This window comes from Malania oleifera, chromosome 1 (genome assembly GCF_029873635.1).
Source record: "Malania oleifera isolate guangnan ecotype guangnan chromosome 1, ASM2987363v1, whole genome shotgun sequence".
In the NCBI taxonomy this organism is placed as follows: Eukaryota; Viridiplantae; Streptophyta; class Magnoliopsida; order Santalales; family Ximeniaceae; genus Malania; species Malania oleifera.
The window spans coordinates 140,439,312-140,500,259 of record NC_080417.1 but is presented as its reverse complement, the minus strand read 5'-3'; the positions used below and the strand labels follow the sequence as shown (position 1 = coordinate 140,500,259).

General features: G+C 35.6%; 1 protein-coding gene and 1 long non-coding RNA gene across 4 annotated transcripts; one reads left to right on the top strand and one right to left on the bottom strand.

Moving 5' to 3' along the window:
- Window positions 1-5,705: 5,705 nt before the first annotated feature.
- LOC131152110 (G-type lectin S-receptor-like serine/threonine-protein kinase SD1-1) lies at window positions 5,706-10,164 on the top strand. 3 transcript variants are annotated; one of them, XM_058103761.1, is made up of 7 exons: window positions 5,706-6,498; window positions 6,833-6,997; window positions 7,700-7,833; window positions 8,193-8,403; window positions 9,150-9,387; window positions 9,477-9,627; window positions 9,705-10,164. In XM_058103761.1, the coding sequence occupies exons 1-7, from the start codon at window positions 6,483-6,485 to the stop codon at window positions 10,008-10,010; spliced, it is 1,221 nt and encodes a 406-aa protein (XP_057959744.1). In that variant the 5' UTR covers window positions 5,706-6,482; the 3' UTR covers window positions 10,011-10,164. The 3 variants fall into 3 exon arrangements, with proteins under 3 accessions (XP_057959744.1, XP_057959753.1, XP_057959760.1); XM_058103770.1 differs by lacking the exons at window positions 5,706-6,498; window positions 7,700-7,833 and having other exon boundaries at window positions 6,837-6,997; XM_058103777.1 differs by lacking the exons at window positions 5,706-6,498; window positions 6,833-6,997; window positions 7,700-7,833 and having other exon boundaries at window positions 8,275-8,403; window positions 9,098-9,387.
- Window positions 10,165-22,099: 11,935 nt separating this feature from the next.
- On the bottom strand, window positions 22,100-24,567 carry LOC131152127 (uncharacterized). The gene is made up of 2 exons (XR_009135847.1): window positions 22,414-24,567; window positions 22,100-22,329 (listed from the first exon to the last, which is right to left on the bottom strand). It is a non-coding gene; the product is annotated as an uncharacterized LOC131152127 (long non-coding RNA).
- Between the last annotated feature and the right edge of the window lie 36,381 nt (window positions 24,568-60,948).

The following is a 60,948-nucleotide window of genomic DNA, read 5'->3' as shown; positions in this document are numbered from 1 at the left end:
ACAGACAGACCACCTTACTCTCTAGAGTTCTTAGAAAAATTAGCCATAACTTGTGAGCCATAATGCGCAATATTGTGCCTGAATCACCACCAACAGCACCCAAGGGCCCAGCACCCTCATTACCACTAGCATGGGAGCTACTACCTCCAGGGTCCATCCTGAAAAGACAATAAACTTAGCTTAGGACCCTATTACCATAATATATCATCTAACTAGTATATTATATCCTTAACTAATTCATCACCCCTGATCTTAATTCAAGGTTCAATCCTGAAACCTAGATACCCAACCCGACAATAGTTTACCATGGCTTTCTTGAAATCGTCACCTCGGGAAAGACACACAAACCATCACGGAAGTCCTGCATTTAGACTACAAAAAAAATCTCATATTTCCTTATCCTATATTCATATTATTACTGCTGCATTATAGAGTCTATAGAACCTAGTATTATAGGCTATGATACCAAAACTGTAACAACGTGCTTTATTTACTACATAATTAATTACATTAAATACCCTGTTACCATTAACGTAAAGCATAACAAAGTCAATCTGAACCCGTGGGTAACAGGGACACACCTGCCATACACAGCGGAAACCTAGGCAGCAGTGATTATAAATTTCATTCATCCAACTATAAAATACAATATATCTGAGTTATCTACATTCCACCATGTTACTGTATATATACAATCCTCAAAACATCAAAAGATAAAACTAAGATCTTACATCAAAAACCTATTGATCCTAGTTCAAAAATTCACCCTCCTAGCGGGGTAGTAATATTGCCTCAATGGAAGGCTCGGTCCGCTTGTCTTTATGGGTTTCCTAAAATGGTTTAAGTTAGGGTGAGACACCTCTCAGTAAGGAAAATAAACTAAAAACAATTGTGTGGCGACATGAATATTTGTGTGCTATAATAAATATGCAGTACATGTCACATGCTTGAAAACACTAATAATATCATAACTGAATAAACATACAATTCTATAGTTTTACTAAATCATATTGTATTTCACGGTTCATAAATCATCTGATATAACTAGTAATTCTAAAATTTACCCAAGATGAATAGCTAGTTGATGTCATGTATTATTCCCCATGACGGGTTGTGTAGCCGAAAGGCGGGACCCGACAATGGTTGGCCAACCATTGCTGAGTCAAAAATGTCTGTAAGTATGATGGGCCCGCCACACCCTGGTATAAACTGCTAGGTGGACGTCTACAACTTTACACTGAAAACCACATCATCTATCCATCTCTCACCCCCTTTACTAGCAGGGGCAGTTAACACAAGTCTGAACTGTATAGCTACAGTACCGTACTCTTGATAACTAATCTGAACTATCATCCGAGTTTATTATAACATATAGTACATGATAATATACCGTTTTAACATAAAAATACTGATAGCATTTTCTGAATTTTTTCATAACATAAATAATCACGGTCTTGCGTTGGATACATACGTACTGCGGCCTTGCGCCGAAAACATGCATAACTGCGGCCTTGTGCCGGCTATCAATCACGGACTTGCGCCGAACATATCATATATATTGATTTGAATAAATGTACAGTTTATCATATATTCTGAAATCATAGTTTACTATATTATCATGTTATTCCTGAAAATAACTACAAGCATGCTTTTTCTGTAAATCTGACTTAACATAATATAATATACCTGAAATAATATTCATGCCACACATACAAAATAAAACATGAATTTTGTTCTGAAATCACATTTCCTGACATTTTATACTATATATATATATATATATATATATATATATATATTCCTATGTAATAACAGTATTTTCCCAAATGTACATTTTCCAAATATATTCATACATAATACATGCTTTCTGAAAATTAATCTGCTATTAAATAATAATATTTTTCATGAAAAATTACTGCTTTAGTTTACTCACTGACCTGACTACTAGAAAACCCCTAAAATGACTAGTCCTGCACCCGCAGGATTCCCAGAACAACACCCTGAAAACAATATTTCCCTGAACAAAATTTCAGTATTTTTTCAAATACTACTTTTTCTACAATTGTAAGAAAGTCAAATACTTAACATAAAGTCTTACCCTGAATTTGGGATGGAGTCCAAGTTAGCCCCACCAACAATTTACTCTGGCAGACTTGAAGAGAACTTCCCCAGGAGTAGTGTGGCGGTTTCAGATTGTCGATCCGGCTAAGAACGAACCCAAAATCTTAGAGAGGAAGGATAAGAACCGAAGAGGAGAGAAAAACAATGTTTTGTATGAAAAATCTACGCTGAAATCCAAGTTTAGGGCTAGTTATACTCTTGCCTTTGTCGACGAGCCACGTCACTTCGTCGACGAATGCTTATCCCTCGTCGACGAAATTCATAACTAAAAATGGCCCCTTGGTAACTTCTCGTCGATGAGACGCGTGTCCTCGCCGACGATCCCATCAAGCGTGTTCACATTCGTCGACGAGACCCTTGTTGAATTCCAAATTCAATTTCCTTCTCTCTCTTTTCCCTTATTATTTAATTAATATAATGCACCGAGTCTCTACATGTGTGCAATATCTTATTTAAATCAAATGTGTGTATGCAAATAATTTTGACATTAAATAAACATTCGTACACATGCTTAAATTAAAGTATAGGAATTTAAATAAGATAAAAAAGAGCGACACCAAATTTATTATCGAGGTTCAGCCAAACTAGCATACTTTCTTGCTTTGGGCATACCCCTCAAGAATTCCACTATACCTGCTCACTTAACCGGGTGGAGTAAAAGTCTTTTACATCTTCTCTTTACAGGGCGAGGAAAACCCCAGTTCAATTTTCGGGCTGAAACCGGTCTCACTTACGGGGCTGAAACTTCCCAGTTCAATTCCAAACTGAACCAAACCAGTCTCATTTACGGGGTTGAGACTCCTCAGTTAAATTAATGAGATGAACCCAACCATTCAATGAAACATTTTTGTACATATAATAATGCTTCTGAAATACAAGTAAAAATGTACACAATAAAGCTCTAAAATATATGCACTCTCTTATGATATGATTTGAGCTTAGTAGAGTAAATGATGCGTTTCTAAATAATCAATGCATAAATATATGTATAAAAATATGAGTATTATGTTCTGCTATAAATATTTTTGCAAATAAAGAACATTTGAGAATCTAGGAATTTAAACTAAATAAAATATTTGTACTATAAATAATTTCTCCCAAAATATTTATCAAATAAATAAGTGAGAAAAATCCAAGCAATACTCTCAAAAATTGATTTTCAAAAGATAATAACAAGTGAGAGTATATGCATGTAAATACAAATAAAATGCCCAAAATAAAACTCTCTTTAAAATGATTTTGAGATAAAACAAGTGAAAGAGAGTTGGAGAGATTTGTTTCAAATATTTTGCCCCAAAAGAATGATTTAAACAATAAAAAATATTTTGGAGGAATTTTGATTAATAATGGATTAGAGAGAAGATTTGGGTTAATCAAAGTTGCTAATCTGGAGTTATGGGGGAGTATTTATAGAGTTTGTAAAAATTATGACCGTTAGAGACACGAAGGTCATTTTAGAAAAATATTAATGATGTTTAATTAAAAATAACCTTGTTTATCGGAGATAATAAAATTTAACAACCCGAGAGGCTCAGTCAACCGTACATGAGGTTCAGTTGACCAAGTGGTTGCATTCGGTGGATAGGGAGAAATTTGAACTGAAAGGATGATCGACAGGACATGAGGGCTCAAGGGTGATTTTCCAAATCCGCGCAGTTTGGTCGACCAGATCAATTTGAACCATGAAGTTTGGTCGACCGGGCGGGGTTCGGTCAACCAGGGCGTTGCCCATATAGTCTTGGTCGGTCGATTGGGAGGTCAACTTGTTGACCGGAGGAGGTTCGGTCAATAAGGTCTTGCTTGTATATATCTAGTCGTTCAACCAACACGTCAACCTGTTGACCCGGTGGGGGTTCGGTCGACCGAGGATCTCAGTATAACTGAGTTCGGTCGACTGAACATGTCATTCTTGGGCATTTTGATCCTATTTCACTTATAATGTTGTCCCTATACATATAATGATTAATTTTAAGGTAATAAGAAACATTTTCATGCAATATTCAAGGTCCGAAGGTCAGTTTAAGGCCTTTGATAAATAATCCTAAAAATTTGGCATCAGTCGACCGAAGAGTGCCCTAAGGTCATTCAGTCCTTATGTTCATTTGAGCATTTAAAACATAACAAGATGTATGCATTATTACAGATCAAATATAAAAATAAATGCATATACAAGTAACAACGAAGGTCTTCTTTTTCTTCTTTGCTCTTAAATCTTCATGGAAAATGTCAGGAGAGTGTGAGCTTTATATTCTTGCTGGCATCCATTTTCGGTATCTTATGTTTGTGCTGAAATGAAAATTTGTTCACACACTAAATGTACGCATAAGATATTGGTGCTTTGTCAGCATTATAATAGGGATGAGACTCAGAAAGTCAAATGTTTATCTTTATTTTTCGAGTTTTTTTCGATTTTATTATTAAAAATATATAAAATATCAAATAATACTCTGATTGGGAAAAAATTTCCCAAAGTAATGCTGACGTAATCTCGCAGCTTGATGCTGCGAGATTTAAACCGATAGCCGCTGCAAAGACGGCACGTGCGCAGGAGGGAACCAAATCTCGCAGCTCCAAGTTGCGAGATTTAAAGAGAGCAGCCCGTTAGAAATCAACGCGTGTCGCGTAAAGGGAGAAAATCTCGCAGCTCTAAGCTGCGAGATTTAAAAGGCAAGCCAGCGACACCTTCCCGAGTTATGCAGGGAAATTACTTGGATGCTGCCGGAGGTGGGTAGTCAGATTAGGTTGCTGCGAGGGGGAGAAGGCTGGAATTCGACGGTGACGAAAGAGGATACGAGCAGCGTGGGCAACGGCGCCGGCAAGGATGGTGAGCGACGACGGCGGCAAGGGGTGTTGGCGACGACGGCAGCAAGGGGTGTTGGCGACGGTGGCGGCGAGGACTGGTTCTGCTTCAAGAGGTGTTGCAGGGTAAGGACGGGGAGGTTGCCTGAGGTGGAGATGCGCGGTGGTTGTGTTGGTTTTCTGGTGTGATCCGGATTTGATAACGACGACAATGACGGTGACGATGGTTGCCAAAGTTGTTTGCAGTCATGGTCGGATCTACTGGTTCGTCGGGTGAGGTGGTGAAGTTGTCGCAAGGGAGGCTGGGCGAGTGGAGCAGGGGGTTGTGGAGCAGAGAGCGGCAGCGGCGGCTATTGTTTCTACGAGTTGCCGAGAGGTGTGGGTTGTCGTCGGAGTTGCAGAGGCTTGAACTGATGGCGTTGGTGACAGCAAGGCTCGGCTTCTTTAAATCTCGCAACTTGGAGTTGCGAGATTTGCTCTCTTCCGCCACGTGTCACCTTCTCACTAGCTGTTCGATTTAAATCTCGCAGCACCAAGCTGCGAGATTTTCTTCCTTCTGTGCCACGCGTCACCTTCCCAATGATCCATCTGTGAGATTACGTAAGCATTAATTTGGGAAATTTTTTCCTAATCAGAGTATTCTTTGATATTTTATATATTTTTAATAATAAAACGGGAAAAAACTCTTATTTTTTCATGCCACGTGTTTGATGTTTGGCGTCTGACAATCTGTAGGTTCAAAGCGGGGTGGGGGCGCAATAGTTCCATCCACATGACCGATCAATTCTTGGCTTTCTAAGAGAGAAAACAATTGGCTCTTCCATATGAGATAGCTGGAAGAGGAGAGTTTGATATTAACCATGTGGATGAGGGTGTTGAAAGGAAGGGGGGTGGATTCGGCAGCCATGGGTGGTGACGACGCTAGTTCGCTGGTTCAGGGAAATGGTAGATTCGGCAGCCATGGGTGGTTACGATGCTAGCTCGCTGGTTCAGGGGAATGGTATGCAGCGATGGAGATTCAGCAATGGCAGTGGGCATTGACGGTAACGGCAGCGGGCGTTGACGGTGAGCGCATCGTGGACGCAGCGCTGACGGAGATTCAGCGACATCAGTGGGCGTTGATGGCGCTGGTTATCGGAGTGCGGCGCTGGTTCGCTGGTTCAGGGAGTGCAGTTCTGGTGGCAGAGTTGTGGGCAAAGGAGAGGTCGGAGGCGGGTTGCTAGTGTTGTGACGGTTTTGAATTTGCGGAGGCCATAGACAGTGTCGCTGACATTGCAATGACTCTGAATCTGCAGAGGCTGGCTGTGACGACGGTTCTACAGTCTTGATTCGGAGTGATTGTGCAGGGTGGTGGCTGGTTGCGGCGACGGCTCCGAGGAGGGAAAGGGAGTCCGTGCGGCACTGGGAAAGATGGGAGAAAAGAAATTAGCTAGGGTTGCGGCAACGGTTCCGAGGAGGGAAAGGGAGTCCATGCGGCACTGGGAAAGAAGAGAGAAGAAATTAGCTAGGGTTGCGGTAGTGGCAGCGGCGCTAAACGAAAATTAGGGAGGATCGTTTAGGCTATGATACCACGAGAAGGTTTGAAAATCACCACTCTTGAAAGTGTTGAGTATTGTTTATTTATATTGAATTAAGGATTGTATGTAATAATTGCATATCAATTACATATTAATTAGAGGACAAATAAATAGAAAGTATATACATAATATTCTCCTATAATTAAGGCAGAGGATCCTCAGGATGATCCTCAACATTGCCAATACTCAGGCCTCGTTGAAATTGGACTTGGTTGGAGTGGGCATTATAAATCCTTGTTTGGGGTTGAGATGACATTCAAATGTTACTTTTTATTTTTGTTCTTGTTTCTTTTTAATCCTTCAACTATTTTAACTCATGGTCTTCTTGCTTTTAGTTTCCTTTGGTCCAGATCAAGATGACAATGTGACATTTAACAATGAGTCCAGCTCAAAGAAATGGATGAAAATCGTTGTCCCTGTGGCAGCAGCAGGGGTGTTGCTCTTGGGCCTTGTCCTATTATTATATGTCTGTGGAAAGAAGAAGCACCAACAGAGAGATGGTAATAGTAACAATTTCACTTAAGCTCCCTTTATTTGGGCAATAAAAATACGAGTACCACCATTATCTTTTTGTTGCATGCACCTGCTCTGACCATGTAGCCACCCTTTTATATCATGTAATTTCTGTTATCTAAAAATGTAAAGCAAATATAGCAGAAAATGGGTGAATTTAGGAATTCCCTGGAAAGAACCATTAGCAATTGTCCAATAAAAAGAATTAGGCTTCAAGTTGTAGCGTATTTTTGTCAACTAATAATTCAAACAACTTATAACTGTTACGAAAAAAATTAAAATGATTTCAATGCTTTGAAGAGCTTCAATAGTGTGATTTTTTTTTTTTTTGAATAAAAAATGGTGATATTTTTGTTTTCATGTTGAAACACAGAAGCCCATCAAGTTATGCCCTCATCTTTAGAGAAACTGTCTACCAATCACCATATGTATGCTGATAGTACAGAAAACACTACAAAGACTGCAAAGCTAAAGGCAAAAAAAATCTGTTACCTGGAATAGTTGCATTAATTTGAGTTTTTTTCTTTTTTTTGCAATCGATTTTTCCAATTTGAAACATATCATATCCCCATCATTTTATTGGAACAGTGAGTGAATACACAAATCTTGTTGATCGTGCCAAAAAAAGTGTGTGATGAATATGTGTTGCTTTATTTTCATGTTCATCTAGTTGGATTGCTTTTTTGCAGGAAAGGTGGGATGCAATATTGAGAGGGAATTTTTGGAGCTACCATTGTTTGACTTTGCTACTATAGTGAATGCTACTAATAACTTTTCCGTTAAAAACAAACTTGGAGAAGGTGGTTTTGGACCTGTCTACAAGGTAGAAATCTAGATGATGAATCTGTGCAACTTGTCTATGTCACCTGAACCATACTCTAGGCACCAACATCAGTATTTGTAGCTGTAGTTTTTTTTCCTCACCATGCACATTGTATATAGAAATGATCATTCTAATGAAATTTTAACCTTTGTTTTGATTAGAAAATTAAAATTTTAATTCATAGATTTTATTAAACAAAGAACATGAGAATTTTTAAAAATATGTTGAATATATGAAAAATTGTGTGCCCTTCTATATAAAAGCATAGATTAAGTGGTGTTTAACATTATCAAAATATTTTGGCCACAGAAATTTTTTTCCAAGCTGCACAATTATATAAAACTTTGAACAATTTTCAGGGTGTGCTTAAAAATGGGCAAGAAATAGCTGTGAAGAGGCTTTCGAAGAGTTCTGGTCAAGGATTAGATGAATTCAAGAATGAAGTTTTGTACATCGTCAAACTTCAGCATAGAAATCTTGTCAAGCTTTTGGGATGCTGCTTTCAAGCAGATGAAAAGATGCTGGTCTATGAATACATGCCTAACAACAGCCTGGATTCTTTTATTTTTGGTTTGACTCTCTTTGAACCCTAATGATTTCACCTCAATTAGTTTTCTTGTTAGTGTTTTCATTACAAAACTCAAAAATATTTCCACCGTGCCTTGGATTATATATTGCTCTTTGGCTGACTGACTGCAGCAAATGATCAATTAAAAGATAGAAAGCAGAATTGGCCTGGCTAGTAGGAGTTTTGAACTTTTTTTTTTTTCCTGCTACATGACTTTAGTGTTCTAATTTCATGGTTACTCTGATATATGGACACAGATATCTTTGTCCATCAGATGTTGATTGTGCCTTGTCAAATGCATCTAATTTTTAAATCTAGGGACATGGGTCGACAATCAAATTATTGAATAATCAGATTGTATTCTTTTGCAGCATAAAGCAATATGAGGCCTCCACAATTCATACTATTGTTGATGTGGTATTCCTCTTGTTTTAATGGGCCCATGTGAGTAGGGAGCATAAATCAAGGAAGACTTAAATGGAACCTCCTATGAAACTGCAAATACATTCTTCCCTATTTATTGACCATGCAAATCGAAAACATGTCCAGGACTAAACATGGAAAAATCACAAGAGGATAGAGTTGTTAACTTAATGTCTTGCTCTTTTGGCTTGCATGTTTTCCACATAATCGGTCTAACATAAAGTACTTTTGCTGCCACACAGTTTCACTCTCTGAAATACTTTATCCATACAGTGTTCAATATATAGTTGCAGCAACATGGATTGACTCAAAAAATATTGGCCAGATGAAAGAAAAGGCAAAGCATTGGATTGGCCAAAGCGCTTCCAGATTATCAATGGCATTGCTCGGGGGCTTCTTTATCTTCATCAGGACTCTAGACTAAGAATAATCCACAGAGACCTTAAAGCTAGCAATGTTTTACTAGACAATGATATGAACCCAAAAATTTCGGACTTTGGGGTGGCTAAAAGTTTTGGGGGAAACGAGACTGAAGCAAAGACAAAAAGAGTCATAGGAACATAGTAAGTATGCCTGTACATGCTACACATGTTTGACAAAATCTGCTTCTCTTGCTTTTATATTCTTTTCATTGGTTGTTGGTTTTCTGCAGTGGTTATATGTCTCCAGAATATGCAATCAGTGGGGTTTACTCAGTGAAATCTGACGTGTTTAGCTTTGGCGTTATGGTTTTGGAGATAGTAAGTGGAAGGAGAAACAGTGGCTTCAATCATCCAGATGACCTCCTTAACCTTATTGGGCATGTAAGTCTTAAGAACTAGTTTTTGGTTTTTTTTTTTTTGTGGAACTACTATTGATAATAATGTTAGGAATTTTTTAGGCATGGAAATTGTATATGGAAGGTAGACCTCTAGAACTAATTGATGCATCACTATGGAACTCGTGCAATTTGTTTGAAGTGTTGCGGACAATCCATCTGGGTTTATTATGCGTGCAAAAGCATCCAAAAGATAGGCCAAGCATGTCATCTGTGGTAGTGATTTTGGGGGGTGAGGGTGAATTGCCTCCACCTAAAGAACCTGGTTTTTTCGATGGAAGTGATCTGCATGGAGCAAGTTGTCTGTTAACGAAGCATGAACCTTGTTCCGCTAGCAAGGTGACCATTACCCTATTGAAGGGTCGATAGAGGACGTTTCATGTTTATATAACATATTTTCAAACAAGGACGATTGTTGTTTAATTTTGTTGATATTAAGCATATTGAGGTTACTATTAGAAAAAGTGTAATGTGTGACTGATTGCTTTTCTTTGGATTACATAATTGATCCATATTTAACTTACATTTGCATAAAATAACTATAAAGTATCTTATATTAGCAAGGTTGATGTTTTTGTAGAGTATTTCAAAAGCCTTTATATAGCTCATCCCACATTGATTGTTCTAGGAGAGTTTGAGCTTTTTTTTTTTTTTTTTTCACTTGGGAACTCTCTTTTGGGTTTGTAAACAAGTATTCAAACTTCCCTATGTGCACACAAGACAAGGACTCATCCATTGATTTCTAGGGAATCCAATTCGAAAACATTTAGTATAGAAACCCCCCCAAGTGGCCGTTCATAAACTTTTGCTTTGACAATTTTGATTTAGATCATTTCTGTTTGTACATATTTTTGTTCACTATGTTATGATCATTGTTTTCTTTTGCAATCTGCATTTGCTACAGTCTGTGTTCATAATATTTTCCGTTCATTGTTTTTGCTGTGGTTTGCCTATTTGGGTTATTGGTCGGAGTTACTCTTGTCTTCTAATCAGCGTGTACACTAATAGAAAAGGTTGTTGTAACTTGGAGGTGGACATCAACATGCCTTTTGCACCATATTGAAGGGGCAACATCTATCCCAAGGGCACCCTAATGTCTATCTATGCACGCCCTAACTGATAAGTTCTCCCTAATAATTTTCCTGCATTTGATTATTAGTCTCTTTTACAACAATATTAGTACAGAATTAGAGTTGGCTAAAAATAAGGAAATTAAAAGACTTTGATATGTTGGAGGAGGGGAATATGATTTTTGACATCTTAATGAATTTTTTTGAAAAGGAAGAAATAATAGATGAGGCAAGAATTCCCTACTCACTTGAATCTATTGGAGTCGTAGAAAGGAAAAATCAATTTTTTTTTAAAAAAAAAGATCAAATCTATGATAATAAGTTCAGGAGCACCAAATAACTTGTGGGGGGAAGCAATACTGTCTTTGTGTCACATTCAAAATTAAATATGTAATGCCCCGACCCTTAATATGGCTTCAGAGTGCTACTATACATATATATCCTATACAAATCCTCAGAAACCAACCATAACTACCCGCCTTAGATAGGGATATACAGGTATTTCATAATGATATGTATTCACATATATTGCGGAAAACATAAACATTCATATGGATTCTAATAAATATACCAGAGTATCTAATTGTTCCTTATCTAGATTCATCCATACGCAAAACATAAATTGTATTACATTCCAAAAAATAAAAATAAAAAATAAAACCCCATGCTGGCTAAACAATCTAGAACTCATAAAAAACTTACGTCAGCTAACTAGACACTACTCTCCAAAGTCTTTCTAGAAGATTAGGACCGATTTCCTGTAATCCCTGAAACAAAGGTTGTAAGATTGGGGTGAGACACTTTTTAGTAAGGAAGAAGATATTACATCAGTGTGTGACTGTATAGTTATATTCTGTTTTGAAAATGGTTATATATATATATTCCTAATAATATACAACCCAACATCATTACAAGTGAGAGTTCCCGATATTAGGGTGCAGTATAAGCCCATACACTGTACAGTCCCTCCGCCCGGTACTCAGACCTGTAACTTTACCCAGTAAAGCGTTTAAATCATGTATATGCATATTTAGAATACCGTCCATCTTAAAACTATCATAACTATGCCAGTAACTCCACGTGGTAAGGGTTGTGCGATAAAAAGCACTAATCGAGCCCTGTTCGTGCAAGTATTGTCAGACATCATAACATATTGCAGTCTGACTTGGCCATCACTACCCTGATCCCTTTTGACCAGTGACCCTTCTTACCAAGCCTACTACTAGGTACCCACACTGAAAATAAACTGCGTGTGGTTGCACTGTACCTCTATTTTGGCAACGGTACTGAGCCTACATAGTATAAGCTTTTTAAGGTTTCATATACTATTGAGACAAGCTGCGGCCCCAATATCATATATATAATTTACATTAAAACATAATCACCTGTGCAATTCCAGTATTTTCATAATCTCATTCATGCATACTTTCATTCATACTGTAGTACAAATCGGCTCGTAACATCTCGATTTTACCCTTTTCTCATACTTGGCACGGTATCTAACCAGCACCTGTTTTCTACTATTTCTGATAACTACGAGGAACCTTAGCCCCCATAGTTCATATACATGCATCTCAAATCAGTATAAAATCAATTCATGTCATACGTCACACTTATTTAGTCAAATATACATCTCATATAGACTGGTTCGTAAAATATCATTTCTGCTGCTATTAAGAGTTTCAAGCATCTCCTACTTTAGTATTAGTGCAAATAAAGTAATTTAAGAAATTTGAAGATCATATGTCAAAAACCCCATTTTTTTGCCAAAACTGTAAAATCATCAAAAATCGTAAGAATCGGAATTTATACCTTGTAAAACTTTGCAAATAACCAGTCCATAAGTACATATAAACATAAGCTACATATCTTATGGTTTCTTTTTCTAAAAATACTTATGTAAACAAATCCCTTTAATATTATTCAATCTACTACACATCTACCTAAACGAAAACGAATTTAGATCCTTACCTCGATTTTAGGAAAAATCCCGAAAATCTTCAAAACGACGATCTGATCCAGTATAACTGTAGAGTTTCCTCCCCTGATCCATGCAAAAACTTTCGATCGTAGAAACAGATGACGAACGACGAAGGATGGTAGAGAGAGAGAGAGAATTCGCTGGTTCTAGAGAGAGAGAGAGAGAGAAAAAGCTTTTGGGTTTTCTTACCTCTTAAGCAACCAAAGATGATATTTATAGAGCCTTTAACTGAGTCAAATTTGTCAGCGAAGCGGCGCCTTCCTCGATGAACCACCTGGATTGTTCGTGGATGAAGCTCTTCCTTCGTCGACTAACCCCATCTGGATTTTTTCTTTGGTTCACTCGGTATTTCTTCGTCGACGACGCTTTAAATTTCTGTGACAAAGAACTTAAGGGACTTCGTCGACAAATATATTGGCTTCATCGACAAACCATGCTGAAATCCCTTTTTTACCATTTTCTTATTTATTTTCCTTATTTACGGGTTCGGGTCTCTACAAAATACCTTATAAGAAAATAGAGAAACCACCTTATGAGCATTAAAAAGGTTACAACCCCAATTCATCTATGTTTGTACACATTTTTCTATTCACTATGTTCTAATCGTTGTCTTCTTTTGCGTTCTGCATTTGTTGCAGTTTGTGTTTGATCATAATATTTTTTGTTCATTGTTTTTGCTATGGTTTGCCCACTTGGGTTACTGGCAGGAGCTACTCTTGTCTTCCAATCAGCAAGTGCATACTAATAGAAAAGGTTGTTGTAACTTGGAGGTGGACGTTAAAAAGCCTTCTGCACCATATTGAAGGGGTGACATCTATCCCAAGGGCCCTTATGTCTATTTATGCAAGCCTTAACTGATAAGTTTTATTTAATTATTTTTCCTACATTTGATTACTAGTCTCTTTTACAACAATCTTATGATAGATTTAGAGTTGGCTAAAAATAAGAAAATTAAAAGACTTAGATATGATGACGGAGGGGAATATGATTTTTGACATCTTAATGAATTTTGTGAAAAAGAAGAAATAATAGATGAGGTGACAGCTCCCTACTCGCTTGAATCTATTGGAGTTGTAGACAGGAAAAAAACCAAACTTTAAAAAAAATGATGAATTCTATGATAATAAGTTTAGGAACACCAAATAACTTGTGGGGAGAAGCAATATTGTCTTCGTGTCACATTCAAAATTAAATACCTTACAAGAAAATAGGGAAAACACCTTATGAGCATTAAAAAGGTTACCACCCTAACTTAAATATTTTAAAGTGCGGGGATGTTTGATTAAAATGATGTCGCCATAACCTAAAAAGAGAAAAATTGGGTCTACAACCTCTCATTGCATGTTTATAAGGCAGAATATAGTGCAGTCTATTGGCTTTTATTATTAAAAGTGATGTGTTGGATCATAACACAATAATAGAAACTAAAATTGCGGATTTCTTTGAAAGCATTTTTATCCTTAAAGATAATCAAGAAAGGATTATCCATAAATCTAATATGGAAATTGAAAATGAAAATTTTGAAACTGTATTAAGGAGAAATGAGGGACAAAGAAAAGAAAATAAATTTGAAGATGAATATTATATATTTTTGCTTGATAGTGATCCACACACAATTAATGAAGTAATATATTCTCCTTATGTACCGTTTTTTGGATAGAAGTCATTAATAATGAAATTGAATCAACTACGTCTAATCACACCTGAGAATTAGTAGAGTTGCCTCCCGGTACTAAACCTATGGGGTGTAAATGGAAATTCAAAAAGAAATATAAACCTGATGATTCTATTAATAAATTTAAGGCACACTTAGTCATTAACAGTTACACACAGAAAGCTAATGTGGACTATTTTGATACTTTTGCTCGTGTGATTGACTAGAATTTCTCAATTAGAGTGCTCTAGCATCATTCTCTTTTACTGCAAGCACAACCTTGTTGGAGGTCAAAATGGTACGATGTCTTCCTAGTATTGGTTTCAAATATGTGGCATGGTCTCATTGCCAATCTTGAGTCAAAGAGGCATTCAAAAGTCTTAGCCCAGCTGCCTCAAATCAAGGTGTAGGAAATTTTGATCTTTCTAGCCTTTTCTTCCTCTATTATATATATTTCTTCCTTTATTCTATATATATAGGCGGCACTTCCACTTATTTATTGATATACCCTCACTTTTGATGAAGGAATACCGCGATTACAAGACAAACATTTGGAGATTATTGATAAAAAAAAAAATTAAAGGTCTCTCAATAACAACATCAACAACCTATTAAAACAGGATTACAAATCCAAACAAAACTAAATAAGAAACAAATCTAAACAAGCCTATCAAAAATAAAAATAATAAAATAAATTAAAATAAAAAAATATAAACCAACCAAACAAAAATCAAGAGGTTGAGGTAATGACTAAAGGAAGTGAGACCCAACCTATCCATCCTAAGGATACCTTTCAGAAAACATGATAAAAGATGTTCTTTGTAAATGATATTATTTCCCATTTCTTCTTCTCTAGCAAGAAAATCAGTTGCACTATTGTCTTCCCTATATTGATGGATCACCATGAAGTTCACTCTTTCTAACTCTGCCACGATGTCCTCCAAAAAATCCCAAAGATACCACAAGGTACATCTACCATTCCAAAGCCAATCAACAACAATTCGCGAGTTACTTTCAATAATCACATTAAAATAATGAAGTTGTTGCATAAACGAATTTCTTCCAGAATTGCTTTAAATTTCATACTATTGTTCGTGCCATTGCCAAAATAGTTTGAAAAAACTACTTTCACCGTGCCATGACAGTCTCGAATAATTCCTCCACCTTCTGAAGAACCCGGATCATTCCTACAGTTCCCATCACAATTAAGTTTTATCCACCCTACTGAGGGTTTAACTCACGAAATAATTTTTCCAAGCCTAGCACAAACTCCCTGATGCTGAATTTGAAACTCTTTCAAAATCCTAATGTCTGATATCTTCAATTTTAAAAAAGAATTAGAGCTCTCAGTTAAAGAACTAACCTAGTATCGAACACTTCTCCATGTCTGATCCGCACTTTGATAAAATCCTTACATTCTCTATTTGCATCATTGATTCCAGAGGCACCACGTAATCAAACACAGAATCAGATCGATTAAAATGCCTTTAATAGATGATTTTCGAGCATAGTGGAACCAGTTTGCTATTCTGTTTTTCCAAGGAAGGAGCCGTTGGAAAGGAATCCCCAACACCACAATAGCCCGATGCCAAACCTCTAAAGCCACATTGTTTAAAGAAATAATGTGATCAGTGTTTTCCTAACTTCTCAACACATAGCAATCACAAGCTGAAACCATTGATATTCCTTTGGTCTGAATTCTATCATCTACTACCAAGCATCTAAACCAGGTTTTTCATAAACACATTGAGATTCTTCTAGGCAATAAAGAATGTCAAAACCAATCATTCCACTCAAAATTATCACTTATGCTCTTCACTGCCTCCTATGCCATTTTTGTAGAGAAATTGTGATCAGGGGCAGGCTTCCAAATGAATATATCCTGACCACTTTTATCAGTTGGCACATTATGCAAGATGTCCATTGTTCTGTCAGCCCCAACCAATTCCATTAATAAATCAGAGTTACAATTGTTATTCAGTCAGCAATCCTTAATACACAGTTTCTTGCTCGAAATATTCTCAGTGCGCATAGCTAACGAGTCTGATGTAAGCCACTTATCGAACCAAAAAGAAGAGTTCCCACCTCTCACCAAAATTTTAACATTATACATAACTTCCGGAATGGTGGTCATAATTGATTTTCAGAACCGAGAGTCATTTGGTCTCCCCTTCCTTATTAGTAAATGATCTTTTTTACAATATTTAGCCCTGAAAAAACCTGACCATAGATTGTTAGAAGTGAGCATTCTGAAGGCAAATTTCATGAGAAGCGATTCTTGGACTTCTTTAACATCTCTCAAGCTCATACCCCCTTCCGAGGTAGGTTTACAAATTTTCTCTCAAGAGCACCAATGAATCTTCCTTTTACCTTTTACCTTTTACCTTTCCCCATAAAAAATTAGCAAGAAGGGAGTTGATGCGAGAAAATGTGACATGCGAAACATTAATAACCGACATCAAATGTATCGGCATGCTAGACAACACATGTCTTACTAAAATCAATCTTCCACCTTGCGAAAGCAATTTAAATTTCCACCCTACAATTTTCTTCCTAATCTTCTCCGTAAGAGGTTCCAAGATCCTGGAAGACAATTTTATAGAAACCAAAAGCGCACCCAAATACGTACCTTCCATGAAACCCGTGATTCTTAATAAACCATGTTTTCGAGCAGGAGTAATGCATTTCGAAAGGAATAAAGCAGACTTTGACTTGCTATTTTTTTGACTTAACCACTTCTCATACATCTCCAGAGTGTAAACCAAATTTCTAATAGACCTTTTCCCACAATTTGCAAAAATAAGAATATCATCTGCATAAAGCAAATACGAAACCAAAGGGGTTCCAATCGAATGATTAAATTTTCCAGTACGACCTGTCTTATAGTTTTTTCTCAACAACCTTGTCAAAACATCCTCCATTATGATGAATAAATAAGGAGAAAGTGGATCCCCTTGCCTAAAGCCTCTAGTCGATTGAAAAAACCCTTTAAAGGTTCCATTCATCATAACGGAGAAGCACGGGGACTCCACACAATTTTTTATGAGCTTGCAAAACCTCTTAGTGAAGCCAAAAGCCTTAAGAACCTCCATAAGAAAATTCCAATTCACTCTGTCATAAGCCTTAGCCATATCCAGTTTTGTCATCACATTGCCACCAGCCATTTTTTTTGTGCAAAGAATGAACCATTTCTTGAGCAAGCATAATATTCTCAAAAATACTACGCCCAAGAATAAAAGCATCTTACTCATACGAGACCAACTTACCAACAATTTCAGTTAGCCTAAAAAAAATAATCTTGGAAAAAATTTTGTAAGCCACGTAGAACAAACTAATAGGCCGAAATTTATCAAAACTAGAAAGATTGTCCACTTTCGGAATTAAAACAATAAATAAAGAGGAAAAGAACCTGGAAAGAGGAGTGCCCTGAAAAAAATTCTTTGCTACATCCAAGATGTAAAAACCCAAAAAATGGTTATACAAGATTAGTGAAATGATTTCAAAAAAAAAAAATTAAATTAAATTAAATAAATAAATAAATAAAATAAATTCAAATTAATTTTTTAAAATTAAATAATTAATTAAATAATAATTATTCAGGAAGGATTTCAGGGTTGTAGAGAGCAGGCAGCGCCCCCTTATGCGTCCTTTGTCTCTCTCTCCCACTCTCCTCAATTTCTCGGCTGATATTTGGTCGAATGAAAATCAGAAAATACCGTTGGACTCCATTCCTCGCCACCGCCATTTCTACCGGAGTAGATTTGTCGTAGGAGCAATATGAGCATATCCCTTAGGGTAAGGTAAATTCTCACTCTTACCTCAATTTTTCTTAAATCTTAAATCGAATTGACGATCAGACACCACCATGAGATCTAAGGATGATTCTCTACAAGTCTAGTAGAGCGAATTTTTCGTGAGATCGTCATAGGCATAACCCCAAAAATTAGGATAAGGGAGTTATTAAGAAATTAATTATTATTTAATTAATGTAGATTTGGAATGTTAGAATATTGAGCATTCTGAGGTTGAACTTGGGTTTTTGAATTCAGGATTCGGGTGAGCGTTGTGGGTATAATTTCGGGATCCTTGCAGGCATAGTTCAGGAAAATCAAGGTAACTGGAGTATTTTAGAATTTTAATGTTAGTTTGGAGTATACAAAATCTAGGAAGTGATAAATGGAAGTTATTCTGAGAGTTGAGTTGAATAATTTGGGATAAATGTGAATATCAGGTTTTTTGGCTGCCAATGCCGAGGGGTGTAGGAATTGGGTATTGTTAGCGAGATCTCAGTAAGTTAGGTAAGGGGAATAAATTATTACAGTTATTGCTGAGAATTACTGATTTAGTTAATACATGAAAATGAGAATATGTTATTTTGCCTAAAATTATTATGATATGAATATCAAATAAAATTGTGTGGCATATGACTTATATTGAATTGTGGTGTTTTGGTATTTGAAATATAAGAGGTGATGAAAATTTATAAATACTAATGAGTATTTTCTGAGAAATGTTGAAATACATGAAACATGGTATATACTATTATGAGATGAAGAAATGTGCACAAAAAATGATGTGAATATTTTTATTGAGATGAATTAAAATATACTGATATGAGAATTGTTTTATTGAGAAACGTTGAAATGAGGATATATAAATGTATTTAAGAGTATTTTCCGAAAAATGATGAAATATGCAGTATAGAAATGTTTCACTGGAAAATGTTGAATAATGTGAAATAAGATATATATATATATATATATATATATATATATATATATATTATTATTATTATGAAATGAATTTTGAAGTGTGAATATTAAAAATGGGAATATTGTAATGTAAATTCTGCAATATAAATATTGAAATATGGAAATTGAAATGTGAACATTGCAAAGTGCGAAAGTTGCAATGAGATCATTAAATACTTGAAAATGTGAACATTGCAAAGGGTGAAAGCTGCAATGAAATCATTGAAATATGATTGATAAAATGCCAATACCGCATAATGATTACGAGTATGTGGTAATGATAACCCAGAGGGATGGATATGGAAACTCTAATGATGGGTTATGATATTGAGCACGACACCATTGCTGGTGGTGTTAGTGCAAATGTGACAATCGACTGAGTTATTTAGTAGAGTTGTTGTGCCCTCTGAGTCCGAATCAAGGCTATAGGTTGGACAATCATACTACAGATACGGGATATATGATATAATATTTTGATCTAATTGGATTGGCCAACCGCGATTAGATCCAGCCTTCGAGCCACACAATCATAACCATGGGGGAAGTATGCCGTGGAATATGGAGTGAGACCTCGACCATGGGGTGAAGCATGGCGTAGCGAATATCCTCAGAGCAGCCATGAGTTACAGACATGGGTATATTGGTTACCAAGCACACTTATGAGCTAGATGAAAGTGGAAATGAAATGAAAATGGAAATGAAATGAAAATGGGAATGAGAAAGAAAATGTGAAATGAAATTGTGTGAGTTAGCATTATAAATAATTAAAATGAAGTAAAACTCATCGTCTGAGGGCTTACTGAGTAAGGTGAGTGCCCTGATAAGTATTAGTTGTGGCCGAACCCGAGTTATTCGGGTAAGACTACAAACGATATCAGGGCAGAGGGGAGCTGCTTGTATGGGCGAGTAAGCTTCCCTATTCTCAAGAACTTCGCTAGTAAACATGAGTTATGTACGAATGATTTTGGAAATGAAATTAAGAGCTTTTGAAAGCTTGTGTTATATATTTATATGTATATACATATGGAATGGTATATTTTGTCAGAAGATACAATCACTGATATGTTTATATATTATGATATAATGAAACTCATACTGCCACACACTGTAAATAATTTATTCCGTCTTACTGAAATGTGTCTCATCCAAATATCTAAACTTTTTAGGGAACAGAGATAGACCAGGTGATAGAGCTCCGAGACAGTAGCGAGTTGAGATCTTGATATAGAGGGTGAGTTTTTGGACTAGGGAGGTGTAATTCCCCTAGGGTTGTGTTGCTTTTGGGTATGATAGAATGGGTGTATATGTATATTGATACTCTAGATATTGTATTCTGGATGGTATGTACATTATGTCTTCCGCTGTTAGGTTGTGTATGTGAAATGCCTGTTTACCTGGTACCTAATGCGGGCCAAGCTATGTGTATGGTATCAGAGTTATTGATGTGACCGATATATGATTGTTTAATATTATTTTTTTTTTAAAAAAATTGGTATGAAAATCAGGGCATCACACAAGACATCTTTTTTAACAATGTCCCAACAAGAAATATAAAATTAAGAGCCAAACCCATCTGGTCCTAGACTATTTTCTTTGGGAATAGAGAACACCGCTCTTTTAACTTTTTCTTCCATCGGATCGGCACAGAGAAAATTATTATCAGCATCTGAAATCTACCTTTGAATTAACTCGGAGAGATCACAAGGTTCAACCACTGAAGACTCTGAGAGAAAATTATAAAAAAAAAAAAAAGTAGCGGCTTCATTATGTATTCCTTCTGCACCATCCAATATCCTCCCGTCATTCAGAACCATACGGTCTATACAGCCCTTATTCCGCCTTTGATTGATAACTGAATGGAAGAATTTAGAATTTTAATCCCCCTGAATCAACCATTTTTTTTTTTTTCGCAATTTGTCTTAGGCGAGATGCTTCCCTTTTCTCCACCTAAATCTCCAACTTAGTAGTCAAGTAATCAGCTTTGACCTCCTCAGAAAAACCTAATTGCAGCTGATTTTCTAGAAATTCATCCTTTCCTCAAGAGCTTGTAGGTTTTCTCCCACTCTCCCAAAGACATTTTTTATTCCATACACATAAAGCAACTTTAGTTCTCTTAATACTAATAGCAAGTTTCAAAAGACTTAAAGGCCGAGTCATTCCTGATCCAGGCACCTTTAACGCACGAAAAAAACAAATCATGCGAACTCCACATATTAAGGAACCAAAATGGGGTAGGGTCATACAAAGAGAATGACGTATTCATATAAACCACCATTGTAGACACCTTAATTTTTACCAGGCCGTCCTAAAAAGACTTGGTGATTGAAAAATTAACTTTAAGACCGATTAAAGCTTCGGGTGCTTCAACTTTGAGTTCTCTTCAAAATTAGAGTCACATTCTCAAAGTCGAGGTCATTTAAGTCTTATCATTTCAAGTCGAGGCCCGGTATTCTAGGAAAGTTTTGAATCGTCTCCGCACTAAGATCTTTCAAAAATTCTTCAGGTGCAAAATGAAGTTTTAAAGGGCACAAAATAAACCAAAAGCGAGCATCCTTAAAATAAAACCTTTCGGTTTAAAAACCAATTTCATATTTCCAAGATAAGCCCCAATGATCTGAATGAATTTTAGACTCTCACTCGTTGTCAAAGTCTCGCAAATAATCCTCTCCTTGGACTAGATGTTATTTTCAAAGTCTAGGTTTCATGTTGAATTTCCAAAATTGAATCATGTTGGGTTTTAAAATTGGGTCTCAGATATAAAGACTTGAGAATTTTTTTTAAGTGAGTCCATTAAGAGCCAAATGCTTTAGCTGGGGTTTTAAAATTATTTTTTAATTATCAGGTCTTTCTTAGGAACAAAGGGATCTAAATGTGACATGAAATTGCATATTGAAATGACGGAAAGGTGAGGTCACATTTTATTAAAAGCGGAAGGGGGCGCATGTACAACTGGAATGCTGGTTGCACAAATAGTATAGGATATTAGATGCAGTGCACCTGAATGGAATTAACATGGCATATATATTAAAAACTAGCAAAAAATTAAAAAATAAATCACCATAAACAGGAGTACACAAATAATGGTTGCAGGAGGAGCAACTTGGGTATACATTCATGCAAAAGATGACAAAAGTAGAAAATATACATATAAAACTCAAAAAAAATCAAAATGCACAAAGATGCCATCCCTTCCAATCCTTGGTTGCCAACTAGAGAGCATCTTCCAAATCACCTGTGCACATAAAAGCACAAAAATTGGTTAGCAATAGAAAAAGGGATTTCAAAAATAAAATTAAATAAGAGGAACCATACTCACTAGTCCAATACTACCAGCTGGAATCACCCCAAAATGCCCACAAATCCTGGGTAGCCACCTGGACTTCTCACTTTTGCCTGCGCACAGAAAAGAAAAGGGAAGTTGGTTAGCCAAGGATCAAGGAATCAAATCAATCACATGTGCAGGGAAATTATCCCCTGACAAAGTTAGTGGCAAGGAAATGAAATTGGCGACAAATGCACCCTCGGACTCCCTACAAAAGGTGAAACCCATCACTGTAGCAAGGAAGGAAAGAAAGAGGGTAAAAGCACTCTACAAAAATTAGAATAGGAGGAGTGGAGAAACCCTGTTGAGTTTGAGAGAGGGGAGGTTTTGCTAGTTTGAAGGAAAAAGAGCTTAGAAAAATTCTGTGAAAAAAAGAGAGAAAGAGAGAGAGAAATAGAGAGCATAAAGAAGTGCTGAAGAAATAGAGGAGAAATCAGAAAGAGAGGGGAGGTTCTGCTAGTTGGAAAGATGTTGTTGAACTTGGGGCCGAGAGTTTAGAGCAGAGGGGAGCTATGGCCGAGAGATAGTTCACATTCAGACCAACTCAAATCTAGTTGCCGGAGAAGAGGACTGGAGGAGTACAAGACCCTAGGTAATTTTTTCTTCATTATCCTAATTCTCAGACTGTGTACTGTGAGTGTGCGATTGCAAGTGTTTATTCCCCAAGCTTCAGGTTCAAATTGGAACCTGGATTTCAGGCTGAATTTGATCCGGATCCTTTGATCTGAATCCAGATTGGAACCTCATACCCATAACCCGCAGACCTGAACCCTGACTCGAACCTGGACCTTGGTTTGGACCTTTTCACATTCACCAAACTCGAGCCACTAATCCTGATCTGCCTTCGAGTCTTAACAACCCGAATTTAACCCATTAAAGGACCCCAAGACACCAGCTCTGTTTCAGCTTACGTGGCCTTGTTATTAAAAATGGAAGTTGGGCCGGCCCGTTTTAGAAGAAAATAAGGCCATGCTTTTGTAAAATGGAAGTTGGGCCCTCAGTTTCAAAAAGTCCAAACAGGGCCCTATTTTTAAACTCGAATTGGGTCGACCTATGACTTTGTCTTAAAACCTTTTTGGGCCAGCCCGTGTTTTAAAATCCAGAAAAGGCCATGTTTAAAATCTGAATGGACCGGTCCACGTTTTAAAAATCAAGACAGGCCCAAATGAATAACCGTAAGTAAGCCCATTGCCCAACCAGGCCTGCACGTGTCTGATTTCACGTGCCAAGCTTCACTCGGACTAACCCTAATGCACTTAGCTCACCCGGGTTGACTCGCACGAGTCTACCCCAACTTCACTCATTCCTAGTTGACTCTCCCGAGTCAACCCGGGTACCCCTAACCTAGTCAGAGATGGTTCAACTCGTCTCTATCCCTAACCTGAAGCCTTACCAAAACCGAAACCCTAACTCCAACCTGAACCATAATGGATCTAGAGCTACATAGTGCACACACAAGCATTGAAACACCAGGCAGCACACTGACTTTCATTTCAACTTAAACTCACACATATTTGTACATAATCAGACATCCAAATCTCAAACCACATGAACAACAACACTGATAGCGAAAAATCAAGAAACTGTAATGCATACTTATCTTTTGGGAGGGGGTTTCCAGAAAGATTTTAAGACCTTTGTGATCTACGACCGTCCTCAAGATGTGCCCAAATCACGAACTTAGGCTTCAAGGGGAGTTTGGTTTAGGACCTTTGGCTCTGTTCCATAGTTAACTGAATCATCAAACCTCGGAGTCTGATTTCTATTCACAAGAGATACAGAGGGAGATTGAAAATCCTTGATAGAAATTGAGAGAGGTTTTGCAGGTCTGGAATCTAGGGTTTTTCTCAAAAGTAGAGAAAGGAAAGAAGGACGATAAGAGCTGTAGTGGGAAGTCTTAGGTTTCTTGAAAGCTTGGCCACTCTCAGATCAGTCACTGGAGAACGAAAATCAAAGCTAGGCTTTGCAGGGGCTTCACGAGAAAGATAGGGTTTAGGAGAAAGTTTCGGGGATAGGGGGAAGAGAGGAAAGAGAAAGAGTCTTCAGACGAAAATGAGACGAAACAAAATTTTCAACTTAAGTATTCCTTGCTTCAAAATCGAAGGATTAAGACATGTGGCATGTCTTTTCCCTGATCGATCAAGGTGTGAGCTAGGTCCCCTCGAGACCGTTGGATGTATGTCTTCCAGCTACAGCTCAGATTATGGCCACATAGTTCTTCCCCATGAGGCCGTTGGATCTAAGTGCTCCATCAACGACTCGAAGTGATCCCCGCTGAAGATTCCCTAAAGACCCCTCTCAGACCCCGACACGTGGCGAGCACGTCCCACGACATTGAATGCTCTAGACAGCCTCATTCATCTCAGTCATTCAACACCAGCGACCACAATTGAGCCACATCAAAAGGCGTCAGGAGTGTCTACACGCAGTTGCCGCATAGCGACGCGTGGTCTCCTCATTGCCCTCCCTCATCAATGCTGTTAGTGCTCCCGGATGACCATCTGCCTGCCGTTGGATCTCTTTCTTTGGGGAGCGTTCTTGATGATGCCACATCATCGATCCTAGAGATTAAGGTTATTTACCGGCCGATCTGGACAATTGCGATCCTGACATGTCCCACCTTCGCCACCTGCTAGCTGACACGTAGCGCGCCACGAGGCTCCCTTAGGGCCGTTGGATCTGCACGGGCCTCTGAATGATCCGGATCATGCCATGTGGCTGAATGCTCACTTATTCCCCTCCCTTATTGGCAAACAAAACTGCCTCGTTGGTCTGGGCTCGGACCTTAAACTAGGCCGACCCGAAGCTGACTGGTTCGTGCCCCTAAACCGGCGGGTCTATCAACTAGTAGGAAACCAGATTGATCTCAATAAATTCACAAATAAATCCAAATAAACATAATAAAATCCATAAAAATTCACAATTAATTCAAATAAATTTGGGAAGATTGATAAAGAGTCCAGAAAAATTCTCAGAAAAATCCAAAATTTTCTAAAAGCTTGAAAAATTTGTTTACACTTGAAATTTTTTTAAGGAAATCCAAGAAAAGTTTCCAAAACATTTTTTCAAAGTTAGGATTTTTTCCTTACATCCAAAATTTCAAAAATATGTTTTAAATTCCCAGTCATATTTTCAAACTCTGACTTCATGGCTTTCGCCTCAAATTTTGTTCGGAAGAATGTTAAAAAATCCTGACAGCCTGGTCTCGACCAAGACCTTAAACTGGTTCTTCCCCCGGACCGGTCAATGTTTGACTGGTTCGTCATCCCCCGAACCGGTTCACACTAGTTTTCTCCATCTCACTTGTTTATTACTATCCAAATATCCAGAAAATTCACAAAAAATCACAAAATTCTCAAAAATCACAAAAACTTTTTCACACTTTGATTTCCATTGATTTTTTTTTTATTTTGAAATTTCAAAAAAAATCACAAAAAAAATCACAAAAATGCTTTCACACTTAGGAAAAATCACAGAAATATTTTCTTAGGCACAGAAAATCGTTTTCATCCCAAACAAACTTCGAAAACCTCCCAAAATAGTATTTTCCTACCTAGAAAAACCTACTGTTTTCAAAACCCCCGGGAGTGTATTTTGTATCCTATTTTTGATTTTCCCTCCCAATGATTGCAACCAAGGGCATTGACTCTTCAAAGTATTGGATAGCCCTAGTTATGAGGGAATACCTATATGGTATTTTTCATTCTTTTGATTTTTAAAAGGGAGTAGTTTTGAAAGGCTTGTCATGTTTATTTCAAGGATAATTTTTTATTAATCTAGTACCGTTCGTAAGAACGGGCGCTAAGGGGTGCTAATACATTCCCCTCGCATAACCGTACTCCCGAGCCCGACTCTGGTGACGCAGACTAATTCTACCCCTAACAAGGTAGCAATCAAGTGTTCTAACCGCACTTCAAAAGGTTAGTGGCCACTCCTTCACACATGTTTTCCACAAAAAAAAAAAATCACATTTTCAAAATACACATTCCATTTTCCCTTGTTCGCAGCCGGAACCCCACATTTATGCGCCAAGAGAGTTGGTTCTCTCTAGGCCAGGTCCGGGACGTCGCGACAACCATAAGATTATGAGCTGAGGATTTTCAACTCAGATATTTGAATTTAGCCAAACCATATAGGTTGGAAAAAGCATTATTAATAAGAACTCGATCAAGCCTAGCCCAACTACGAGCGACCCCTTCATGAAGCGAACATTATTTTTATATGGAAATCTTTCTTTCTTTACATAGACCCATTTGCAACCAATTGCTTTCTTACCCTTGGGCAGTTTGGCTAGCTCCTAAGTCTGATTTTGATGAAGAGACTGCATTTCTTCATCCATTGCTTTTTTCCACTTGTCTAATTCAGAGTTCCTCATTGCTTCTTTGAAAGTGTAAGGAACATTATCATCCACAACTGGAAGTGCATAGGCCACCATATCAGTATACCGAGCAGGTTTTCAAATTTATCGTCTTGGCCTCTGAGAAACAATTGATTCTTGTTGCTGTGAAGATTCTCGAATTGAAATCTCCTCTTCTTGTACACTATTTTTCACCGTAACTGGAGAGTTACCTTGTGTAGTCTCATTTCTCATTAGGTTTCCCAAAATTGTCTCAACCTCCACCTGTTGAGTACCACTGGTCTTCTCTTCAACTCGTGACTCCTTGCATATTTTTTTATTCATCATTGCAAGTTCATCAAAAGTCACATCCCTACTTAAAATCATTTTTTTCATCTCTAGACACCAAAGACGGTATCCTTTGACTCCTGTACTTATCCCTAAGAATATTGCTTTCTTGACTCTTGGATCCAACTTAAATTCTTTAACATGATAATAAGTCATAATACCAAATACATGTAAAGAATCATAATCACTAGCAGGTTTTCTAGACCATACCTCATAAGGTATTTTTCCCCCTATTGCAAATGATGGTAGACAATTAATAAGATGACATGCATATCTAACAGTCTCAACCCAAAACCTTTGTTTAACCCAGCATTAGACAACATACATCGAACTTTCTCCAGCAAAGTTCGATTCATGCGCTCTATCACCCCATTTTGCTGTGGTGTATCTTGAACTGTAAAGTGTTGAGCAATACCTTCATCCTGACATACCTTCATAAACGGGTCACTTGTGTATGCACCACCATTATCTGATATGAGTCGTTTAATCTTTCTATCAGTTTCAGTTTCAACTAATTTTTTCCACTTAAGGAAAATATCACACACTTCATTTTTATGCTTCATAGTATACACCCAAACTCTTCTGGAAAAATCATCAACAAAAGTGATAAAATAATGCATACCACCCAATGAAGCCATTTTTGTGGGCCCCTATACATCTGTATGGATGTAGTCAAAAATACCTTCAGTCTAGTGGATTGCAGTGCTAAATTTCACTCTAATCTGTTTTCCCAGAATGCAATGCTCACAAAATTCAAGTTTGCACACTTTTGTACCCTTTAACAAACATCGTTTAGCTAATTGTTGCAAATATTTTTCTCTTGCATGTGCTAATCGCATATGTCATAACCTGGTTGTATCTGAACCTGCACCTTTCTTAGAAAGAATAGCTGTTAAGCCAATAACTGTACTACCTTGTAAATAATACAAGTTATTTTTCCTTATTCCTTTCATCACCACCAGCGCACCTGATTTAATCTTTAAGGTTCCATCTTTCAAAGTGATAGTGAACCCTTTTGATTCTAAGGCACCCAATGAAATTAGATTCTTCTTTAGGCTTGGAACATACCTAACATAAGTCAAGGTCTTAATAGTTCCATCTTGACATTTCAACTATATTGATCCTATTTCAGTTGTTTTACAAGTATTACAATTTCCCATAAAAACAACCTCACCATCTAATTCTTCAAAATTAGAAAATCATTCTCTATTTGGACACATGTGATAGGAACAACCAGAATCCGAAACAATTTCTTTTTCAAATAGAGTCGATTTTCCAAACTCTTGGTCATAAATGTATCTTCCAATGTCTTCTAGAATTTCTTTGCAGATGTCTCCCTCATAACACAATATTTTTTATTTTTAGATAAACACAGATGAATCGTACCACATGCCTAACAATTGATGTTTTCCCAATCTTTGTCACCCATATCTACTGGTTTATCATCCAAAGCAGTATCTAGTTCTTGGTCATACAAGATATTTATCACCTCACATTGCCACATACCAAAATTATTGGTACCATCAAATTTCTCCACCTCAAACTGAGCATTAGATATCGTCTTCAATGATGATATTGAAACCGAAGGGGTTGGAGTTCGTGTGGACATAATTTCTTCTACTACTGCACTAGTTTCTGCCATTTTCTATATATTTAATAGCAACCAACAAAGTAAAGGGCCTAGGATGAATAGTACGTACCAACTGTGTCTATTCTATTTTATCCTATGAAATTCCATTTTGACCAGGCCAACCTCCAGGGAGTGACTGAGCCGCAATGGTCTCTGAGCACTCGCTTAGACATGGTCTTTCTTAGGCATCAAACGTGGAATCAAGGATCCTAACAGAGGAACACCTCCGTATCGACACTATTCAACCTAGCTCTGATACCAATTGTTGTGTCAGGCACCCCACTTGTGTCAGACACCAACACTACAACTATTGCTACTGAATATATAAGAAACTAAAGTAATGTTGAAACTAATAATAAAACAGTAAAAAGACCAAGACAAGAAATTAACGAGGTTCGGTATGGGATTACCTATGTCCTGGAGCGCTAACGATCAATCAATTACTTCTTGACAAAGTACAACTTTGAGGTGTGTTTTACAAATGGAGAGTTGAGCTCTTTATATAGCTTCAACTTCAAGTCCAAAAAACACTTCTCTCCAATGTGGGACAAATAATAAAAAAAAATTCACAACGTTTTATACCAATGTGAAACTATTCAACCAATATGGGACAAAAAACAACATTGCATAGGTATGATTAGTTGTATTATATTAGTTCTCTCTCTCTCATTAGAATTTGTTCACTTCTATATAGCACAAACTCTACCACCCTTCCAAGAGCCCCTTTAAAGAAATTCTATATGAATTAGGTTCCCCATTGCATAAACTTGTGTATTATTTAAAAATGGCAATGTATATATATATATATATATATTCATATATATAGTGCATTCAAACACACACACACACATATGCATACACAAGCTATGAATAGTTCTCTTCTTATTTGTGATCTTAACAAACTTTGCCATATGTCCAATAAATAATTCTTTATTGCATCTCATTTTTAGTACTTGGGTGAAGCACAACAAATAACCAAATTAATTTTTGCTTTGTGTGTGCGTTTTCTTTTCTAAATGGTATTAGCCAATTTATGGCTATGAATGTTGGAGCATTATAAGAGACTCACTACACTTCTCAATAAAAGATGAATTATATATGCACGCTAGAAATGTAGGTAGTAACCAAGACAAAGTAAATGGGCTTATGATAATGTCTTAACAACCCGAATTTAACCCATTAAAGGACCCCAAGACACCAGCTCTGTTTCAGCTTACGTGGCCTTGTTATTAAAAATGGAAGTTGGGCCGGCCCATTTTAGAAGAAAATAAGGCCATGCTTTTGTAAAATGGAAGTTGGGCCCTCAGTTTCAAAAAGTCCAAACAGGGCCCTATTTTTAAACTCGAATTGGGTCGACCTATGACTTTGTCTTAAAACCTTTTTGGGCCAGCCCGTGTTTTAAAATCCAGAAAAGGCCATGTTTAAAATCTGAATGGACCGGTCCACGTTTTAAAAATCAAGACAGGCCCAAATGAATAACCGTAAGTAAGCCCATTGCCCAACCAGGCCTGCACGTGTCTGATTTCACGAGCCAAGCTTCACTCGAACTAACCCTAATGCACTTAGCTCACCCGGGTTGACTCGCACGAGTCTACCCCAACTTCACTCATTCCTAGTTGACTCTCCCGAGTCAACCCGGGTACCCCTAACCTAGTCAGAGATGGTTCAACTCGTCTCTATCCCAAACATGAAGCCTTACCAAAACCGAAACCCTAACTCCAACCTGAACCATAATGGATCTAGAGCTACATAGTGCACACACAAGCATTGAAACACCAGGCAGCACACTGACTTTCATTTCAACTTAAACTCACACATATTTGTACATAATCAGACATCCAAATCTCAAACCACATGAACAACAACACTGACAGCAAAAAATCAAGAAACTGTAATGCATACTTATCTTTTGGGAGGGGGTTTCCAGAAAGATTTTAAGACCTTTGTGATCTACGACCGTCCTCAAGATGTGCCCAAATCACGAACTTAGGCTTCAAGGGGAGTTTGGTTTAGGACCTTTGGCTCTGTTCCATAGTTAACTGAATCATCAAACCTCGGGGTCTGATTTCTATTCACAAGAGATACAGAGGGAGATTGAAAATCCTTGATAGAAATTGAGAGAGGTTTTGCAGGTCTGGAATCTAGGGTTTTTCACAAAAGCAGAGAAAGGAAAGAAGGACGATAAGAGCTGTAGTGGGAAGTCTTAGGTTTCTTGAAAGCTTGGCCACTCTCAGATCAGTCACTGGAGAACGAAAATCAAAGCTAGGCTTTGCAGGGGTTTCACAAGAAAGGTAGGGTTTAGGAGAAAGTTTCAGGGATAGGGGGAAGAGAGGAAAGAGAAAGAGTCTTCAGAAGAAAATGAGACGAAACGAAATTTTCAACTTAAGTATTCCTTGCTTCAAAATCGAAGGATTAAGACATGTGGCATGTCTTTTCCCTGATCGATCAAGGTGTGAGCTAGGTCCCCTCGAGACCGTTGGATGTATGTCTTCCAGCTACAGCTCAGATTATGGCCACATAGTTCTTCCCCATGAGGTCGTTGGATCTAAGTGCTCCATCAACGACTCGAAGTGATCCCCGCTGAAGATTCCCTAAAGACCCCTCTCAGACCCCGACACGTGGCGAGCACGTCCCACGACATTGAATGCTCTAGACAGCCTCATTCATCTCAGTCATTCAACACCAGCGACCACAATTGAGCCACGTCAAAAGGCGTCAGGAGCGTCTACACGCAGTTGCCGCATAGCGACGCGTGGTGTCCTCATTGCCCTCCCTCATCAATGCTGTTAGTGCTCCCGGACGACCATCTGCCTGCCGTTGGATCTCTTTCTTTGGGGAGCGTTCTTGATGATGCCACATCATCGATCCTAGAGATTAAGGTTATTTACCGGCCGATCTGGACAATTGCGATCCTGACATGTCCCACCTTCGCCACCTGCTAGCTGACACGTAGCGCCACGAGGCTCCCTTAGGGCCGTTGGATCTGCACGGGCCTCTGAATGATCCGGATCATGCCATGTGGCTGAATGCTCACTTATTCCCCTCCCTTATTGGCAAACAAAACTGCCCCGTTGGTCTGGGCTCGGACCTTAAACTAGGCCGACCCGAAGCTGACTGGTTCGTGCCCCTAAACCGGCGGGTCTATCAACTAGTAGGAAACCAGATTGATGTCAATAAATTCACAAATAAATCCAAATAAACATAATAAAATCCATAAAAATTCACAATTAATTCAAATAAATTTGGGAAGATTGATAAAGAGTCCAGAAAAATTCTCAGAAAAATCCAAAATTTTCTAAAAGCTTGAAAAATTTGTTTACACTTGAAAATTTTTTAAGGAAATCCAAGAAAAGTTTCCAAAACATTTTTTCAAAGTTAGGATTTTTTCCTTACATCCAAAATTTCAAAAATATGTTTTAAATTCCCAGTCATATTTTCAAACTCTGACTTCATGGCTTTCGCCTCAAGTTTTGTTCGGAAGAATGTTAAAAAATCCTGACAGCCTGGTCTCGACCAAGACCTTAAACTGGTTCTTCCCCCGGACCGGTCAATGTTTGACTGGTTCGTCATCCCCCGAACCGGTTCACACCAGTTTTCTCCATCTCACTTGTTTATTACTATCCAAATATCCAGAAAATTCACAAAAAATCACAAAATTCTCAAAAATCACAAAAACTTTTTCACACTTTGATTTCCATTGATTTTTTTTTATTTTGAAATTTCAGAAAAAATCACAAAAAAAAATCACAAAAATGCTTTCACACTTAGGAAAAATCACAGAAATATTTTCTTAGGCACAGAAAATCGTTTTCATCCCAAACAAACTTCGAAAACCTCCCAAAATAGTATTTTCCTACCTAGAAAAACCTACTGTTTTCAAAACCCCCAGGAGTGTATTTTGTATCCTATTTTTGATTTTCCCTCCCAATGATTGCAACCAAGAGCATTGACTCTTCAAAGTATTGGATAGCCCTAGTTATGAGGGAATACCTATATGGTATTTTTCATTCTTTTGATTTTTAAAATGGAGTAGTTTTGAAAGGCTTGTCATGTTTATTTCAAGGATAATTTTTTATTAATCTAGTACCGTTCGTAAGAACGGGCGCTAAGGGGTGCTAATACTTTCCCCTCGCATAACCGTACTCCCGAGCCCGACTCTGGTGACGCAGACTGATTCTACCCCTAACGAGGTAGCAATCAAGTGTTCTAACCGCACTTCAAAAGGTTAGTGGCCACTCCTTCACACATGTTTTCCACAAAAAAAAAAAATCACATTTTCAAAATACACATTCCATTTTCCCTTGTTCGCAGCCGGAACCCCACATTTATGCGCCAAGAGAGTTGGTTCTCTCTAGGCCAGGTCCGGGACGTCGCGACAACCATAAGATTATGAGCTGAGGATTTTCAACTCAGATATTTGAATTTAGCCAAACCATATAGGTTGGAAAAAGCATTATTAATAAGAACTCGATCAAGCCTAGCCCAACTACGAGCGACCCCTTCATGAAGCGAACATTATTTTTATATGGAAATCTTTCTTTCTTTACATAGACCCATTTGCAACCAATTGCTTTCTTACCCTTGGGCAGTTTGGCTAGCTCCTAAGTCTGATTTTGATGAAGAGACTGCATTTCTTCATCCATTGCTTTTTTCCACTTGTCTAATTCAGAGTTCCTCATTGCTTCTTTGAAAGTGTAAGGAACATTATCATCCACAACTGGAAGTGCATAGGCCACCATATCAGTATACCGAGCAGGTTTTCAAATTTATCGTCTTGGCCTCTGAGAAACAATTGATTCTTGTTGCTGTGAAGATTCTCGAATTGAAATCTCCTCTTCTTGTACACTATTTTTCACCGTAACTGGAGAGTTACCTTGTGTAGTCTCATTTCTCATTAGGTTTCCCAAAATTGTCTCAACCTCCACCTGTTGAGTACCACTGGTCTTCTCTTCAACTCGTGACTCCTTGCATATTTTTTATTCATCATTGCAAGTTCATCAAAAGTCACATCCCTACTTAAAATCATTTTTTTTCATCTCTAGACACCAAAGACGGTATCCTTTGACTCCTGTACTTATCCCTAAGAATATTGCTTTCTTGACTCTTGGATCCAACTTAAATTCTTTAACATGATAATAAGTCATAATACCAAATACATGTAAAGAATCATAATCACTAGCAGGTTTTCTAGACCATACCTCATAAGGTATTTTTCCCCCTATTGCAAATGATGGTAGACAATTAATAAGATGACATGCATATCTAACAGTCTCAACCCAAAACCTTTGTTTAACCCAGCATTAGACAACATACATCGAACTTTCTCCAGCAAAGTTCGATTCATGCGCTCTATCACCCCATTTTGCTGTGGTGTATCTTGAACTGTAAAGTGTTGAGCAATACCTTCATCCTGACATACCTTCATAAACGGGTCACTTGTGTATGCACCACCATTATCTGATATGAGTCGTTTAATCTTTCTATCAGTTTCAGTTTCAACTAATTTTTTCCACTTAAGGAAAATATCACACACTTCATTTTTATGCTTCATAGTATACACCCAAACTCTTCTGGAAAAATCATCAACAAAAGTGATAAAATAATGCATACCACCCAATGAAGCCATTTTTGTGGGCCCCTATACATCTGTATGGATGTAGTCAAAAATACCTTCAGTCTAGTGGATTGCAGTGCTAAATTTCACTCTAATCTGTTTTCCCAGAATGCAATGCTCACAAAATTCAAGTTTGCACACTTTTGTACCCTTTAACAAACATCGCTTAGCTAATTGTTGCAAATATTTTTCTCTTGCATGTGCTAATCGCATATGTCATAACCTGGTTGTATCTGAACCTGCACCTTTCTTAGAAAGAATAGCTGTTAAGCCAATAACTGTACTACCTTGTAAATAATACAAGTTATTTTTCCTTATTCCTTTCATCACCACCAGCGCACCTGATTTAATCTTTAAGGTTCCATCTTTCAAAGTGATAGTGAACCCTTTTGATTCTAAGGCACCCAATGAAATTAGATTCTTCTTTAGGCTTGGAACATACCTAACATAAGTCAAGGTCTTAATAGTTCCATCTTGACATTTCAACTATATTGATCCTATTTCAGTTGTTTTACAAGTATTACAATTTCCCATAAAAACAACCTCACCATCTAATTCTTCAAAATTAGAAAATCATTCTCTATTTGGACACATGTGATAGGAACAACCAGAATCCGAAACAATTTCTTTTTCAAATAGAGTCGATTTTCCAAACTCTTGGTCATAAATGTATCTTCCAATGTCTTCCAGAATTTCTTTGCAGATGTCTCCCTCATAACACAATATTTTTTATTTTTAGATAACACAGATGAATCGTACCACATGCCTGACGATTGATGTTTTCCCAATCTTTGTCACCCATATCTACTGGTTTATCATCCAAAGCAGTATCTAGTTCTTGGTCATACAAGATATTTATCACCTCACATTGCCACATACCAAAATTATTGGTACCATCAAATTTCTCCACCTCAAACTGAGCATTAGATATCGTCTTCAATGATGATATTGAAACCGAAGGGGTTGGAGTTCGTGTGGACATAATTTCTTCTACTACTGCACTAGTTTCTGCCATTTTCTATATATTTAATAGCAACCAACAAAGTAAAGGGCCTAGGATGAATAGTACGTACCAACTGTGTCTATTCTATTTTATCCTATGAAATTCCATTTTGACCAGGCCAACCTCCAGGGAGTGACTGAGCCGCAATGGTCTCTGAGCACTCGCTTAGACATGGTCTTTCTTAGGCATCAAACGTGGAATCAAGGATCCTAACAGAGGAACACCTCCGTATCGACACTATTCAACCTAGCTCTGATACCAATTGTTGTGTCAGGCACCCCACTTGTGTCAGACACCAACACTACAACTATTGCTACTGAATATATAAGAAACTAAAGTAATGTTGAAACTAATAATAAAACAGTAAAAGACCAAGACAAGAAATTAACGAGGTTCGGTATGGGATTACCTATGTCCTGGAGCGCTAACGATCAATCAATTACTTCTTGACAAAGTACAACTTTGAGGTGTGTTTTACAAATGGAGAGTTGAGCTCTTTATATAGCTTCAACTTCAAGTCCAAAAAACACTTCTCTCCAATGTGGGACAAATAATAAAAAAAAATTCACAACGTTTTATACCAATGTGAAACTATTCAACCAATATGGGACAAAAAACAACATTGCATAGGTATGATTAGTTGTATTATATTAGTTCTCTCTCTCTCATTAGAATTTGTTCACTTCTATATAGCACAAACTCTACCACCCTTCCAAGAGCCCCTTTAAAGAAATTCTATATGAATTAGGTTCCCCATTGCATAAACTTGTGTATTATTTAAAAATGGCAATGTATATATATATATATATATATATATATATATATATATTCATATATATAGTGCATTCAAACACACACACACACATATGCATACACAAGCTATGAATAGTTCTCTTCTGATTTGTGATCTTAACAAACTTTGCCATATGTCCAATAAATAATTCTTTATTGCATCTCATTTTTAGTACTTGGGTGAAGCACAACAAATAATTCTTGTGAGGGCACCATGGTTTGGAAATTATGCAACATGAAAAGGTGAAACTTGTATAAGAAATTTGTTTTTGTCATCTTCTTAAAACTTATGGGATGTGTTATTATTTTGGTCTATAGACCATACGTGTTATTGTTTTGGTCTATGGGCCATTTGATTTTATCTCTAAAAAATATGATTTGATTCGTTAAGTTGGTCTATATGTTTGAAAGTTGCCTTGAATTTGAAAAAAAAAAAAATGTATTACAAAATTATATTAATTTTTATCTAAATTTACTTAAATTAAAATCTAATTCTCAAAATCTATGCTCCCAAATACATAGTGTGTCAACTAATTGAAAATTTGAACTCCCCCAACCCCTTCTTTGTTACCTTGTAATTTTTTTTTAAGCAATCCTAATTCAATGGCCAAAGGGTCTAGAGATTGAAAACTCTAAATGGTCTTAAATTCTCTTAAACTAAAATCTAATTGCTGAAATTCATCTTCTCAATTGTAGCGTCAACTAAATTTTGAACTCTCTCTTTTTACACGGAAAATAATTTCTTTCCTCTTTTTAATTTTTTTCAAAGAAATCCCAATTCAATGGCCAAAGGTGTTTAGAGATACAAAACCTGCCATTTATAATTGTAGGTCAATTTTACTATGCTATAACTAATTTATAACAAATTAAAAGCTCTCTCTCTCTCTTCCTAACTTTGACGATGTTCTCTCAAGAATACTGATGAGAAATCTAAAAAAAATTGATATTGTTGATCTAAATCTAAAGGTTAACTTAATATTTAGAAACATACAATTCAAACTTTCTATTTGAGTGTAAATTTAAAAAAAAAAAATTGATAAAAATCTTTGCTATGATTTGTTTAAATAGATACAAATGAAAATCTAGAGTTAAAACTCTATATTCCCAGATACAGACATTTGTTTTAATTTATCACACTGCTGATTGGTACTAGTAAAATGGTTCATCTCCAATTAAAATGGGCTTTGGTCTTTTCCAACCAAGGCATCCCTGAAGTGCAGGCTGCAGCAGTCTCTTTTCTTTTACTCAAGTCATTTTCAGTTCTCTAATTGCAGCAAAAGTTGAATTCAAAGCACAGCGAAATTCAGATGCAGTACAGCCTGCCCATGTGATCATTCATCAATTACAAGCCATAAGTGCTTAATTATGATTTTGCATAGTTGCATGGACAAGGCAAAAAAGAAATTGATCCATCTGGTTTCATGCTGATTTGAAGGCTCCTTTCATCCAACACTTTTAAACTATCTAAGCTTATGTTGGAAACTTGAAAAATATTAGAAAGAAAATATGAAAAAGTTCATATTTTTATGTTTGATTTTTAAGAGAATTTTACTCTAACACAGCATTAATATTTAGTTTTTCTCAAATTTTAGTTATATTAAAATAAATTTTTATTTTGACAGTATTTAGTGGAGAAGGAAAATATAAGGAAAGTGAGTTTTTTCTTTGTCTTCCGTTTTCTTCTTTTTCTCAAGTAAAATCCTCAATTTAAAGAAATCCTAACAACCCGTTTAGAACTTGAAAAATATTAAAAAAAAAAAAAAAGAAAATAAAAAGATGAAAGATTTCACTTCCTTATGTTTGGTTATAAAGAAAAATGAGAAAAAGAAATTAAAAATATTATCAAGTCGATAAAAAAATTTTAATTTTACACATCCTTAATATTTAATTTTTTTAATATTTTTAATCATATTAAAATAATTTTTATTTTTAATATATTTGATATAAAAAATATTTTTTTTACTTATTTTCCTTTCATTACCTTTCACCCATCAAAATCTTTCATCCAAACTTTCCTCAATGAATCTGCAAGCCATCCCAAACCATTAATGGGTTATTAACTACAGCTCGAAGTCAATTTGGGTGGCACAACTTTAAGGATTTCACATATATGTATATATGATGATAAAGAAAGTATTGTCCTCTGTGCGCATCTGCAAATTAGAGCTCATAATTACAGCAAAAATATCAATTAGTAAGCTTGTAAGGTTTTAAGTTGAATGGCTTAAAAAGAATATTAAATAAGACATAAGTTTCCTTTTCTTTCATGACTTAAAAGATAGATTTTACATAATTATTTTCTATTTTTTATTTCTATTTCTATTTTTATACTATGACGAAACAAGTTATAAATATTTCATTTTAATTGTTAGCTTTTTATAATTTTTACTTGTTTTCACAACGTATTATTAGAAGATTTTTATATTTAATTAGTCATGTGCACACAATGTGTGTGCTTCATGGTTTTCTATTTTTTAAAAATTTTAAAAAATTATAAAAAAAAATTAAATAGTAAAAGGATATTTTGAAAACTGAATGAAGAGTTCAAGGAAAAAGGGAATTAATTTCTAATTTTTTAGGCATGGCAAATATGGATTATAAGGACAGTTTAGAAACGAAATGAAGAGATTAAGGGGGAAGAAAAAATACTTCCCAATTTTTTAGAAATGGTTAATCGTGGATTGTAATGGGTTTTTTACACTTATGCCCTTAAGTGTTCATTTTTTAACAAATGAAAAAAAATATTTTACATGAGGTTAATTTTGGATTTTAAAAAGATGACACCAAATATGGGAATCCCCTTTATAGTAGTATATAAATTATTTTTTTGGATTAAATAATTTATTTCATACATATTTTAATTAAAAATTAAATAAATAATCATTTGAATTTAAAATAAATATGTCCATAAGTTTTTTATAAAAAATTAGAAAAATAACAAAGGTTAATTACAAAATATTTTTACTAATTTTCAATTATTATTTTATCCCAGGACTAAAACGAGCATTTGCTTATTCAAGTTCTTAGTTTGTTTTAGTCTTTAAAATATTAACTAAACAAGTTGTTGGTTTTCGATTTTTAGTTTTTATTTTTGGTTTTTATTTTCATAATTTTTTTTTTATAGTGATAGAATATAATCCCTAAACTTAACAAACCTTTCAAGGTACATTTGGATCAAAGATTTTGGTTTGAGAAAGGAAAGGAAAATAAGAAGAAAATTTATTTCTCATTATATTTTTCCTCTATACCGAATACTATTAAAACAAAAATTTAATGATACTAAAAAGTTAACAAAAGAAGAATGTAAATGATGTGTAAAACCATAATTTTGTACATTAGTTTAATATATATATTTTTTTCTTTCTTCTTTTCCTTGATAATGAAACATGAAAATAGATTTGACAATATTTTTTTTCCTTTTTCCAACATTTTCCAAGTTTCAAATGGGGTCTCAATGAACTGAAAAAAGAAAAGGGGGGGGGGGGGGGGAGAATAAGAAGAATATTGCACTTTAATGGCTAGTTTGGAACTTGGAAAATATTACAGAAAGGAAATGAAAAATATAAAGGATTTTCCTTTTCATATTTAATTATCAAAGAAAATGAGATAAAAATATAAATATAAATATACCAAATTAAATAATAAAAAATTTATTTTTACACATCCTTGACAGTTACTTTTTTTTTAATTATATTAGAACAATTTTTCATTTTTATATATATAAAGGAAATACAATAGAAAACAAATTTCTTTCGTATTTTTCTTTCTTTTTCTTTTTTAAAGAAAAATCTTGAATCCAAACTAGTCTTCAATGAGGTAAAAGTAAAGAAAGAGTATGTAAATAGAACTTCAACTTGCTTATTAAAAAAAATCATTGTAGTAACTTTCCCTTCAAGTGCCCATGATAAACTTAATGTCTTTCTTGTTAGATATTAGGGTAAGTTTTTTGGATTATAATTTCTCATTTCAGATAAGAGGTTGGTATTTAAATATAAGGAGAAGCGTAAAGCGACAAACCTATTATTTCAATAGATGATTAGTTAAGAACCTAATAGATTTTGGACACAATTATACAAAGAAAAAAATTTATCGCAATTGTTTGGTGGTGAATTCATAAGCATGTATAGCACACACTCCAACTCATGGTTAGGTAAAATAATACTCATAGGATGAAAACTTTAGTACAATTGTTGCCCAAGAGGAATTGTATATATATATAGTAGATTACAAAACTTGTGTCCTAGAGTAATTACAAGAATTGGCAAAAATATAGGAAAAAACGTGTTGTCATCTGTTGACTTAATCTTACTATCATCTGTTTTGGAAAGTGTTTCCTTAATATTAGGGATGACAAAACGGGTTGAAACCCGACGAGTGACCCGTGATCCACCCATTTAAACCGAATTTGTATTTAATACAAGTTGGCTCGTCTATAAACGGATCAATTCAGACTCGATTCATTTATTAAACAGATTAGGCGGGTTCGAGTCGATTCACCTGACAGGTGACCCATTTAAAAAATAAATGAAGTATTTTTTTTTTTAAATGTCATTTTATATGAAATGTTTAAAAATTTTAAAATAAATAAATTATATTTTTTAAACGGACAATCCGTTAATGACCCTATTAATTAAACAGGAGGATTTGTGTTTACATAATAGTCATTCGTTAATAAATGGATCAATCCAAATCCGAACTCGTTTAACCCCGATCCATTTATGACTCATCTAAACCCTGCTTGTTAATCCATTTTGCTACCCATACTCGTGGTGAATTCATAAGCTTGTACAGCCAAGCAGCACACACTCCAACTCTTCAATCAAACTAATTATTTACGTTGAAAAACTTTTTTTTTTTTTGCATATTGTCAAATGGAATCAAACACCAGGACCCTTTTAGGTAAGTCAATTTATCCAATCTCAAACTTTTCCTCATCTCTAGCTAAACTTTTTGTATAATAAAAGATAAAAAAGTGATAGATTATGTCAGTATGAGCGAATTAAAAGTGTTAGAATAAAATATAGCTAGTTAATGAACTTTTTGTAATGAAAAGCGGGTACAATATTTAATTTGTTCCGTACTTTTATGACTACCAAACAAGTATATTTTGATATTATAATGAAATCATTAATTTGTCTGCACACGACACAAGGGGAATACTTTTAGAGAGTAAAAAATTAGTGCAACCAAATTACAATGTTTGCATAGTGATATAATATTTTGAAATTAGTGAAACCGAATTACTCTTTGGAGCGACTGACATGCAAAGACTCACCCATTGAATGAGCCACCTTCATATTTGGTTTAGGCACGGAACTATGGAAAGGACCGCTCTTAAGCTGCTTTTGTGGATTGAATATGTAAAGTATAAAGCACTTGTAGGCATTCCATTTTTTCCAAATGTTATACAATATAATATTGGATAATACTATTTAATTCATACTCATTTTGTACAATTTCAAATCAAAAATTAAAAATCAAAAGTCAAATACATGAAAATAAAAAAATTGAATACATGAAAATGAAAAAAAAAAATAGAAAAATGTACGAAAAATGTCTAGCGAACCAGCACCTACATGCTTGCACTTGCATACACACACAAGAGAGTTTGTGTTAGTAAATCAAAACAAAACCAACCAATTAGACTTGAATTTGATGAACTAATTCAATTAATTGATCAATTAGACTTTATATTTGATTGATCTATTAAGTTTGATTTGTTTAAGAAAATTTGATTTAAAGTGCTTCTCTTAACCTGTAAATAAAGATATTCATATAGTTGAAGGAGGAGAAGAAATTGCTAAAAAAAAAAAAAGAGTTGAGAGGAGGAAATTTGGAAAGGAACCGGTTGTTGAAAAATATTTTTAAGATAGAATTGAATCCAAAAAGGTGAGGAACAAATTGAGTGATCAAAGACTGAAGATTGAAGGGTTCGAGTTGTTGAAATTGGAGAAGACTTAGCAGAGGAGACTCAAAGGTTGCATGGTGGAGACTTTGAATAGAGCTCGAGCAAAGGAAGAGCAGGTTGACATAATTCTATTAATCAGTTTAATTTTGTTTCAAGTTTTAGCATTGTTAAATTTTAAATTCAAGTTAGGATTTTAGTTTGAAGCAAAACCCTAAACATAATTTAATATTGTCCCAAAATTTGAATAACCATATTGGCCTAGGTCCAAATTTGGATTCGAAAAAACTCATACCCGAATACCATTGATTCAACCTAGAGACCTGCGTCAACTTGACTCGGTTCCAAGTTAAATGACCCAAAAACCCAGCACCTTAGTCAACCTTGACTTGGGTTTGTTGACCTATTGACCCAAATCTAGTGATCCTATAACCCAAAATCCCATGTTAAATCATATTGGGTACAACCCAATTGGCCAAGCCCCAATTGAATTAAGATGAAGCCCATTTAAACTTTAAACTAAACACCACCTGATTATTTGGGCCCAAATCAACCTATCAGCCCAATTGTTAAAATCAAGTTCAATTTTATCCAACTCAATTTAAAGCCCAATTAAGCTCAGCCCTATCCTAAGCCCAACCTACCAATTTACTCAGTCAAAGGCCCAATCCAGCCTAAATCAAACACAACCTGATCCCAAATAACCTTAAATTGTGTTTGGTTCCTGAGAAAATTTACAAGGAAAAATTCAATGAAAATTTAAAGAATTAAAGATAAAAATTGAAATAAAAATCTAAATAGAAGGAAAAACTCACCTGAGGTTCTAGATCCATACTTGGAGAAATCGTCTCTACCTTTTCCTTCATTTGAATATGTAAAAATAAAAAAAATAAAAAATAAAAACACAAGATGAGAAATTGAAAAGACAGAGAGTAAGATCGAAGAAAGAGAGAGTGGTTCAAAAATGAATAATAGAGAGAGAGAGAGAGAGAGAGAGAGAGAGAGAGAGAGAGAGAGAGAGAGAGAGAGAGAGAGAGAGAGAGAAGCACAGAGAAAAGATTTTCTCTTTTGGAGGTCTCATTAGACATTCATAAATCACACCTTATTTTATATTTTGTTTTGAAAATTTAAAAGTTTTTTTTTATTTTTTAAGGAGTTAATTAAAGACCATTAGATTTAGTTTAGGTATTATTCATAATTAATTAGGTATTGTTCTGAAAAACATAATTGGCTATCACCCCACCGTGGAGTTCACTAAGCACGATCTCAAGATGGTTCTGAAAAATGATTTGTATGTTGGGGTGAGACACTTGTCAGTAAGGCAGATGAAATTAATATCAGTGTGTGGCCAATGTGAGTTTTAATGTATACCAAATATCATCATTTGTTAAATAATCACAATTATAAAAACATTCACAAACCTTTCACACACACATATAATTATTATAAGTGAAAGTTCTCGAGGATATGGGAGATTACACAACCATACATGTAACTCCCCACTGCTCTAATACGTTATGCAACCTGGTATGACTACAACTAATACTTATCAGGGTACTCACCTTTCTTAGCAAGCCTCGGTGCAGAGCGTTTATTTCGCCATAAACATTTATGCATTTTAATTAGTAAACAAATACTCACACCTTTATAGTTGAAAGTTATGCATTTACTTTCTTCGTATAAACTAGTTCAATAAATAATAACACCAGTTACATAAATTAACAAATATGCATAAAAGACACTCCTTAGGACTAAACATCATTTACTTCCCCCACGGTACAAATTGTGCTACCCGAAGGTTAGACTTATGCCCTAAGGGATCAGCCCAAGCACAGTTAAAGTGACCATCTGCAAGTACGTTTGCAGGCATTCACAACTAAGTTGCAGGTCCGATAGCCTTACCACTTTCTGGCACGGGTCCCCAAGAAAGGTACTTCATCTTTAGGTAGGCTAAACGACAGAGACCACTCTACACCTCTCTAAATAGTGTGGGCGCACCGGTCCTAATATAACACCCTAGCAACGATATCGTGCTCACAATACAACTAATCTTCAAGGTTCTCAAACCATATCATGCAATTTAAGTAATAAAAAATGTAGTATAAATCTCATTTCTTTTACAACCTGCCATTTAATAAAACCTGGCCCCCAACCGTCAAACAAAACTTGGATCACAGTCGTTAAATAAAACTCATCCCTCAGCCATTAAATATAACCCAGCCCCTAGCCGTCAAGTAAAACCCGGCCTACAACCATTAAATAAAACCAAGATTTTGCAAAGGTAGTTCCAATATATTTCACAAACAATTTAGTATTTTTCATAACCATACCCAAATTCAGTTCTACCATAACCCATACGAATTATTCACCTGCCACACAATTTCAATATTTGAATATAGCCATTTAAACAATCAAGAAAATATAGTTTGAAGTTCGAAAGATAAAGCCCAGTTTTCCACCGTTCATTTTAACCAAAATACCATATCATATATCCTATATTTATAAATTCCATTTTGAACGGTCAGTTTTCGGAATAACCTTTGAAATCAAGTATATATAAAGCAATTTAATCGGTTCAAACTTAATAAAAACCTAACTTAACTTAATCCCCTTACCTGTTTTCTCAAAGCTACGCCTGCGACGCTCACACGAACCTTGACTTCATAAATCCTAGTTTAATCAACTCAACTCTAGGTAAAATACTATTTTAACATTCCCCAGGCCCAAAAATTCCAAATAAATGATTAAACTCTCAAAAACATCAAATTTTCTTAATTCCCTAAATCTTACCCTAGCCTTGGAGTGATGCCTAGAAAGCTTAGTTCAAAAATCTACTCCACTAGACTTGTAAATAAATGCTCATAGATCATTGTGGTGGTTTCTAATCGTCAGTTTGACTCTAGATTAGGGAGAAATTGAAGAGAAAGAGAATAGGTTTACCTTATCCCAGGAGTGGTGCCTACATCGCTCCTACGACAAATCCACTTCGGTTAACATATCGGTGGCGGAGGATAGAACCAAGGGTATCTTCCGTTTTTCAATCGGTGCTCGTTTGGCCAAGAAAATCAAGGGGGGAGAGAGAGAGAGAGAGAGAGAGAGAGAGAGAGAGGGAAGGCGTGAGGAGAGAGACGAGAGCAGGAGAGAGACTAGAGAGAAATGAAGCACAACCAGAGAAGGATTTGCATGAAATTGAAATTCTAAAGCTTCCTCGGGAAGCTTTAGAATGCATTATACATATATATATATATATGTATTATAAAATTATTATTATTATATCATATTTCTATTATATATATACCTATATACATATTCCTTTATCCATATATATATATACATGTATACTTATATATCCATCATATTATTTATTTAGTTACTTTAATTTAATAATATTTAATTAATTTATTTATTAATAATAATTTTTTCCCAGGTTACTACAAACAGCCCATGACATAGCCGCGCAATGTGTCCGGGTCTCTCACCCCAATAACAGACATTCTCTCCCACACGACATTCTCTTATGCGCCTCCCACCACGTCAAGGGCAGATAGGATAAGTCTACTCGCCTTGATACCTATGATTTCTTGTCACATGCCTCTGACCTCTGCCATACCTGTCTCCCTTCCATGGGCCCCGACTGGTACCTACCTAAAATCCAGAAGGCGTGGGCCTCTTTCTTTGATTCTGCACCCTAGCACCCCTCTGCCTGGTTACCTCGGTTACGCCCTATCTACCAATTATGAGAAATCCTACTCCTTTAAAACTGCCACCTATTAATAAATTTCTTGCCTCAGACCTCTTTCAAAATTTCTTGCCTTCCTAGCCCCATCTGGTACCATGTACGGGGTAAAGCGTGATAGCTCAACAAACTTTACTGCATACTGCTGAACCGTCAGATGCCCTGAGACAGATTCAAAAACTCCTCTACCTTGGCTTCTCTGATGATGGAAGGGAAGTATCGATCAAAGAAAAATTCTTTAAATCGAATCTAGATCATGGCTACTCGTACCGGCTTCTACTCCTCAAGTAATTTCACAGTTGTCCACCACCTCTCGGCCTCACTCGTCAACTTCTACATTGCATAGAGGACCCTCTGATCATTAGTGCAGTGCAACACCATCTATATTTTCTCAATTTTCTGTATCAAGTTTTCAGCAACTGCGAGGTTAGCTCCCCCTGAGAACGCCGGAGGGTTCATACAAGTAAACTACTGGATTGTGCAGCCTTGACAAGCTAGTAAGCAGCCCTATTCTCTGGTATTCTGTGCTATTTCTACCATAACTTGTTGTGCTACACTACGCAGCACCTGATCAGAGTCTCTGCCACCCATACTAGAAGGTCCCGCCTTATTACCAACTTTAGAATTTGTATCACTATTACCCAGGTCCATCCTGAAAATAAAAAAAAAATAATCTTAGATCCCTTTATCATATCACAATCAATGCATCTGTCTAACTAAGAACCACAAAATATCTTCATACCACCAATCAACTAATTTAAGGTTCAGTCTTACAATTCAGAAACAAAAATCGACAATAGTTTACCATGGCTTTCTTGAAATCATCATCCCAGGAAAATCACATAAACCACTCCAAAGTTTCTGCCTCCAAACTGCAAGACAAAACCCTAATTTTCTCATCTTAATCTCCCACGTTGACTTTACTAAAATCTCAGTCTACCCACTTTCTACCCTCATCAAGATCCATTCCTATACTCTAGTATTTTTTTTTTCGCTGTACACTAATGTCTACAGAACCTAGTAACCTAAGCTCTGATACTAAACTTGTAACAACCCCAAGTTACTACCATTATATATATATATACTCTACAACAATATAATATTACTCTGATACCTATAATAATATTCACAATAACATCCCGGTCCCAGAGTGGGTACCGAGGATACCCGCCCATAAGCATACTTTCTAAGCAGCGGAAAATATAAAATACCCAAACCTTATATACAATACCAGAGTTCTACTGTTTCCATAAATATACGTGCACATTTCCCAAAATCCACAAAAAGAAACTCCTAGGGATTACTCAAAACCCACTCCCCAGCTCAATACTTACCCTGAATCTAAGACTGTACCAACACCTCCTCTATCTCGGAGCTTGCCCCACTTGCCTATCTGGATCACCTGAAATGTTTGAGGTCTGGGGTAAGACACCTCTCAATAAGAAGAAATAAGTTATTACCAGTGTGTGGCAAATGAGTTTTACATAATAACAAAACTATTAATTAAATTGTAACTAAGATAGCAATTGAATATAAATACATATCATAACTCACACCTTTGCCATTTAAAATACAAACTTTCTATTTGATCATACTTTTAACTGTAATACATAGTTCCTGTTTTCTGTAAATATGCTTATATATATAAAACTATGAAAACTTCCCTGAATGGATAAGTGTAATCATGAATTAACCCCTCATAATCAGGTTGTGTGGCCCATGGGCTGGACTTAACCATAGCTGGCCTACCAGGTTAAGTCAAACTATAACTCGTCTATAGTACGATTGGCCTGCTCAACCTGGTCCACACTGCCAGGGAGCTCCTTTACTCTCCATTGAGGCACAATCGACTGCCATTGCCACACTCTATCTAAGATGTGTGGTTGCACTATCTATATTATAATAGCTACGGTATCATGCTCTATGTTCTGTTCTGGTCCATTAGGGTTCTGATATTGTATAATACTATCTCTGTATAATAATGTTTTACCATGATTCTGTATAAACTGAAATACCATGATTCTGTAATAACTGTAATATATGATTCTGTAATAACTGTGATAACGGTAATATCATGGTTCTGTATAAGCTGTAATATCATGGTTCTTTAAAAGTTGTATAAAATTTTGTATTAAATCTCTATACAAAACTAATATTTCTCATGCCCCACAATTTGAGTGATACTCATAATTCTATAATTTGTATAGGAAAAAATTGTATTTTCCTACTGTTTGGGAAATCTGTATATTCGGCTGTATGAAAATAATATATATAATCTATAGAGTTTTTTTTTGAAACCCAAATTTCTGAATTTTCCCAAAAATGAATAATGCAAGAAAAATCATAAACATTCATACTCATAATTTCATATCCTGCAATATCTAGAAAACTATATATTGAAATCCCATAATCATTTGTTACACTTTAGTCGGTAGAATTTCTGAACTAACTGGCATAACTTATTCCCCTTACCTGATTTCCTGAGGAAATGCTTGCTGGGATCCTAAATCCATCCCTGCGACATTCGTACTGTTGGAATTAGTGTGATCCCAAGAGGGGGGGGAGGGTGAATTGGGTTTTAAAACTTTTTAGTTAATTTAAACATTTCACCGATTCACCATGTATCATATCCCATTCAACATATACACGTGTGTGTAAAATGATTTTAACACTAAAAGCAAACATACACATGTGCAGTATCTTATTTAAATCAAATGTGTGCATGAGAATAATTAAGACATAAAGCAATCATCCATACACATGGTGAAATTAAAGTGCAGGAATTTAAATAAGATAGAGAGAGCGACACCAGATTTGTTATCGAGGTTCGACAAAACTAACCTATATCCCCGCCTTGGGCTTTCCCCCAAGGATTCCACTATACCTACTCACTTAACCGGGCGGAGAAAAAACCTTTTACATCCTCTCCTTACGGGGTGAGGAAAACCCTAACTCAATTACTAGGCTGAGCCGAACTAGTCTCACTTATGGGGCTGAGACTCCCCAGTTCAATTACAGGCTTAACCGAACCGGTCTCACTTACGGGGTTGAGACTCCCCAGTTCAATTAACGGGCTGAACCCAACCGTTACATTTAAACCATTTTTGTACATGAATTTACTTCTGAAAATACAAGCTAAGATGTACACAATAAGCTCACTAAAATACACACTCCAATGATATGAAATAATGCTCAGGAGAGTAAGGGTGTTTAACTATATTTAAACCCTAATAAAAAAGTTTTCTCCAAAAAGATATTTCAATAAAACGATAGGAGAACCTAGAGTTTTTCTCTTTCAATGATTTTTGCACAAATAGAATGTATATGAAAGATGAGTATTATGTTCTCCAATCAAATATTTATGCAACTTAGAAATACTTGGAGAATCTAGGAGTTAAGCTCAATAAAATATTTGTGCAATAAAAAACTTCTCCCAAAATATATTTATCAAAGAAATAATCCGGGAAAAAACCAAAGTTATACTCTCAAAATGATTTTCAAAGAATAAAGAATAAGTGAGAGTAAGCAAATAAATACCCAAATATAAATATGCTCTCTTCAAGAGTAATTTTGAAATGAAAGAGTATAAGAGAGTTAGAGAGTTTTGTGTAAAAATTTTTGGCCCCAAAAGAAGAACTTTTTGCAATAAAAATGATTTGAGGGAACTTTGATTAACCAAGGATTAGAAAGAAATTTAAAGTTAATCAAAGTTGCTAATTTGGAGTAATGAGGGGTATTTATAGAGTTTGTGAAAAATATGATCGTTGGGGACACGCTCGGTATTTTGAAAAAGTTTAATTAAGTTTTAATGACGTTTTAAACACTTAAAAAATATTCTAACCCGAGAGCACGGGTCAACCAGAACACTTTCGGTCGACCGAAGTTCTTGAGGTCCGGTCGACCAGGCATGAAATGAACTAAAGGTTCAGTTGACCGAACATCTAAGTCCGAAGGTGATTTTCCAATTTAGTGCGGTTTGGTCGACCAAGACATTTTGAACTGAGAAGTTCGGTCGACCAGGTAGGTGGGGCATCTCCCGAAGACCCTCGGTCGACCAGAGCGTTGGAGTACATTTTGGGCTTGGTTAACCAGGTGTTCAATATGTTGACTCCAAGGGAGTTCGGTCGACCAGGTATAAATGAACTGGCAAGTTCGGTCAACCGGATCGTGGTCAAACTGTTGAGCCAGTCCCGATTTGGTCGATCGGGAGGAATTGTACTAGATGGTACGGTCAATCGAACATGCATTTTAAGTGCATTTTGGTTCCAACTCCCTTGTACATTTACCCTATTTGAATGACCATTCATATATATGCATGTGTGAGTGTCATAGGCTCATTTCAAGGTCTTTTTTAAGACATCGAAAAAATTTGGTGTCGATCGACCAAAGTTTTCGTAAACTTCGTTTTAGCCCTAATTTTGACCATAAAGCTATTCCAAAACTTTGTATGATTTTAGTTTTTTTAGAAAAAGGTTTTTGGTGAGATGTGCTGTTCCCTATGATCTATCTACAGTCATTCTAAGCATTCAAACACATCATGCAGATGCATGCATTATTACAGACCAGAGATATAAAATTAAATGCAATTACAAATTAAAAACAAATGTCTTCGTCTTTTTGCTCTTCTGACACCGCCGTTTCCTTATGTGTATGTTAAATTAATGTACCCGTTCACATGTTAAATACACACATAAGAAACATGTGCTTTGTCAACATCAAAATAGGGATCAGACTCAAAAAGTCAATAATCTCCCCCTTTTTGATAATGACAAACACACCAGAGCAAAATGGGTACAACCTGAAAAGGCTCTTCCTAAGAATATGCATAATGCAAAACTATAGACAATACAGTACAAGCATATTCACGAAAGAAGACATAACACATGATCATGCATTTAATTCTTGCGTTAAAGCACAAGCTCAGAAATTTTGCCCCTATGTTTTTGCCCCTCAAGTTATTTGCCCCTATGGTCATAAACATTTTGCTCAAAAATATTCTCCCCCTTTTGTCATCAGCAAAAGGGCAAAGCTAAGTAGAAAAGATTGATCATTTAAAACAAACTTAGCAAAGATAACTCTCCCTTTTTGAAAAACTCTCCCCTTATGTGATATAGCAGTTGGACATAAAAATTTTTATAACTGTTTTAAAAAAATATTGTAGCAATGAGGCACACACAATAGTTTAATTGGTCATATAAAAAGATTAAGATGATATGTAAAACATGGCTAGACTAGAAATATACACAAACCACTGCAATTGAAACATATCATAAGACCCGTGGAAGATTTGAGTTAAAGGCATACGCCATATGATACCAAAAAGAAGGCTTGAACATAAATATGATCTAAGTAGTTCACATGCATTTCATGTAAGTCAATGAACCAGTTATGTAGCACCCTTAAAAAAATTGAAAATTCATGACACAAAATTTTAACATAGAATAGTACAAGTCATGAAAGCATTTCAACACACAAGCAAGACATAAATATCTTCAATATAAGTTCAATTCTTGCTTTTGAAAATATATATATATAAATAAATATAGATATATGAATAAAAATATATCCCCTTAAAATTTTCGATAAATACTGGGGGCTTATGCTTGTTGAAAATGAAACTTTAATTTAAAACTCAAGCAAGCATTATTTTCTTGGTTTATCATTTTAGCACAACACAAAGTATGACTAAAAAAATGTAGCCATATAGATCCAAAGATATTAAATAAATTTAAGAATGGGGATCATATGGCAAAACCTAAAACATTGTGCCAAAATATTTTCATTTCTTATATTCAATGAAAACATTACAATTAAGCACAAGTCATAATGAATTCAAAAACCAAATCTAAGCAAGAAATGTTGTGAGCACAACAAGATAGAAAAATAATTTCTAGGTGCTCCCCCTATCAATTTGAATACGTGTTTAGATTTTTTTTAACTATTTATACTTATATAAGTTGTGAAAATTCATTAAAAGTCCAAACAGTATAAGTATTAATTTCAGAATTTACTATATATGTGTTTGACGAATAAATTTTACCAGTAAAATGTCCCTAAACACACATGCGCTAAATATCAAGTACTAAGTCATGCATGGTGTTCATGTGTACCCGGAACAATCCATATCAAAGATGTTCAAGGTGCTTAGAAAACTTTTAGACTCAAAAAGTAGACACAATGAGTGTATGAGTCCATGGGCAGGTGAGTTATGATCCTTTTCTCAAAGATGGGGCTTATGCTCCCCGGTATAGTCTCAAGCATATAAAAGTACATTAACATTTAAGGATGGATTTCATTTAAGCACACTTAACACGTGTTCGTCCTTCTAAATCTTACTTAGCATGTAGGAGATTATAGGCATTGAGTTCATTTTTCTTAAAAGTGGGGCTTAAACTCCCCCTGTATATTTGCATGCATACATACTTGCATTAAGTTCAGGATGATAGTCATTTAAGAGCATTCCTAAAAAATTCATCATTTTAAAAAGATTTTCAGCATGCAGCAAATATAGGCATTTAGCACATACTAGCATGACATATTGCATTTTAATTTAAAATGTGATAGCCAGTCAAAGTTATACTTAAAGATAAAGCAATAAGGGATTAAAAGAATGACACAACTCAAAATTCTTAATGAGTGTGCATGGAATATAAAGCTCCCCCTAAGTCATGCAATTCTCCTAGTTTCATGGACTTGAATTATGTAACATGAGGGCTAACCATTTGGGTCCTACATATAGAATATAACCTAGGGATTAGGATCAAATGGCGTCCATGAACTAAGTTTCTCCTAGATTCATAAAATATATACATGTTTTCAATTCGGCGCAAACTAATAGGATTTAACATATACTAATCCATTTAATTATCTAGCAACCTAGGAAATGACATGAAGATTGTGCATATTTTTCTATCAAACATATACCATTTAAAATATAACATGCACAAGCGGATGGTTTAGCATGCACCTATAACTAAGGATGAAAATTGATATTCGTTTATGATTCACTCATCCTTTCAAAAACAATTTAGCATGCATCGTATTATTATCCTAGTACATGGTTTCATTTTTGGGAAAAATTCTACCGAAATTTCGGCAGCATTTCGTCTATAAATTGAACATTTCCCATTTTTCCATGTACCTAAAACCTGATAGATTCATGTAATCAATAAATAATAATCCATTTTAAGCATGCGAGAACCTATTTCCACTACCAGTATGCAATTCTCATCAACTGCATCCGTCATGCAAGAGACATTCTAGACTAAGTTCAATCAATATATCAAATAAAATATAAACTATCCATACGGAGACATAATCATTAGGCAAGTGACGGATAGCGACATTCAGCTTAAAGCAGATCAAATTAAAAATATCCATCCATCAGAAAATATATTCATTTAGCACACATGGATATTTGCATTCAGCTTAACAACAAATCGCCCAAAAAGTATAAGAACTAATTTAAGATGTTTATTGCATGAAGTTTAAATTTTCTGCTCCCCCTCAGTTATGCAGCTAAAGAATTTTATATTCAATTAAGTATCTAGCATAACTGATATTGTCAAATAGGAGGATGAGCTTATGAATGTGTTTGAATATGATTAAGTGTTTAGGCTCCATGATAAGTTTAGGGTAGCATGATATATATTACTATGATAGATTCCCTAAACCTCAATCTGTGTGATGGACAAAACATACTATATTTAAGATTTTTCAAATTATAGGGCACATATGTATAGCATTACAAATATAATGACAAATTTAAAATCAATTTGTCCATTTGAATGAGATTTTATTTAAACATGCTTATGACATTTGAATTAAGAATTGATAGTTCTATATAAGCATGCTATAGCCAATATTATCAAGTGACATCCAATCATAATGATATGTATATATATATATTAAGCTTAGATTGGATAAGATCATTTAAACTCACATGTTGGCTAGATTTTCTTAGGGTTCTCAGAATGATAATAGTGTATATTAAGGTTTTGAATTTTAAGCATTATACGCTATTTAGGCATTTAAAGTATTCTAACCCTATGTATAACAATTTATAAAATCTTATGAGTATTAATAAGGTATTCTTCTCAAGTGCACCTCATAAGATATCATGTCATTATCATAAAAGATTTATCATGATTTATACAAAGATTTAATACAAGATATTTCATACAAATCATGACATGAAATTTACACAAATGTCATATGATTCACAGCAACAAATAAATCAAACACAAGACATATCATGTGAATCATACTATGAGTTATTCAATATATTAGAAGGAGAATAGATATACCTTTAAGTTTTACTCCTTAATCTTTTAAGCTCGGAGTGGTATCATTATCACTCTCAAAATTTCAAAATCCTTATGATTCCCAAAATCCTTAGCACATAGAAAGATATAAACTAGCAAAGGCATTAGTGACTAAGGCACATCAAAGAGTATGCATGGCACACAAATGATATACATTAAAACATGCGACGTGCAAATTTAATTCATTTTCAATTTTTGGGAAATTATGAATTTTTAAAATCATTTTTGAATGGGATATGATAACTTTGACAAATACTTTCCAAATCCACCAATCATTTGATTTTAAAAAAACAATTCAAATTTAACACAGTAAAATCTATACAATAAAACCATGGAGGATTTGCAGAGGAAAAAACCTCAAAACAAGGGTACACCGAAAAATGGGTCATTGCAATCTTTATGCAAATAGCGATTAAGCTTATTGCAACCAGGCTCTGACACCAATTGTTGGAATTGGTGTGAATTGGGTTTTAAAACTTTTCGGCTAATTTAAACATTTCACCGATTCACCACATATCATATCCCATTCAACATATACACGTGTGTGTAAAATGATTTTAACACTAAAAGCAAACATACACGTGTGCAGTATCTTATTTAAATCAAATGTGTGCATGAGAATAATTAAGACATTAAACAATCATTCATACACATGTTGAAATTAAAGTGCAGGAATTTAAATAAGATAGAGAGAGTGACACCAAATTTGTTATCGAGGTTTGGCCAAACCAACCTACATCTCCGCCTTGGGCTTACCCCAAGGATTCCACTATACCTGCTCACTTAACCGGGCGGAGCAAAAGCCTTTTACATCCTCTCCTTACGGGACGAGGAAAACCCCAGCTCAATTACTAGGCTGAGCCGAACTAGTTTCACTTATGGGACTAACACTCTCCAGTTCAATTTCAGGCTAAATCAAACCGGTCTTAGTTACGGGGCTGAGACTTCCCAGTTCAATTAACGGGCTGAACCCAACCATTACATTAAAACTATTTTTGTACATGAATTTACTTCTGAAAATACAAGCTGAGATGTACATAATAAGCTCCCTAAAATACACACTCCGATGATATGAAATAATGCTCAGGGGAGTAAAGGTGCTTAACTATATTTAAATCCTAATAAAAAAAGTTTTCTCCAAAAAGATATTTTAATAAAACTTTAGGAGAACCTAGGGTTTTTCTCTTTCAATGATTTTTACACAAATAGAATGTATATGAAAAATGAGTATTATGTTCTCCAATCAAATATTTATGCAAGTTAGAAATACTTGGAGAACCTAAGAGTTAGGCTCAATAAAATATTTGTGCAATAAAAGACTTCTCCCAAAATATATTTATCAAGGAAATAATCCAGGAGAAAACCAAAGTTATACTCTCAAAACAATTTTCAAAGAATAAAGAATAAGTGAGAGTAAGCAAATAAATACCCAAATATAAATATGCTTTCTTCAAAAGTAATTTTGAAATGAAAGAGTAAAAGAGAGTTAGAAAGTTTTGTATAAAAATTTTTGGCCGCAAAAGAAGAACTTTTTGCAATAAAAATGATTTGGGGGAACTTTGATTAACCAAGAATTAGAGAGAAATTTAGAATTAATCAAAGTTGCTAATTTGGAGTAATGAGGGGGTATTTATAGAGTTTGTGAAAAATATGACAGTTGGGGACACACTCGGTATTTTGGAAAAGTTTAATTAAGTTTTAATGACGTTTTAAACACTTAAAAAATATTCCAACCCAAGAGCACAGGTCGACCAGAACACTTTCAGTCGATCGAAATTCCTAAGGTTCAGTCGACCAAGCATGAAATGAACTAAAGGTTCGATCGACCGGACATCTAAGTCCGAAGGTGATTTTCCAATTTAGCGTGGTTCGGTCGACTAGGACATTTTGAACAAAGAAGTTCAGTCGACGAGGTAGTTGGGGTATCTCCCGAGGACCCTTAATCGACCAAAGCATTGGAGTACATTTTGGGCTCGGTCGACCAGGTGGTCAATATGTTGACTCCAAGGGAGTTTGGTCAACTAGGTATAAATGAACTGGCAAGTTTGGTCAACAGGGTCGTGGTCAAACTTTTGATCGGGTCCCGATTCGGTTGACCGAGAGGAATTGTACTAGATGGTACGGTCGGCCAAACATGCATGTTTAAGTGCATTTCGGTTCCAACTCCCTTATACATTTACCCTATTCAAATGACCATTCATATATATATGCATGAGTGAGTGTCCTAGGGTCATTTTTAGGTCTTTTTGAAGACACCGAAAAAATTCGGTGTCGGTCGACCGAAGTTTTCGTAAATTTCGTTTTAGCCCTGATTTTGACCCTAAAACTATTCCAAAAACTTTGTATGATTTTAGTCATTTTAGAAAAAGGTTTTTGGTGAGATGTGTACCCTAGGGTCTATCTACAGTCGTTCTGAGCATTTGGACACATCATGCAGATGCATGCATTATTACAGGTTAGAGATATAAAATTAAATGCAATTACAAATTAAAAACAAAAGTCTTCGTCTTTTTGCTCTTCCGACTTCATGGAATGCGCTTGATCATATAATCTTTAAGTCCTGCAAGCTTACATCGCTGTTTCCTTATGTGTATGTTAAATTAATAGACCTATTCACGTGTTAAATACACACATAAGAAACATGTGCTTTGTCAGCATTAAAATAGGGATCAGACTCAAAAAGTCAACACACACAAAACCTTGAATTCCACAAACCCCAATTTTATCAGCTCCATCCCATAATGCACACCATCCTACTATTCTAAGTCCACATAATCCCAATAAGTATTTAAACTTAAAAAAAATAACTTCCTTATCCTAGTTTTGGAGTGGTGTCTGAGATTCTCAAAACACAATCTGCTCCGTTTAAATTGACGAGGGTCGCCTCTAAGCCCTAAAAACGGCGTCTGATCGTCGATTGGGGGTGTTTGGAGAGAGAAAATGAGGAGAGAGAGAGAGAGAGTTCGTAGCTGAGAGAGAGAGAGAAAGCCTTTTGATTTCTTCCCAAATAAAATGACATGTAGCCTATATATATACTTTTCTATCCCAGAGCAAAACCGTCGACGGTTTTCTTAGGCTCTCAGAAAATCATCGACGGTTTGGTCTTAACCAAACCGAATTTTCTTTGTTTTCATGAAACCATCAGCGGTTTTCTGAACTCCCACCAAACCATCGATAGTTTGGTCTACACCAAACCATTTTCCTTCTTTTTTCATAATTATTTTATTACTATCATTTTTTGGGTCACCGCACTAATGCTTTAGCATCAAGCTCAGCCTATCTATCAGATTGACCCAACTCCCTCTATATGCTTGGTTGAACCTATTAGTTTGTCGCGTTAGACGGAGTGCTTAAGAATAGTGGCCTATGATGGTGCTATGTACTGGTAGTGCAGCTATCATGTTCGCCGACCCCACTTTGCAATTTTAAAATATAAATTTGGTTATGGAGATGGTGTCGGTTCATGAAGTTCAATTTGAGTTGAGTGCAAATGGGCACTACAGTGAAAAGAGTATTTGCTTGATTTCCATGTTGCCTCCAGTTTATCAAAGCTAATGTGATGGCAGTAGTGGATTTGATGTAGACACGTTGATCATGGTTAATTTGATCTTGTTGCTGTTTGGAGTAGCTATTAAGTTGGAATATATGAAGACACAACACCCTCATTGACTAACTCTAACTCATGCACACACTTTAAACCCTTAGTCTTGACCAGATCTTAAATAAGTTACCACCTTTTGAACCGGTTCTTTCCTGAACCGGTTTGGGTCCTTTGAACCGGTATGGAACCAATTTAATTTTCCATTTTTATTTAAACTATCAATAATTCACAATAAATCTAGAAAAATTACAAAAAAAATCAAGAAAAATTGGAAAAATTCTAAAAATGTTCTCGAGTTAGTTTCATTGTTTTTTCATCTTAAAATAATTTTCATGTTAAAAATCACAAAAAATCAAAATAATACAAATTTCAAAAAAATATATTTAAAAGATAGGAAAATGTTTTCATACTTAGAAAATCATAAAAATTCAGAAAACTCAGGAGAAAATTTTAAAGATAATTTTGGGATTTGATTTCCATTATTTTGCTTTAATTATCTTTTTGTTATTTCAAAAATTGGGAAAAATATGAAAAAATAAAAATTCAGAAAAATAGAGAAAAATCAGGAAAAATATTTTCAAGGCCAAAAAATCACTTTTGCACCTTTTATCCCGAATGAGTTCAGAAACCTCCCAAAATAGTATTTTTATACTTAGAAAAATCCTATAAATTTTGAAGCTTTGGGAGTGTATTTTTGTAAAATTATTTTCTCGATTTTCTTTCCCGATAATTGCAACAAAAAGGGTATGAGCCTTTTAAGTTCCGTGTATCCCGGTTTTGAGGGAATATGTACATATTGTATATTTGTGTGATTCATTTATTTACATTTTTGTTCATTCATGTGCATTTCATAAATTCACAAGGGGAGTAAAATGAAAGGATTTTTGAATTAAATTTGACATAATTTTCAATTAATTAGGTACCGTTCATAAGAACGATGACTCACTCAAAAAATGAGCAGCTTGGAAGTTATCCCAAGTATAGGAGTTATGTCGTGTAATATTAAGCCCAAGGGCTAGATCGTCTCCTCAGGGAATGCATTTTAATCTCAAATTTCACGTTCATTCAATCGAAAACAAAAATGCACTGAACTCGGTTCAGATTCGGATTTTCAAGATGGTTCAATTTCACTTTTAATGAATTAAATGACACGTAATTTAAAACTCTAAACTATCATGCACTGAAATTGAGAGCAAAGATGGAAACTCTAATCTACTCACGGAAACACTGAAAATTCAATTAGACACATACGCAGAAAAAAAAAAAAAACGAACCTTTAACGAAACTATGAAATTGAAGTAAGCACCATAATTTAAACGCAAACACGAATTAAAGTAGAATTTAAATTAAGTGAAGATAAATAAAGCAACCAATTTAAATGCTTAGACCTAATACTAACTTTAATTACAAACAAGATAAGTAAATAGTAAAAATAAATAAACTTCAATAAAAAAAAATAATATCCCTGAACAATTATTCAAATTCTAAACTTCCAATAAACTATAACAAAGATAAAGAAATATTATTTCATTGCAATTAAACAAAATAGAAAAGAAAAGAAAAGCAAAGGAGAGAGAGGGAGGGAGGGAGTGAGAGAGAGAGAGAGAGAGAGAGAGAGAGAGAGAGAGAGAGAGAGAGAGAGCAGCAGCAGGGCGCTGTTGACGTGGTGGCCGTGGTGGTCTGGCTGTTGGAGGGAGTTGCTGTTACGTAGGCTGGCCTAGTATAGGGGAGGACTGAAACGGAGAGATTAAAGAAAAAAAGACAAGCAGGGGAAGAGAGGGAGAATATAGAGAAGAGAGTTAGAAAAAATTTCAGAGAAGATAGAGGGATCGTAAGGGCAGGAGAGAAAAGGGTAGAGGAGAGTTAGAGAAGAGAGAAGGGAAAGAAGAAGGAAAAGAGGAGAAGAAGAAGAAGAAGAAGAGGCCGAAGAAGGGAGAGTACTCGTGCGTAGGAAAAAAAGGATTTAAAGTGTAGGGGGCAGTGCCCTAGGACCCGGCGTGGAACAACCCGTGGCCGGGTCACATCAATAACCCAATTATTATATTTTTTTTCATTTTTTGTTGTTCTCTGTTCATCACAAATCTGACTCTTCTAGAGCTGGTTTCTCACAAAATGCAAAACACAAAAGTTGTAGATAATCCTTTCATCTTTCTCCATAAATTTGAATCGTCTTGATCGGAGCTTGGACGAAAAAGTTATGAATGAAATACAAATAGGTGTCGGTTTTGGTTTCTAAGATTTTTCCTGCAACAAAAAATTACCAAAACTTCATAAATAGTGCAATAAAGTTCAAGAATGATGATTTTGGCACTTTATTAAAATATTGAATAATTTTGGATATTTAATTAAAAATATAAACTGTAAAGTCCGGGTTAAGATGCACAATTACGCAGTTTTGACGCGTAATCACACCCCCCAACTAACGTTTTGCTAGTCTCTAGCAAATGACGTGAATGAATCTCAGGGTGGTATCTACAACTACAAACTCCAATAATCATGAAATCAATGCACATGCGACAATATTATACCACTTCACATACAAGAACATAACTGAATTTCACACAAGTTTGTTCATATTCAATGCATACGACTCCAAAGCACGTCACTCATGCAAGTTTCATCGTTTATATGTGATTTGAGAGCAGTATACTCATATGAAGTTAATCAGTGGCACATTCAGAGTTAATGCAATCATATAAGTTCGAGTATAAACAGGTAAACTCTCGAGGTGTGTGTGATGTGTGTGACTCAGTACACCTAGGATGCCAGTGGACACCTACAGAACGGTCGCTTTGACTTGGCCTAACTGGTATACCCTCAAGAACACTCAAAGAAAATGGGTTCATCATATGTGAGGAGGAGTGTCGCGATCAAACATCCCACATATTAAAAGGAACAACGCTAAGTATATGAAGTGGACTAGTCTGGAAAGGATCTAGTCTATCTATAAGGTATCGGGTCCTTCACCCTAGCATCTTCTCACCTACTCGCCATATCCAACTGAGACCACCCTAAATCAACTCATTCACAAACTTGTCATGAATACATCTGAGGTATTAACTGGTTGAAGCATCTTCATACGTGGAAAATATGTGTCGTCCTTGACTTTTTGTGATATGTATTTGGGCCGGCATTGACATTCATTTCATGTGCATATGTATTGCTTATTCTTTCTTCTACTCATTCTTCATTTTCTGTCTTTTCTTGATCAATTTGGACAATCTTAACACTTCTTTTGTA

Excerpts from the sequence above, each read along its gene's own strand:
- LOC131152110 (XM_058103761.1), top strand. Across the intron at positions 8,404-9,149 it reads CCTGGATTCTTTTATTTTTG|ATGAAAGAAAAGGCAAAGCA; the intron begins GTTTGACTCTCT and ends AATATTGGCCAG. Across the intron at positions 9,628-9,704 it reads TCCTTAACCTTATTGGGCAT|GCATGGAAATTGTATATGGA; the intron begins GTAAGTCTTAAG and ends GGAATTTTTTAG.